The 61718-nt window shown below is 47.3% G+C and overlaps 1 protein-coding gene across 1 annotated transcript; it reads left to right on the top strand.

The window, feature by feature from the left end:
* The first annotated feature begins 1166 nt into the window (after positions 1-1166).
* Positions 1167-51375, top strand: LOC124473752. The gene is made up of 21 exons (XM_047029416.1): positions 1167-1175; positions 3044-3349; positions 5023-5253; positions 7515-7631; positions 12663-12803; positions 13429-13541; positions 25546-25655; positions 26390-26530; positions 28009-28136; positions 30734-30949; positions 31787-31875; positions 33778-33954; positions 35814-36032; positions 37385-37393; positions 37703-37813; positions 46260-46284; positions 46839-46877; positions 47072-47145; positions 48656-48764; positions 48986-50859; positions 51288-51375. The coding sequence occupies exons 1-20, from the start codon at positions 1167-1169 to the stop codon at positions 50834-50836; spliced, it is 4215 nt and encodes a 1404-aa protein (XP_046885372.1). The 3' UTR covers positions 50837-50859; positions 51288-51375.
* The last annotated feature ends 10343 nt before the right edge of the window (positions 51376-61718 follow it).

Below are 61718 nucleotides of genomic sequence, written 5' to 3'. Positions count from 1 at the left end.
GTAAGAGCAGGAACGTTTATATTCCGAAATAAAGAATTAATGAAAAAGCTATGGATTTGCCTCTTAAGATCTTTGTGGACATTGTATATATGGGTCATTCATTCCGCTTTCTCTATATCATTGCCCAGGTACATTTTCTTTGCTTGTAAATAATCCAAATATGTCTGTGAACAGTTCCAACAATGGATTCCTGCTGACTTCTTCCAACACCCCCCCACTCCTCAACACATTCAGCCCCGCACCACTCCACCATAACAGATCAGTCTGAACAGAGAAGCAAACCAGGGATCTCATCCTCTAGACCAATGGTTGTCAACCCTGGTCCTAAGGGCACCCCTGTCCTGCGTGTTTGAGATGTTTCCCTAATCCAACACACCTGATTCAAATGATGGTCATAAGCAGGCTTCTGTAGAGCTGGATAACAAAACATTCATTTGAATCAGGTGTGTTGGAGCAGGGAAACATCTCAAACATGCAGGACAGGGGTGCCCTGAGGACCAGGGTTGGGAACCATTGGTCTAGACAGTTAATGGGAGATGGGGGCACATTCATTCCACCCCATCTTCATCAATGTGTAGCTGCTGTGTTTCATTGAGTTGCATCATCCCAGCTGGTGTTCTCATCAGTCGTAACACAACAGATCTGCAACGGGCCAAATGTAGGGCTTTGAAAATCTCACATGTCTATTACCAGTCAGTCATAATACAGTTTGACACACAGATAGTTATCTCTCTAAAGATATTACAACCCTAATGTGTGGGTGGCAGACTCACAGTTGTGTGTTTTAATGACTGAATAATTACAGTTTATTACTGAACTGGTAACAGATATGTAGTACCATTGGAAGGGGAGCAGACCAACTATGTCCTACCTTAACGCAGCAAACCACTCACCAGCTGTAGGTAGACAATAGCAAAGTGAGCTAGCTTTTGCGTAAGACCGTCGCTCAGGGAGCTCAATAACTAAATTGTTCTCCATTATCATTCTAACCTGATGAGCACGACTAAGCCACCTGTTCCGATGCTCTCATTCCCTACAGATAGGACTGATTCAGTCAATGTTGTTAGCAGCGCGAATGGGTCACCCTCTACATATGTTTGGGAAACCATTTGCATAATAAGTGGATCCCGCCTGTACATTCACACCAGGAGGCCTGTAATCTAGCCATGCACATGGTAACGACTACAGAGCTAATTGATTAGCATGCACTTCAGATAAGGCATGGGAGCTGCATGGACCATTGTGGCTAATAAGGCAAGCCTGAAGAGCAAGGGAACAGGCTAACAGGATTAGTATCTCGTCTCCAAGTCTTCACAAAGCCATCTCGCACACTCTTCCGTTTGAATGGTTGCAGTACGTTGTGGCCTTCGGAGAAAATCAAATCAAAATGTTTCTCTTGGTTATTTCTCTTGGTTACTCGGCACTTCAAAGGATGTCATGGAAAGGTAGCGCCAGCGTGCTCCCTTTCTTTGTGTAGAGAACAAGTATTCACTTAGTAGATGCTTTTATCCAAAGCGATGTTGAGGAGGAGATTTGAACTTACAACCTCGTGATGTGCTCAAAATCCACAGTGTTTTACCAAAATGTAGACAATTGTACAGTTATGCACAATTGAGTGCCACCACAACTGGTAACCACACCAGAGTTTCAGTGTCTGATTAGGCAAGAATGAACAAGACGGTTCAATAAAGTTTTGACACTATTCAGGTCTCAGCCGTTTTTAATGTGGCCATTCTGATGAACATTTAATTGATTTGCGAGTAGGTGAAAGTTCTCTTTGCTTAAGTGCAGTAAAACAGCCCTTGACAAACCTGGCAGCACAGAGAAGTGCCTGTGTGTGTGGATCTATGCGTGTGTCCACTATCCACAGGAAGCGGCCATCATTTTCACACTTTATCAATTAAACATGATTTAAAGTGGATTGAGTGACTTTTTTTAAATAAAGCCAAGAGCAGTGATGTGAATGTGAAGATGGTTATTCTGTCGCAAAAAGACATTGTGCTTCATTTGCTCATATTGACACGCTGTTCGTTCCTCTGTGGTTCAGATGCTCAGCATCGGCCCTCAAACTTTAGGCTTGGGTCTGAACATTTGTCCAGCGCCCAGCGTAAAACAAATTGGGGCCAACCCTCGTCTGAATTCCCTCCCTCTCGCCCTTCTCCTGCTCTCTCTTTTATTTCATTCTCTTTGTACAGCTCAGTCCCTCCCTGGCTGTGGTCGAGTACCTAGTGTGTCCTGCCTCAAAGAGAAAGGGAGAGTGTGTCCCAAAATCAAAGGCTTTCCTCTATCCTCACGCCAGCCTCCCCCTTCCCACAGTCAACACCACATCACCCCCCCCCCCCCCCCCGTGTCAGGGAGGAATTAGCAGCAACATTTCTAGACCCATTAGAATGTCAAACACATACACACACACACACACACACACAGACCTTGCATACTAAAGACCTCTCACATTCACAGGGGATGTCATAATAGTACAACAACTCGCTTTATAAGCCTCTCCACCTCTGCCTGGATGTTAGCCTCCTCACTCACAGCTCAGCGTAGATTGAAGGGGGTGTGTTCAGAACTTGATCTGGCATATGGTGGTTTCCCTTTGATGAAATGCAGAGTTAGCAGGAAAAGGCTTCTGGCCTTTTGAACTCTCAAATTATTAGTGACAAAGCCACTGATCTCAATGTGAGCCGGAAAAGAAGCGGACTCGAAGGCTGTGCTTGAACGTATGAGAGCCTGGTCAGCCTTGTCGTTTTTTAGCTGAAGGCCTTCCAAGTTTCTTTGTGCGTGCTGGCATGCGTCATTGTGTGAAGAGGCTGTCGAGTCAGGGATAGATGAAGGAGCACAGCTTACTTCTGTGCGACGTGTCGTTGTGCATGAGCGCTTAACAAGTACACTCGACAACCAATATAACGTATGTGGGAAATGACAGCAAAGTCCCACATTGTGGCTCACCCTACCTCCCTGCCACGCCCACGCTTTTGAATGCCTTTCACACCCCTGTATCTCCCCTGTATCCCCCCCTGTCCTCCCACTCTCTTCGCCCCAGGCGACAGACCCGGACGCGGGGGCCAACGGACAGGTGCGCTACCGGATCGTCAACCACCCGGGCCTGTTCACCATCACGGCCAACGGCAGCATCTACACGGCGGTGCGTCTGGACCGCGAGCTGCAGAGTCAGTACAACCTGGTGGTGGAGGCGTCGGACGGGGCCGTGGACCCCCGGCGGACCACCCTCACCCTCGCCGTCCGCATCTCGGACATCGACGACAACAGTCCCGTCTTCTCCGAGCAGAGCTACGTAGCCAGCGTCCCCGAGAACAGCCCAGTGGACACCTTCGTCATACGCCTCTCTGTGAGTATGCGTGTGCGTGTGTGTGTGTGTGTGTGTGTGTGTGTGCATTGCAGTTGGGTTTCCTGTGTCGCAGATGTAGGATGGTGGTATTAATAGACTAATTGCACAGATGAAATGACAGTCTTTTATAGCAGGTTTGTATTTCAGATGAACTGGATGGAATGTGGTTGCTTAGAGGTACTCTACACTAAGTTTCTCATCACACTTTCAGGCCTAACCCCAACCCTAACCTCACTATTTGGCTTGCTTACTAAATAGTAGTTATAATGTGAGCAGGAATTGTAAAAAAAAAAACTACTTTTGTAAAAGTCCAAGTTGATGTGGATAGGTGAGTCGTGGAGTGATTATTGAAGGATCTCTCTTTATCTCTCTTACTCTCTCTCTCTTTTCCTCTCTCTTTTCTCCCTCTACCCAGCAATGGGGCATCAGGGGCTTCAAACAGCTGCTGTATTAAACGCACCCTTTAACATCCTTTAACTTCAAAGAGTATGTAGCTATCAGGCGATTTGGCCCTCCATTTAAACTGTCATACGCTTCCAGGATTTCAGCTTTTAACACACGCAATGGAGGGTAAAACCATTTTTACCTATCAGAGGATCCGGCCATGTTTGAACTCTCTGGGTGTCACTGGCCTGCGATGGAGTAGGACTAAAAGCTGGTGTCTCTACAGCGCTGTTAAGCTTTAGAAAGTATCATTTCTCCTTTTGTCTCACGACAAACGCTAATGTAATGCTCCACAAACCCATAGCGCCTTGAAATGTTCATGAAAGTTCTGACTTGGATTAAACCATGGCGGTGTTCAACCTCTGCGCTCATGTTGTTTGCGCTGAGGAGGGCACGCCATGGGAATACCCCAGCAAGAGGTAGTTGAAGACTGAATGGGGGGGGGAGTAATTGCCAGCATATTGTGAGTGACATCTCACTCACAGAGGAGTAGGGAAGATGCCAGGAAAAGGGGTGGGGGGGGGGGGGGGGTGGATGTAGAAATGCCGGGGGTAGAGGATGAGTGAGTGACAATATCACTGTGACAACGCTAATCTCCTCGACAACGACTCCTCCACATGGATGGCACGGGGGTGGGAAACACCTGGAGTGAGATTGCAGCGACAAGCAGCCTTCTCTGGCTGATGAAACCAGCCTTCCTGCCTCTCTCCTCCAGAGGGACTTTGCCCCTTTTTACCCTCCTCATTTATTCATAAATGTACTTTATCTTTTTATTTCGGGGTATAATGTGATTCTCTGTGCATCCCCACTTCAAAGGCTTCCACCTGAAAGCTTCTCACACTCTCACTGACAGCTTTGACAGAACTGCCTTGGCTTGGATTTATTCTGTTGCCAGTTGAATATCACTTCTAATCAAGGGTGCGTGTGTGTGTATGTATGCACTCATGTGTGTGTAGTGCATAATGATGTCCTGACATTATGCACAGAGCATTATCACTTAAGAGAAACTGAACAACTAAATGATTTCCCCGTGACTCATGTGATCCACATTTAGGATGAAGCAAGTCACAGCTTCTTATGAAAGAAAGTGAAAAAATGTGGAAAAAAATAAGCATCTGTATTCATCGTAGGTAGAAATGAAATCATCCTATTTTCAGCGAGCTCATTCCAGTACTCTTGTCTTTCACACCCCACCTCCATCCCCCCCCCCCCCCCCTCTTTCCTCCCAGGCGGTGGACGCGGACCTGTTCTCCAACGTCACGTACCGGATCAAGACAGAGTCAGCCAGACAGCTCTTCTCCTTGAACCCGCTGACGGGGGTCCTGTCCGTGCTGCAGACCCTGGACTTTGAGGACCTGGCCAACATGGGTCTGGGGGCCAACATCACCTTCCAGGTGGAGGCCGTGGACGTGGGGGGGATCATGCCCCCAGGCCAGGCCACAGTCACCGTCCGCATCAGCGTAAGAGTACCTGATTGGCTGGCTGGCTGGCTAGCCGACTAGCTGGCTGGCTGACTGGCAGACTTAGTGACTGACTAGCTGACTGGCTGTCTTAATGACTGACTGAACGACTGGCTTGCTGGCTGACTATGTAGCTGGCTTTCAGTCACACTGTGCTCCCTGTTTCTTCTCCTGTGGTTTGTATCACCCAAACAGTGCCGGTAGAGAGCTGTGAGCCCCTTGCTGAAATGAAAGAAATGGGACTCCCTAGCTACAGTGTGCTCTGCATTTCACAACTCTCACACTTTGAACATGGTCAACGCCACACTGAGAGCACTCGTAGCTCTGCATTCTGACACTGCCACCTGAACTGAATTCAGAGGGCAGAGTGTGCACTTGTTAAGCAGGAGGTCTCCTCCTCTGGTTGGGATGAGTAACCACTGAACAGCCTCTCTCTGTAACCCTGGTTCCCCTCTTGGGAGGATATTGTGTGGTAGGGAACAACACTGCCCAGAGCAATGTTGCCACAGTACCCATGGTACAGGGTAGACACGAAAACCGACACGCTGATCTTAAGGACGTAGCATGCTGTGCTGGGGATATCTGCCATGTTCACATACAGCATCACGTGTTAGTAGAGTAAAGATCCTCCCGGCTGGATTGAATGTGTGTCGTGATGGCCACAGCCGTATTCAGCCACATTGATTCTATGGGATCAGTTCCAGGAGTCTTTCCGCTTCTGTTTTCTTTCACGATGTGACACACTTAATGGAATGACTGCTTTGAGTCTGGTGTCTTTGTCAAAGCTGGAAAAAAAAAACTATTTTCCCAAGAAACTTGGATCCTAACTTGCTTGCCTGCCTGCATAGCCTTCACATCACAAAGACAGGCTGATGGATATATCCTCTTTGTTTGTCACAGCGCTATTCCAGGTCTCGATGACTCATTAGCTTTGTCACTGCAATTTGGTGTGGATTTTTAGGGAGCATGCGATCCTGTCCCAACCTTTCAAGAGATTAGCAGCTGAATCCAAATGAAAGAATTAGACGCCTCCTGCTCTGGCGCAGTCAGCGTGTGTGTGTGTGTGTGTGTGTGTGCGTGGGGTTGCCTGTGCGTGCGTTCACATGTGTGTGTGTCGTGTTGTTATAGCGATGAATGTATGGGTGAAGAGTTTTGCACTGTTAGCCAGTAGCTTGTTGTTGAGAGAGTTCCTGGGCTCCATCTCCCTGCCTGTCCAGCTATCCTGGAGGAGAGTTTGCCCATTGATAAGGACAGGCTTTGATGCCAATTGCTTGTTGTCACAAAGCAGCACTGTGTGATAGGATAAGGCATGGCAGCTCTGGCTCTATCAGACCTGGGTGACGGTATTTGATACGGCGTACGTGTATTAGGCTGGGCCTAATGGATTTACGCTGGCTTCTCTGGGCTGCAGATTGAAGAGATCTGATGACTCCCCTTCCCTCCTGTCTCCCTCCCCCCTCCTCTGTCCTTATTGAAGCCCTGCTATGCGTTTCTGAAGCCTTTTATTTTTTTTGGTTTGAGCATAGCCTCGCAGTGATAGATTTTGTACCTGTGGGGATGCGGTTTCAAATTAGACCTCAAACTTTTTCTCTGTTGTATAACACCTCTGAAAGGCATGGCGGACTATACGAAGTGTTTGATAGTATGTGTGCTTGCGTGTGAGCGCGCTTGTGAGTGAAGGCAGGTTATTTGTTCACACTACTTTCCAGCTCCCGGCTTGGAAGAATGTCACGATCAGAGCTCATCTCGTCTTCAATTTCAGGGACATGGGTTTCATTGAACAACAGGATTCTGAGAGCTCATTGAACAGTCGGTCAGTGATTAAAAGCGATGGACATGTTACTCTCTTTGCTGTTATTGCTCTTTCCAGAGCACGGGTGCAGGGAGAAGTGAAGAGAAGGAGAGGAAAGGACATGACAAAATTACGTTTTATATAATTACACTCGCAAGCGAATGAAATCAGACAAACCGCAGGTGCATAGAAGTCACATTAACAATATGAACCACTAAGTATTCAGACAGCAGTAGCAGGGAGAGTGAGAATATAAAGAGAAATCAGATTCCATTTGACCCTGATAGTCCGATCCAGATCTCCCTCTACTTCCTCTTCTGGTCCCCCTCCCCGCCCTTCCCTGCCAAGTTCGAAACAGTCAGCAGTCCGTCCTACCCTCCAGACTTGACCTCGTACAGTAACCTTGCAAATCTTGTTGTGTTTACGATCCATGCCTGTGTTAACGTCACCTCTTCCATCCTCTTCCCAGGACGTGAATGACTTCTCCCCCGTGTTCAGCAAGGAGCTTTACAAGGGCCTCGTGGCCCCCAATGCACAGAAGGGCACAGTCATCGCCACCGTGTTCGCAGAGGATCAGGACCCCCCTGTGAGTACGCTGTCCAATGGGGGAACGCAGAGTGACCGGGGAGAGCAAATCCCCAGGGCTTCACTCTGGTCACTGAGACAAAGTGACAAAATGCTTTTTTTTACGGAGCTTGTGAGACACCAGCAGGCAGGGGTTGTGGAGTGGTTCGTTAGATCATGGTCACGACCAGACACACACATCATTCTCTCTCTCTCCCTTTCCTTTCAGCTCGAGTAGATATTCCTGTCGCTGGAGACAGTAAGAGTGAATCCGTTGAGAGAGGATACCCAGGAATAGATCTACAGTCGTTCATTTTGTCTTCACTCTTCGTACGGTCACGGTTCCCATGGTTTCCTGCCTCTACAGCAATTACACATGTTGAGTTTGTTGAATGAGGAGCTCGATTCTCAGAAGGGTCCCCCCCTCTGTCAGTCCTCTCTGGAGCCGGTCCACCTAGGCTGTCTGTCCTCCAGGCTCTCCGGGGCGTTTTAGTTTAGTTGACTGCCAACCAGGAAAATGAAATTACACAGGACGCCACCCGTCTTTTGAACCCCTGCCGCTGTCTGAAATTATTCCACAGTGGCCCCAAAAAACAAGGACGTGCCGAGCCAAGGGAAATTATCATGGTTTTTTGGTTCTTGGGTTGCACACTGCAATTCGACTTCATCAATAGAGCAGCACGGCTATTAGAATACTCAACAGACAGGTTGGGGAGATCATAAATTGTGGGGAACAAGGTTTTATTGTCCCAAAAATATGGGCCTTATCAGCCCCATGCCAATGCGCATCATGCTTTCATTGGCAACATGGCCCGCCTTAATATTTTATAGGGCTTCTGTGAGTCAGCGTTCTGTATGCTCTTATGCCTTCCACTTTACTTTTTGACTTTTTTCAGACAGTAGTTGTTTTGGCTTCATAAAGAGTACTCAGCAGTGTTCAATGAGCCTTGCAGTCCTGTGCTTGGCAGAAGATTGAGTTAAAATGTGGTGGAGAGGCCATGGGTGAGTGATTTGCAGTCTGTACCAACTGTGTTCTGCAACGTTCTGCTGGACTATACTTGAAGACATTCTGGATCTTCCAGGGTGTAGGAGGCTGTGTAAAACAGCCATTTGTGGGTGCTGGAGGTGTCCCTCTACCTATCTTGCGCGTTGGTTTCCAGTTCCTAGATTTTGCAGGTGCAGCTAAAGTCTTGTCTGGTTACGTGCAGTCATGAAGGGTAGATTATGCTACTTGATGATTGGTGTGTGAAGAGGGGACACACTCACCCACTGGGTGGTATTTACATGACAAACTGACTGGCTCTGGAGACTAGTTTGACAGACACACAGGGATTAGACCTCAGACCAGTGCCTGGATAACCCAGTCTCTTATTGACCTGGCTTTGGGAGCTCGAAGTGCTTTATTGACAGGATGCCTGTCACGGGCACTTCTGTGTGCTGCATTGGAGACTTGTCACACACACACACACAAACAAACGCACGTAAAAATACCCACGCACACACACACACACACACCCTGGAAAGCTCACTGCAATACACAAATCCATTAGTTGTTTATGTACCAAACACATCCCCCACCATTTTTCTTTTAATGTTGTGTACCTTTAGTGATAAAAGGATATAAAAATAACCGTCCATGATAGTGACTCAGCCCAACAGTGTACTCATCCTTGCACATACAGTAGCTCACCCCTGTCCTCTCATACTTTTTTCACTGTGAACTGTTCCGGGGTAAGGAATTATTCTATATTATTATAATTTTAGTATGGACTCAAACTAAAACCCATTCATCTGGCGATGCTGTACAAACCCTTTATTTAAATGTCAATCCCCGCCAGGTTCTAAAGGGAGGATCACCATGGAGACAAAGGCAAGGAGCTCAAGACATAACTTGGAGCTCTGCTTCTGTGGTTACTTGAGATGGAAATCTATTCCTGAGGTGTTTTTAGTCATTTTTTCTAGGTTTCTGAAAGGCGTTCATCAATGGGGTCGAAAATACAACAAAAACGCTAGTGAATTCAGGCAGCCGGTAGATGTATTAAACTTCCCCTTACCTTCTCTCTTAGATCTTCCTTTCCGAGGCTTTATTGATTACCTTCCCTAATCTATCATCTCAGACCAAGACTTGGGTGATGCCTAACTGCTCTTTCTGTGACCGGTACACTGTTTTTAGTGTTAGCTCAAGGTTACGGTAGGGTTCTGATGAATCATCTCCAACTCCACAGGTCAAGTTGCTGAGGTTCAAGGTTGTCTTCTGTACAGTAACACTACAGGTGTGTGTGTGTGTGTGGGGGGGGGGGGGTGCAGGGGGACGTAGAGTTAGACGTAGGCGTCCATAGTTATTTCAGTAGAGATGACAGCGTGCTGCGTGAGTGCAATGTCAGGGTCAAATGAGGATGTCCGAGTCTCTGCTTTCCTGTTCTCTCATGATATAGTCAGCTCCCCTTTCTTTCTCTTGCTCTCTCTCGCTATTTCTCTTTCTCGCCCTTACTGTCTCTCTTGCTCTAACAACATGCATCGTCTCACTGAGCTTGTAAACTTCATGGCCTGTCAGTTTTTATACTAAATACAGGCAGAACAATATTTATATATATTTTATATATATATATAAAAAAGAGCAGAACTAAGTTGTCTTGGAAATTAATGGATGACAGTTTTTTCTCCAAAGAAATGTTTCTTCCCTACCAAGAATCTCAAAGTGGTAAATCTACCAGTTTTTTGGGTGGTTTCCTTGCAATGTTAATGACCTGGTGTGTTTACTCCAACAGCGAGCATCAAACATTCATGGCCTGTGAGCTGAAGGACAGAAAACGAGAGGTGCTATAAAACTGAAAGCACTACAGAGACATACAGGGAATGAAAGACAGCCAATGCTTATGTACATACAGTCAAAAGAAAGACCTTGTACCAGATCCAAGCTCAAGTTAAGGGCAGGTGTTAAAGGCATGGATACACAGTACAGTTGATGGGGGGCGTGGACGGGATGTGAATAGCTACCTTTGTTCTAATGTATTCTTTTCTTCATGGCTTGGCCTCTTGACTTTACACACTGTGGACTGAACAGCCCGAGGCTCTGCCTTTCTTTGTGTTCTCAAAGGTACTGTACGTACAATCCTACTGACTGAGGAGCAGCAGACCAGAGAGCTACTGATGTTTGAATGCCACTGTGATATAATACATCTTGCCTTGGCCTTGAGTAACTTACATAACCTATAACATAGTTGGTTAACCCTTTTCAACTGAATATCCAGTTTGAAGGGATGACTGTAATTAAACATGGCTTGTGAAATTTTACTTTGGTGTTTTCTATATGTTAGCAGGGATTGTAGATTCGAATATAGTGTCAATTCACTGCATAATGCAATTCAATTTATCGGTGTTCAGTCACATCCAGGGTTGTCTATATTGGGCCTCTACAGAGCTATAGGTACCCTCCCCTTAAGGACTGCTCAGTAGAGACTGGGCACAAGCCTCTCTGACCAGGTCAGTAGGATTTCCAAAGGGATTCAATTGAAACTAGAGAGGGTACAATTTCTGGCGAAATTGTAGGGTGTGCTCGCTTGCGTCGGTTGCAGGTGAGTCCGCCCCTTAACATAAGTCTATGGTCCGTCCCCTTAAGTTTTTCCCTTCTAGTGATATTTTCAAGCATTTAGCCTACTACTGCATAATTCATTAAGAACCCCCTTTGAAACAAGCAAACCCCCTTTGATACAAGCTACTGTAACAACCTTGTCACCGGCAGTATTTCAGATGGAGTCGCAATTCAAACAGTACCGTCTGCTAACTGAAAATATGCCCCCCAAAACGTAAATACGTTTGACATTAATGTAGGGGGAAATGGTTTATTCAAAATAAGTTTTCTAGAGGCAAACTAGCTGCTGTTGCTCCACATTTCACTGATGGTTTGAAAACGCCGGAAATTAGAATGTTTCTTTTGACCTAAAGTTTAGCTGTGGCATTGAAGACAATACTACACACTGGCAGTAGGCGAGTCCAGTCTGACTCTGAGGCTAACGTCATTGACCAAACTATAAAATTACGAAAATACTAGACCACTATGACGCTTTCTAGCATTGGCTGCCGCCTAGGAAATCTCACGGGCAATCCGCACTCGCTCAAATTACAAAGACTTTCACAACCTAAATCAAAAATCCAAGATTGCAGTTCCACTCGAAATTGCTTTCTCAACAAAGCCCTATGGTTGGTAATTTTTTGGGGTTGGCATTTTTCACTCATAATCCAAGCTCCAATTTGCGTGCTAGAACGTTTCTATCACATTGTATCCATGCGTCATTGCTAACGTATGCGGACGTAGTGACGTAGGCTAGCACTGAGTACCCTTCGTTGACAGAAGGCACTTTTTGGCACAAAAACACAATTTCAACTTAAACCATGCAACGGAACGCAAATAAAAATACAATCAACTCAATCGCTAGCAAGAAAAATCTTTTGACACCTACGTTGTCTATGTAGTCTGAATATTGACTGATCCTTAGGGGTGCGAAAATAAACAATAAGAATAAGAAATAAATATATATATGTGAGAGAACCATGGTTGTGCTCGCCGAAGGCGTGAGCACACCCAATAAGAGTGTTGAGAGATGAGATAAGCGGCAATCTGGAGCTATGAATAATAGTAATGAAAAGGTCATTCAACTCCAAGCTTCTGTGGAAGTGGAGCTGGGCTGAGCTGAGCTTGGCTGGTAGGGCTGACTGAGGAATTAGAATTCTAGTTGGAAGTGGATGTGGGAGGGATATTTGAGTAGCTGAAAGCTAATGTAATGCAAGGTAATTAAGCTGATGATGAGGTTCGCAGAAAGCGACAGGACTGTGGAGATGAACACTGCTAGACGGATTCTAGGTATGCACAGCAACTAGGATGAGTCACCAAATGTTTGAACTCTCATTTTCTAACCCCAAGCTCTTTAAATGTCAACGGGCAAGACTTTAGGCGGGGGATCAGCTTAGAATCTCAATTCTAAAGTGATCCCTAAGCTGTACAGAGGTGAAGAAAACCGTCTAAAAATACCCGTCTTGTTTCTGTGTGGTCCAGGGAACGCCGGCCAGCTTTGTGCGCTACAAAGTGGACCAGGACCAATCCCCTTACAGCGGGAGCATCTTTGACGTGGAGGTGGTGTCAGGGAGGGTCATCACTAAGGTCAACCTCAACGAGCAGCCCAGTGTCACCTTTCAGGTGAGAGATGGCGATGGCTATTATGATGATGACGATGATGATGATGACGATGACGATGATGATAAGAAAACTCAAATGCTATGAAATATCAATTAACATTCTGTATTAATACGAATAAAAGCATGCACTCCTTCAGTCAGAGCGCTGCCTGAAATGCTTTGTAGTATGTTGAAGGAAGGAAAAGGCCTCTTCCAGGGTGCCATGAAACCATTCTGCCCATTCGTCTTACACTCCATATTATTAGCTTTCCCATATTTTGCAGGGCACAGAAGGACACTCGTTCGCTCCACACACTCACAGAAGGTCATGTGATTTAGTTGAGGTGACCTCACTAAAGCATAGCCATGGTAGCAAACACGGAGCAGCTGCTGAGGGATATTACGTCTCATGGATAACTCTCTCTCTCTCTTCCCTCTCCCTCTCTCCCGCCTCGGCCGTCAATGAATACTGATCGATAGATTCAGCCTTCATGGTTCATTCTCATGCTGAACACTTCTGCAGTAGCAGCCTGGCAACTAGGAAAAGTTGCTTGATTCTAGATATTAAAAAATGGTGTGTGTCTCTCTCTCTCTCTCTCTGTGTGTGTGTGTGTGTGTGTGTACGTGTGTGTGTCTCCTTGCCTCAGCTTGTGGTAATAGCCTATGATGACGGGGAGCCAGTGAAGTTCAACACAACCCTGGTTGAGATTACCGTTCTGCAGCCATCCCGCATACCAATCTTCACTCAAGAGGAGTACAGGTAGGACACACACACACAAACTCCCACTCGTTCCCTAACTCACTCACACGTGCTCACTCACACACTCACTCACCCACACTCACACATACACGCAAAAGTTAGCAGGTTCAGGTCACATTCAAACTCATTCAAACTTCGGTAAATATTTAGCAGGCTATACATTTACCGATTACATTCTGTCTGTTCTTGTATTCACTTCAGTATGTAGTATTTGTGGTTGTTGTGGTGCCGGCATATTAGAAGCCTGTACAAATGCTAACTGACGATAGAAAGCGGCATGCAAAACTGCTGTGAAACAGTGTCTGCATATCCAGCTCGTTGGGAGCAGTTTGTAAAAACCCAGGCAACTCTCCTCTCCTAATGCATAATGAGGCGTGTTTAGGAATATGTATACACACTCAGAGCTAGGCACCTCCGATCATCGCTAGTGCAAACCACAACATTTGTTTGCCCCCCAGAGGACCAGAACCTCTTCTTGGGTTTATTAAGAGAGTCTTTTAGCCAGATTAAATGTTTAGTATGTTCAACTGGTGGGGGGGGGGGGGGGGGGGGGGTGGAATGGAAGGATCAGGTCTATACTTCTGGCTGTGTCAGTTGGAGCCAGGGAGTAGAGTTTGAGGTATTGATTTTCATATGTCATAGGAAAGGGAAGTTCTGATCTGGGCAGTTAAATGCACATATTAAAAATGGTGTGACGGCTCAGGATCTGTGGAGGAAGATTTCTAACATTTGAAAGGGGCAGGGATTGGTCAGTCAGAGACTGCTGGCTGTTCCTGGAGAAGAAGGTACAGTAGTCTTATTTTCCAGGAGCTGGTATCTATCAATGGTACTCTAGTGTTCCTGGGGCACGTACAGTACTCTGGTGTTCCTGGAGCAGGTACAGTACTCTGGTGTTCCTGGGGCTGGTACAGTACTCTGGTGTTCCTGGGGCAGGTACAGTACTCTGGTGTTCCTGGGGCAGGTACAGTACTCTGGTGTTCCTGGAGCAGGTACAGTACCCTGGTGTTCCTGGGGCAGGTACAGTACTCTGGTGTTCCTGGAGCAGGTACAGTACTCTGGTTTTCCTGGGGCAGGTACAGTACTCTGGTTTTCCTGGGGCAGGTACAGTACTCTGGTGTACTTGGAGCAGATACAGTACTCTTGTGTTCCTGGGGCAGGTACAGTACTCTGGTGTTCCTGGGGCAGGTACAGTACTCTGGTGTTCCTGGGGCTGGTACAGTACTATGGTGTTCCTGGAGCAGGTACAGTACTATGGTGTTCCTGGGGCAGGTACTGTAGAGTGCCTGGTATTCCAGCTTTGTGAGGCATGAAAACTGTAGTAAAGTTGGCTTGCGCACACCACAGCTAAAAGTAAAGCTTGTTAACTTGGATTAATTTCCAGCAGTGTATGCCAATCTTGGCTCTGGGTATCATTTTTAGCAGAATCAAGTCTATCCACTAAGAAGGGCTCTCAAGGCCAGTTAGGCCTGTCAAACTTTTCTTTCAAGCTCTTTCTTAACAGTAAGTGCTTTTGCATGGGTGGACTAGAGATGTGTGTTAAAGCCTCAGTAACACTGCCCTTGAATGATCCATTCAGCACACAGGGATAGATCCGCAAACGTGTGGCTGTGCATTGTTTCTCGTGTGTGCGTTTGCACGCTATGACACGGCTAAAGTTCGCGTCTTGTCACCCATATGTGTGTGCACATGTACATCTCTACGTCTGCATGTGTGGGTGTGTGTGTGTGTGTGTGTGTGCGTGTGTTCCCTCTTTGCGCACCCGGCCACCGTGTGTGCATTCAAGCGTGCTCGAGTAGGCAGGCTGCTGTGTTGACACCTGAGTGCAATTCTATCATTTGTGTGTATGATCACGTTTGGCCTCCCCCCAGGTCCTATCTGGTGATTGCTCAGCGTTAAACACAGTACCGGGAGCGCTGCTGATGAAGGGCTGCAGATTAACGCCATGAACGAGTGCCGCGTCCTACACATAGCACAGAAGGTCGGCGCGCGGCGGGCGCAGCGCCCTGCAGGGCAGCGCATTGTCAAGCGTCGCCATCCACAGACGCCGTCTCGCCATCAATTAGAAAGCCATGAAAGCATTAGCCAGGTGTGAGCACGCTCTCCTGCTGCACACAGTGTCTCTGTGCTTCGTCTGGAGTCAACTCCCCCCCCCCCACACCCCCTCCTCTTCTGGACTATGAAGTACCTCTATGCCCCTCCTCGCTCTGTCTTGTCTTCCCGGCGGACACCACAGCCCACCAATCACTCCGTAAGCATCGGCAGAAGACGCCTGTTTGTCTTTCCAGAAAGCTGTTAGTTAGAGCAGCGATCAGGTATGCTGTGCCTACAGCAAAGCGCCACACAATTAAAATAGCTCTGCTGGGCATTGGTTGGCTTAATGATTTCTGTAAGGGCTTTATAGCTAGTCTCTTTCCATCTGTTTGAGGGAAATCAGATTTCTCCCTCCAGACTTTCTTGCACAAAACAATGCTTTGTATCGTACTGTAGTGGCTTGCCTGTCTACCTCCCTTTTTGATTGCTTAGCTGCCTGCTTCCCTTCCTGCCAGTCTACCTGCCTGACGACCTTTTTTGCTTCATTCCTTACCTGCCTGTCTTGCTGCCTGTCTCCCTGCATGCGTGACACAGGAGCTTGTTGCTAATGATGTCAACTGTAGCCAGTGTTTAACATGAGCACGTTCTATTGATACTGTCAGTATCAAACCTTCTGAGGTTAGTTTTTGTAAAACCTAAAGACATCAGGACTGTGGGATGTAGTTTACCATATACTGTAGTACCATAAACTGAAGACAATACTCAGGGGGTCATCCATCACTGTCATCCAGTGTAGGAGCACTGAGTCAAAAAAACACTGAGAAATATTGAAAGCACATTCGGCTCTGGCTCCGACTTCCCCCCTATCATCAAATCACAACGACAGGGTCTTTGAGGTGATGCTCAAAGACACATCTTCGTGGAGAACTGTTTAACGCCGGACACTAGGGAAGGGAATGAATATTTATTTCCCCCTGCATGTGCTCTCTGCAGGAGAGGAGGAGTAAAGCCGCAGGCTAAGCTGGACCGTCGGGTGAATCCCCTCTTGTAGAGAAGCTGCTTGCTTGGCTGGCACTCGGTTAGCATAGCAGGGCTGAGCTCAAGCTAGGCAGCTTCTTCCTGCTCCTCCTCCACCTACTGCCGCTGCTGCTTATCTCCCCCCAGCACTAGCCTCTGAGCCGTGCAGGGAGAGACTAAATCACAGGAGGCTTTGCCTAGCCCCTCCAGAGTTTGTCATTTTGATGATCGCAGCAATTACAAGCTCTCTATATACTCTCTCACTTTGTCTACCCGGGTGCTTCTCCTCTAAGCGTGCCTCTCCCTCTCTAGTTATACCGGTACACCTTTATCTCTTCCTCTCTCTGTCTATCTAGTATCTGTCTTTTTCTCGCGGGTTCTTTTGTGAACATATGAACTCTATTTATCACATAAAACCTCAAGTGACTCATAACAGAGTATGTAAATGAGAAGATGTGATTAAAGTAAAGATATCTCAAGCTAAACACTGACCGAATATGAAACCGTAATTACACATGTTCTTCCCCCACATATTGCTGTAGGCAGTCTATTAATATGATAATTGTGTTTTGACAGTCAGCACAGTGAGAAGTTATACCAAGCAAGCCTCACATTGCCCGCATTGGAGAATGAATTAAAGCCCTGGCACTAGTGCATGTGCCCCACACACCTTCACACCTTCACACACACACACACACACACAAACAAACACACACACACACTACACTAACCCTAGTATATGACCATACTAGTCTAGCCTTTCCATGACTGCTCTGGGGTTTATGTTTGTCTATATTTTTTATGGTTTTATTTATATCACTTTCTTTTAAACTGTTTATTTTATTTTGTCTACTTTTTTTAATAATGCCTCTTTTTAATAATGCCTCTTTTTAATAATGCCTCTTTTTAATAATGCCTATTTGAGCTTTTTGAACTCTTTCATTGTGTACGTGTGTATGTGTAAGGTCAATCGCACTGTGAAGCACTTTGGCCAGCCGTGTGGCTGTTTTTAAATGTGCTATATAAATAAAATTGAACTTGAACTAGTTTGGAATACAAACAAGATCATGTCCTTATCTCCATTGTCATGCCCTAGCACTTCCACGAGTGTGCTATTAGCATGCTGTCCCTCAGTCTATAAATACGCCTCACAGTCCATTATTGAGCCACGCTTGTTGTTGCTAACAAAGCAAACCAAGCTGCCATGTCAGTATTGAGTATTACTACAAGCGGCACCTTCTCAAGCAAACACCTGTGCCAGTGACATTACGAGTAAATTAGCTGTGGTATGTCATCAATTAGGATGTACCCATTTGTTTATACACACACATACACACAGAAACACACAACGTAGCAGGTAATCCTCTCCCTATTAGATTTTGCCCATCCAAGCTTGATTTGCAATTATGAAACAGATCACTGGCACTCTGAAAGAGAGTCTTCCTGCCTCCTACAAATATGCATTCTACACACTTCTATGGTACTGTAGTCAAGATGCGCTGCAGCAACACGTTCTCAAGCAGGGATCATTTCTAAGTACTCCACTCCTCTGTCCTGGTCTTTCTTCATGTGCGTGAACTGTAGGGAGTGCTGGTGTAACTTAACTGTGCTTTTCAGAGCTTCAGTGCTCTCTGGTGTCCCTCTAATGGCTCTTAGACAGACAAAGGGCTGCTCTGCCACCAGTATGCCCCTGACCATTAGCGAGTCATTAAACACCCAGGAATTACCTGAGAAGAACAATATTATCCCTTACAAGGGCTCGGGCACCATTACTCATATTGTAGACCTTATTAAGCAAGAAAGCTTTGGGGGATTTTGAGCCTTTTTGTCGACTTATCTAAGTTGAACTTCATTGTCTTTTGGAAAGTTCAGCTTGTTAACAAGACATGTGTTTGTTTATGTAGTAGAACCAGAACTATTAATCGTGTATTTGTTTCATCATGTTCTCACAGTAGCATTTTGCTGTCATGAAGACTACTGTATGCAATTCATTGAGATAAAGTATCTATGCCGTTCATGAGCGAGCACACAGCCCACTGACTTCACCCTCTGCTGCCAAGCTGTCTGTGAACATCATAATATCTCCCACACACTCATTACACATGTTACTCTGAAGTCACGCCAAACACATCTCTTGGCCTTTCTCTGTCTTTGAAATATAGACCCCCACACACACACTCACTCACTTGGGCAGTGCACACAGACAGTACACACAAACACAATTCACCGACTGTTGACTTCTCTGCAGTTTCATCTATAATGCATGAGTGTGTTTGTACCTGAAGAGACTGTGGGATTGATATTCCAGAGCACGAGGCTGACCTGAGCCTTAAACCCTTCCTCACTCTCATGTGTGACCTTTAACTCTCCCTGCTAAGCAGACAGGCCCCAAGTTTTACTCCAACACACCCATAACACCGGACGCTGCGCCTCTCCAAATATCAACAAAAGGTCAGTCCCAGAAGAAGGTGCTTGCATTGGGGTCCAGGGTATCACTGTAACCTGGAGAAGTGTCACTATCTCCTGTGGTGGTGGTCTGAAGTCCCCATACGCTCAAACAAGGTCACTGGTTCACAGTGGAAGCAGGATTGATGAATCAGGAAGTTGGTCGAAAAAAATCAACCAATAGTAAATGGAAACCTCGTTTTTTATACCAACACTGTGATTGGATTGAGTTACAGTTTAGGATGTGTATGATGGTTGCTTGTTGTCTGCAAAGTCTGTATGCTAGTTTCCACAGCTGACAAAACCAACAGACTGCAGCTTTGGCAGGCCAACAGTGAGAGTAAATTATTCCTGTTGAGTGTGTGTGCCCAAACTTATGTTTGTGTTTGTGGGCTGGTGTGTGTGTGCGTGAGTGCACATTACAGTAGATTGTCCTGTCAGGGTGGGATTGATGTGTAGGAGACACAGAGGTGTGGGTTCTTGTGTGTTTTAGTGTCGTGTGTGTTTGTGTGCGCGCGAGAGGGTGCACTAGATTGTCGTGTCAAGAGAGGAAGGGATGTGCCAGTGTACCGTGGAGAACGACATCTGTGTGTCAGCGGGCCTCCCGCCACCAGCCTTAATGGTGCGTCTGAAGATCTGCCTGCTTCTCCTCACCTGCTCAGGGGTCCTCCTTATGCGCGTGCCCACTACGGAGAACCCCATCCTGGGTGTCAGATGACCCTCTGAAACGTGTGGCGCTGTGGTGAGATGGGACATTCCATGAGGAAAGCATTATTAGGTTCTCCTTCCCAGAACTACAGAGAGTTTCGCTGGAGGATCAAGTTGAGCTTGACTGAAATGGTTCCTCTAGCTTTTTCTGTGACCGTGCGAAGGACTTCTGATGGTGTTCGAGTTCCAGGTCATGTTTCTCTGTGGTTCTGTTCACTGAGGTATTGCTGGTACTCCTGTATTGCTGGTACAGGGGCACTACAGTTGATACTACAGTCAATGGAGTGTATCCACAAGACTCTCTCCAACCCAGACTCCTTTTAGCTCTTTGGCAGATTTGTCATTTGTTTGGCAGAATTTTGCAGTTAAATCGTCTTAGGAAGCTTCAGAGTCAGCAGTGCAACACCACACTGGGCTAATATCCGCAAGCTAGATGGGGTTAGTCCTGACATAACACTTTTCACGGCATGCCGGCTGGATGAGGGCCGGTACAGCGTTTAGTTCTCTCCAGATGAAGAACATTTGAAACGAGCTGCAACCTGATTGAACAAGATTGTAGCAGACGTCGGGATTTAAGCTGTTGGAGGTTTCCTGAATGAACTTGGTTGGATTCCATCCCTTGGTGTTTTTGTTTTCCATTCAGCACAAGCTGTGTTTAGTTGATTGTGATGTAGTTGGAAACCTTCATCCACGGTACTCATGGTGGCTGTGCATGTGCAAGTCCCCAGAGATGATGCCGTGGAGATTTGGCAGGAGACCGGCATTTTCTTAATCATTTAAGGGTGGTAAATACTAAATCCTGTCTTTCTTTTCCTTTGTGTCTCTCTCCATTTTTCTTTCCTCTGTCTTGGTTTTGGTTTTCCTCTGTCTTGGATGTTTTAGTATCTGTCTCCCTCTCTTTCTATCTCTCTCCTTCACTTTCTCGCTCTATCCTTGCTAATTCTTTTCTAAAAACCTTCAAGTCACAATTTATCGGCATGCTGCTGCTAGCGGTTGCACCATTAACACATGGTCTACACATGCACATAAAACGCACACACACACAATCTACACACAGACATGCTCAAAGCCACGTTCAAACACATCGGCATGCAGAGGGTAGAGTTCCAGACACAACACCCCTCTCTACCTGCCATCGCAGCTTACTCTTCAGTGTTGCTTGTGTACCACAGTTCCCATTTATCACTGTATCAATTTCCTTCTGTGGCCCCGAAATGTCATTGGACAGTCTCATCGGAAACAGAGGACACTGGGCTTGCCCAATTTCTCTTCTCTCTTACAGTATTATGTGCACCTTCGAAGTTCAGTGTGCTCTGTCTGAGAAACGTTTGTCGTAGATGTCCTTACCTTTTCTATTCCTATCCACCACGGTTAGAGGAGAACACACATCCAATCTTTTGGCTTTTCACACACACATTCTATTTTGCAAGCTAGCAGTTTGACTTTCCAGGTAATGGGATATGTCTGTATGGAACCATGTCCATCAGACGTAACACAGTTTTCCTGAACCTAATGGACCTCTTTCAGTACAGTAGGTAAAGTGTTTTTCTATATAGCAATACTCCCACCTCCCGCCCTCCCTCACTTCTTTTAAGGCATTATGTTTCATTTTCAAAGATCTGGTCTGAGTCTCGGAAGCTTGTTACAGTATTACAGACTCTCAGCACTGGAAGGCCTGCACTTTGACTGATTAAAAATGCCTATGCTATCCGAAAATCAATTTTCGGAAAGTTTCCAATTCATGGGATCCATCCAATGCTGATCTGTGGTTCTTGGGAAATAATTAAGACATTCTCTTCAAAAGATTAACATTATCCCATCATGATATAGGAAGTTGAAGGTTTGGAGTTTGGTATTACATTGTACTTCTTCTTTAGACTCGGCTTGGCTACATTTCACCCCAGTCATTCAGACACAGCCAGAGCCCGCTGATGTCAGTCGCCAGATTGGATATGTACACTCCATTGTTCAGAATCCATTGGAGACTCACGCAGTCAAGCACGAGTGTGTCCTCGGCATTGGAGTATAGTCTTTGTAAGGCTTTAGTATTCAGCAAGCGGCCTGGTGTGTAGAATGTATTAATGACATTTGAAAATATTTAATAAGGCCGAGGTTAAGAGGCTATTTCCTGTGCAAACCAGACAGTGTGACTAAACTCACGGTGTCAAACCCTCTTAGCTGTTCTTTCTTAATTAAGACAACGGAGGGCGAGTCCATACGGCTAACGTTTGTTGTGGTTGTCCTCCGTTGCGTTAGCTATATTAGCGATAAGGACACCCACCTAGTTCATGATGTCCTTGATGAAGCCATGTGAAGGACCTGTTAGACAGAATGACTCAGATGGAGTCACTGTCACCTCCGCCGCTCGCCAGTCAACTCAACAAGCGTCGCTTAACTGCAGAGCTAAATGCAGCGGCATCAACAGAGTGAGACAGTGTGATCAGGGAGCTGGAGTATTAATGAACACTCATGCAGTGTTTACAAAGCTCCTGCTTAGGAGAAGTCTAGTGCTGAATGACTCAGATGTTTGTTCACTCAGTCCTGATGTAAAATAAGCTTCCTGTACAAGGGGGGCAGAGGGGGGGGGCAGTAGGGGTGAACCACCATTGTAACCCAGGTCAAAGTTGCGGAATCCTCAATGACATCGCCTGCTGTTTCTGTGGCGATGTTTTCCATGTAGGTTATGGTGGCGATGATGAGGAGCTGTAGTTGGCAAGGCAACATTGCCCTGGTAGCACACAGCGGGGTTGGTGCTAACCTGCCAGGTCTTGTCAGCGTCACTGTGACTCTGGCTCCGGGGCCGAAGGGCTCGCTGACACCTCTGTGTGTCGTGCCCCTCAGCGCCGCGTCGCTCACCTGCTCTCATGTTGACACAGTGGCTGTCTGTTGCCCGTGGACCTGTCATTGTGCACGCACCCAAACAAACGCACACATTTTATCTAACTATCTCTCTCTCGCACACACACTCTCTCTCTCTCTCTTTCTCTCTCTGTCTCTATCTTTCTCACTGTCTCTCTCACTCTCTCTAACACACTATATCACACTATGTCTCACACAGCATCTCTCTCTCTATCTCTCTAACTTTATCTATCTCACTGTCTCTTTATTTCTCGCTCACTCTCTATCATCACCCTCTCTCTCTCTCTCTCTCTCTCTCTCTCTCTCTCTCTCTCTCTCTCTCTCTCTCTCTCTCTCTCTCTCTCTCTCTCTGTCTCTCTCTCTCTCTGTCTCTCCAAATCTCCTGCAGTTTTTTTGCCCTCTCATTATCTAACCCTGCCTGTGGTATCTGAATATGGAGGTCTGCTCCTTCGTTGCCCCCTCTACAAGTCTCTGCACTATTACATAATTGAATTCTACAATCCACCCACTGGCTCCCACTCATTTACTGTCATTGTAAGGGGTACGTCTGTCCTTTGTGTATTGACTTCACCCTGCTCTCATCTTCTGCATATATCAGATGGTTACAGACTGTTAAAGATCAAATGACGACTCTCTAAAGTTGCCTTGTCATTGTCCCATCATTCCACTTCCAGGTGCTATGCAAAAAATGGTAATGGGAAGTAATGATTGAGAGGCCTCGAGTTTGAATTGGGGCCCAGAAAAATATGGATGTGCTCTGTACACAAACAAACACACTGAAATAAACAAACACACACACACATCTCTATGGAGTTCTCGGCCGCTAACCCCCTCAGGCAAAGCTACTTTAGTGCCAAACGGCTGCATTTCAACTCTCAGTGCTGTGGGGTAACTGTGCGCTAACAGGAATATTTATATAGTGTAGCTGGAGTGCTGAGCAGCTTCCCCTCTCAAGACATGCTGTACCTGAGCGCTGGCCTCCTTCCTCAGCGGTCTGAGCCACACTGATACCAGCGCCTTTCGTTGACTCATCTTCCAGCGACAAAGTTAGTCGCAATCCAGCCTCACTGTTTAATGGGCAAAAACGGAATGAAATACGGCGCCAATGATACATACCACGGCGTCAACGATCTATGGCGCCTTGGAGCATGATCCAGTCTTGACTGTTACAAGAACCAGCCAACACTGGCACTACACAAACTGTGTCTGAGCATCGGCTTTCATTGGTTGGATAATTGGCTAATTGTTAATTTCCTTCTCCTTCATGTCAAGTTGTTTAGGCAACCTGAAGAGGCTGTGAAGGGCTCATCTTTTCAATGACCTATTATTATTTATGCTAATGTGCTTTTTGACAGGCTTCAAGATCAAGGTGCCAGTGTGGTCTTGATTCGAGGCTTTTTAAAGCATTCAACACACACTGTTCAAAAAGAAGACATTTTCAACTTCAAGTTGCCCTTGGACAGTCTTGTTCCAGATGACAAACTAAGCTTGCAATGCATCCAGTAAAAGCTTCTGCTAAGGTTTTATGGTTTTCTTAACTGCAACACAATGTTGACTGATTTTTGCACACACTTTATGTTCTCTTCAAAAGTCTGTTGACTGTCTAAAAGATTGTCAAAGGATTATGGAACATGTTATTACTTTTTCAGCAACCAACATGTTCTCAGCTATTGTACACATATTATTGGGCTTCCACGGACAAAGACATTTTGATTCTTCATTTCCCTTTGTGAGTCAGCTACCATCTGACCGTCATGTTTAGTATAGAAAATGGATTTCCTCTCCATTGTGTGAGCTGTCATGAATGCATTTTTATATCGATTAATTAATCATTTGACAAGAGCCGGACGATCTATAAAACAACTAAAGTGATTCTCTAAATCTCAGTGACGGTTTTCTAGTTAATGGCTGATTTTTTTATCATGATGATTCCTGATAAAACGTGTGGAGTTCGCCAGGTCAAGAAAGACCTAGGTGATGAAAGGAAAGCATTGACACTTAAAGAAAGTACCAACATTTAAATATCCTGGTCATAACGTTTAAACTGCAAGGACAACTCAATATCACCCATTTACTCCTGAACGTTCTCTGGGTCTTTGACATTGACTATTTTTGGGGGATTGTGTACTACGGAGCGGAACGCCCACAGATCTGGGTTCCCCCAGTCGTTGGGCCGCATAGCTGTCAACGCTTTTTGTCGTGTGATATCGACTGTGTTGTGAAGTAAGCTTGTCTGAAAACGACACAGACAGGCGTGCACACGTTGAGAGTTGGAGGGGGGAAAAAAGCATCTACACGGCACATCAGGGAGACGACATTATCAACTTCAATCAACCCTCAGTGACACTCTGCCAAGCTAGTATTCAGCGCTATTTATGGCATCAGTCATTTCTATGGAGAGCAGAGTCAGGCTTATCTACCCCTGGATGTAGCGATGAATGCACTGTCACGCGTGATCGTCAGCCCAGATTATTAGCTGTAACATTTAGCTTTTGTCTCACCGATCAACGAAATTAGAGCCTGTGCTGTTGTCACTACAATAGCAGGGGCATTGAATATCAAGGACATTGTGTGGGTGAGCTTTCTTAGGGTGACACTAGAAGACACCCGAGACGTCTTTTTCTCAGCCAAGATACAGCTCCTGTGTCAAGTAACACAATATGAAATTATGTTTGGAACAGTCATTAATACATGCACTTCCACTTAGACAACACAAAACGTGTCATCGCATGTGACTTCGTTGTCTTTGGGTGCCGAAAAGCCGATGGGAGACTCTGTCATAATGTACCTATGTGACAGAGTTTTCTTTGTTCTGTGCAGAGTGATATTTGGTTGATTAATGTTTCCTTGTCATTGGCAGCTCGCTTTGGTGAAAAGAATCCGCTAAATGAATCATAATTTTTTTTGGGTGCCCCCGCCCCCTCTCTCTCTTCCTGTCTCCCAGTTTCTCTCCCGTCAGTGAGCTGGCCCCCGTGGGGACTCGCGTGGGGACCATCCTGGCGGCCGCTGTAAACGAAACCATCTTCTACTCCATCGTGGAAGGAAACGAACGAGGTAAGTGCCGCCTTTTACAACCCCCCACCGACCCCCCTCCTCAGCCTCGCTCCCCCCCCTGTCTGACAGTCCCGCCGAGGCAACTGTCCACACTCCTGAAAATAGCACGCTCTTAAATAATCAGGACATGTTGGTGGAGTCTGTCATCAACGTTCTTGCTGGTGAAGTGGGGCCAATTAAGCCCAACTATGCAGGCCTTTCTCTCAGGCCCCCTGATCATGCAGCAGCTAAGTGAGACCCAGGCAGGTCTGAATAACGTAGAGTGCCCCGTGGGAAAGCAAAGGATTGGAGAGGTGTGCGAGGTCGGCTGTGGTCACAGAGCCAGGGGGAGGGAGGAGATGGAGGAGGAGATGGAGGAGGCAGGCAAATGATGAACACTATTGATTTCAACTCTTGTGAAGCGGCCAACATGGAGGGACCTGATCTGGACTGAAGAAGCTGTGGTTGGGGCTTTGTGTATTAGTGTGTGCTTGTGTGTGTGGGTGTGTGAGTGTTGCCTTGGAAATCGGTTACCATGGAGTCAACAGGACCGTGGAAGATTTGTCATACAAACAACAGAAAATAAAATAGAATAAGATATGGGTGCTGACACAAAATTGTACCAATCACAGATGTTGTCATTGTTCTTGTAGCCGTGTGTGTGTGTGCGTGCGTGTGTGTGTGTAAAGGTGAGAGAGAGACCCGTAGAAAGAAAAGGAGAGGGAGAAAGCAACCCTGCCTCTGTCTTCTTCCAGGTCACTTCAGAGTGAACAACCGGACAGGCGTGATCTCCACGGCGAAACCTCTGGATTACGAGAACACCACCAGCTACGTGCTCCGGGTCCAGGCAGACTCCCTGTCCGTGGTCATGTCCAACCTGAGGGTGCCCTCCAAAAGTACGTGGGTCTGTGAATGTGTGCGGGTGTGTGTGTCTGTCTTGGAGGAGGTTGGGAAGTGGCTCGACTGACAAAAGGAAGTGCCACTGTCACTGTCACTCTCTGAATAGGATAATAATGTGTCAACTATTGTGTCGGGATAAGTGGAGTTACTGTATGGAAGAAGCACATTAGAGATCATGTTCATGATTGTGATAATATAACTGCAATTTCTTTGACACTGCCTTTATGCACCTCAACACTGACTCGCACACACACACACCAAATGCACACCCTCACGCTCACACACATGTGTGCACAGTTCTGATCAATGTTGTGTACATGTGTTGGAATGTGCTTGTCACAGAGAAACAGTAACCCATGCATGTAGGGTTGAAATTGCCTTGAGATCTCTGTATTTATCCAATTACCTTGAAGAAGATTAGAGCACCATATTATGAGATTTTTCGTTATTAAAACTCGATTGAGTTGACATATTCAGAGCAGAACAGCCGAGACTTGTCAGGTGAAGATTGCCGTGAAACATTACACCTAAAACACAGACACGCACACATGCCCCAGGGCAAACGTGCATACGCAGTTCATAATACTGACTAAATGATTAGAATCAACATCATTTCCCCCGATACCTCCCTACCATGTCCCTAAATTAAAGTGCTCTTATTGCACACTCAAGAACTCATTATGCCATTGCAGCCATCCTTCCTCCAAATGAATCTGTTTCCACTGGGTGTGTTTGTACTCACTCGAATTTTACGGAAAATGTTAACCTTCTTACCTCACCAGAAAAACACAGAGCAGAACAATACCCACTTTGGGATCGTGAGGGCAAGTGAAAGAGAGTTTTCAAGAGAGAAAGACAGGCTGAGAGAGAGAGAGAGAGAGAGGCTGAGAGAGAGAGAGGCTGAGAGAGAGAGAGAGAGAGAGAGAGAGAGAGAGAGAGAGAGAGAGAGAGAGAGAGAGAGAATTTCCACAATCTATGTCAGCAGCCACTTATCCACTCCTCCAACATCTCATCAGTCCCCTCTCCCCTAGGGCAGTCCCTCTGGTCCTCACACTGTGGCATTCGTGCCTGTGATTTGATGTACTGTGTTTTTGTTTGTCCTATTCCCCTGGCGCGTCCTTAGCCCTACGCCACATGACTTTACATTTCTGTGTCCCGCCAGACAGAAGAAAAATGGCCCTTGACAGTGCATATTTTTCACCCTAAACTGCAACGCTGCTAGGGTTGTTTTTCAGTTGGTACATATTTGTGCATTACAGAGTGGAGGTTTAACTGAACAAGAGGTGTGTGTGGGGGGGGGTCAGTTTCACCTGGCCCTCTCCCTGGAATAACCCTCTCCCTGGAGTATGAATGGGAATGCTCTGACCATGGTTTTGCTACCCTTTCTTTGTTTATTGTGTTGGTTTTACGATTCTCATGTTGTTTTGGTGTTGTCAAAGCTGGGAGCTGAGTGTGCGTGTGTCTTGTCTCCCAGCCAACACAGCCAAGGTGTTTATCGAGGTGCGCGATGAGAACGACCACCCTCCGGTCTTCACCAGAAAACTCTACATTGGAGGCGTGGCGGAAGATACCAAGACCTTCACGTCTGTGCTGAAGATCATAGTAAGAGCACAGCTGGACACACACACACACACATACAAACCCACACAGTCTTACATATACATACGCATCACACACAAGAGCGTTAGCACACATATGCGCGTACACAAATACAAACCCAGTGACAATATTCTCTTCCCCCTAGCAGTTACAGAGTTTTCTCTGCAACCATGAAAATGTGTGGGGGAATCTATAACATTCATTCCCATATGTCTGTCCTTCCTATCCACCTCTCCATCCCTCTCTCTCTCCTCTCTGTCCTGGGGTGATTACAGCATGGAGCACTGTAATCCCATTGTGTCCGTCAGGGGGTGAAGAGACAGACCGGTCTGATTATCAGCTAGTTCACGGGAAAGGGCATGTCTGTGAAACACAGTCACGGTGATGTGGGTGACATGATTGGGACACAACCACCGACACACAACGGAAACACAGATAGAAGCACCGCAATGGTTCTAGTATTCCACCTCTCCCTTGTGCCTCACCTTAACCAGGAACTTGAGAGGTTGCTGTGCTCATCGATATGTGTCCAAATTTAAGCATCTCATTGGAACTCTATAAAGTTACACACTATGAATCCCAATTAAAGCACCGGGCTTGTCACAAGCTGAATTGGAGTCTGGATACAAAGTATCTTCAACATTCTGTCTGATGGGGCGAGGCTGATCCATAAGTAATCCGAGAGCCAGACTTCAAAAATAGCCAATATGAAATCTTAATTTACAATCTGTTGGCCTGAGTTTGATTTCACCTGGGGGCCTGATGACAGCACAGGAGGGATGATGGGAACTGAAGTCTTTATGATATGTCGACCTTAATGCCAAATACTGTAGCACATTAGTGATCCTGTCTCTCACCCTCTCACTTTCTCTCTCTCTTTCTCCATCTCACCCCCTGCCTCTCAAATTCTTGTTCACTCTTCCCCTCGAAGCATTCCACTGTTCTGTTTCCGATGGCAACAGCTGTCCCTGCTCAGCTTGGCAGGTTGTTAGCGAGCATTGGGCTTGAGCAGAACTGAGCTCCTGTCATTGTTGGAGTAGAGAGACATTTTTTTTTTGTCATTTGGAAAGGGTAATGGGTACGTGTAGTCTGTTTTCTGACATTTCTGGCCGTAATGATGACCAACTGTGTTTAACAATGAGTAGAGGATGTGAGTTATGAGTTATAAGGGGGTGCTCAGAATGGAGCCTGGTTCTATAGATTTACTTCCGATCTCTGCCTCCACAGAAGCAACAGCCACACATTCTAACAGACAGGTTTGTTCCACGGTTCTATCTCTCTTCTGTTGAAGCTGGAAAGCCACGTTGTTCCAGTCTGCCAATTCGTTCCTTCAGAACTTTGTTGTTTCCCAACCCTTTCACGGCACACTCCCCCAGCGAGCTTCATTTTTAAAACATTGACGCTTTTTACCATATACAACAATGCTGATTAGCTTTTATTTCCAAAGGCGTAGAATTAGCCTGACGTTGCATGAATGCCCTGTGCCAGTCTCCTGTGGCTCTGCCATTTAACGTGTCGTCTGAGCTCTCACCTGTCATCCTGTTATTGGTCTTAGTGTCATTCTCCACCGAGGGCGCCCTGATTGCATCGCAGTCAAAGAATTACCGGAAAATGTGTCTGATATCCTTTTATGGATTTAAAGCCACGCGGCTGAGCTCTGCATAGATTAACCTAATCTACTGTCAAATCCCTCTTTAAATAGTTTGGGAGGGAGAGAGAAGGAGAATAGAGGATGATAACACTGTGGCACTGTGGTATTTGTTGTGGAAGAGCTTCTACCTTCTCGGTAGGTGACGGAGGGATCGCTCCACATAGTTCCTATCTGCTTCCTAGTTCAGCCTTCACATTAAGGAAGGGATTTGAAGGGTTGTGGCATTGAGGTGTACTGAGAGCAAGCGCTTTTTTGGGATTTAAGTGTGTTTCCACAGCATTTTGAAGAATGCTATTTCCGCACATTTCTGAATGTATGTGTGGGTTCATGCTTAGTTGCGGCTTAATCATAGTTCATGGGGAGAGTTTGTGTTCTCAGTTGTAGTGGTGGCCATGTGGATGAACTATAACAGGGAACTTCTCCTCAAAGTGGTATTGTCATTGGAGCTTGTAAGAAGGGGGTCTGGATTGTGTAGGTGTGTGAGCAGCAAAGAGAGGGTGAATATCTCATTTCCCTTAATGACAGGGCTGGGGCTGTCCTGTCGCTGTCTGTCTCTTTCCATGCCCTCCCGCAATCCCGCCATCCCTCCTTCCCTCTCTCCCTCTGCCAATACCCGCAGAAAAAGAGGCATTGCGCCTATTAATCAATGTCACAGCGGACAGGCACTCTGAGAATTGATGCTCGTGTGTGTGGTGTGTGCGCGCAGAGGCCGTAGTCAATGTCTCTGTGCCCTACACTGTACCTGCCACCTCATTACAGAGATTCAAGTTCTCCCTCTGCTGGTGGACGAGGGGCTCTGCGGACCCGTCCTCCAGGGAGTCTGGATGAAGGATTACAGGGAGGGAGTAAGTTAATAATGATCGTTTTTTGTGACACCCTATTTTTCCCTCCTGCACGTGTGTGCGTGCGTGTGTGCGTGTGTGTGTGTGTGCGTGCATGTGTGTTCCAGGCCACCGATGTGGACACGGGGAACTACAGCGCCATGGCGTACCGTCTGATCATCCCGCCCACGGCAGATGGCCAGGACAGCTTTGTGATCGAGCAGTACTCGGGCATCATCAAGTCAGCCATCATGTTCCGCAACCTGCGCAGGTCCTACTATAAGTTTGAGGTCATAGCCACCGACAACTATGGAACAGGCCTCAGCAGTACTGCCGACGTGGTGGTGAGTTTTAGGTGTCTGTGAGGTGACGCACACGCACACAGACACAGACAAAAATACAAATCAGACCTCCCCATGAGTTTTACAGTGTCAGGGAAACTTTGCTGCTTTTCCAAATCAAGGCAAGTTTATTCATTGGGGAGCTGCATGGTGATAATGCATGTTTTGTCTTTCCTTAGGCTGTCGAGTTTCCAATCTATTGAATTATTTAGAGAAGCTACAACACAGTAGACAAAGTTATACATACTCCAGTGAACCCTCGATTTCCAGCTCCAATTAAATTCAGCATAGAAAATGGTGTTTGGTTCTTGCTATAATTGATGTGTGTATGTGTTTGTGTATAAATGAGTCCTGTCAGTATGAAGATACAAAGTCACTCTCAATGTTAGTGGACTGCTTTGGCTCCTATTACAGACTGTGGTATGACTGTGTGCAGGATGGGCCTGTGCTTCTGTGAAATGTGTCGGGCAAACAAGCCTCTAATGAGAGGACGGATGGTTGGCTGGCTGGCTGGCTGACAGGCTGGCTGCCTGACAGACTGTCTGGCTGGCTGGCTGACTGACTAGGTAGCTGGGTGGCTAACTGGCTGTGAGGGGAAGCAGCCTATGAAGTTCATTTTCAAGAGGAAAGTTAATTACACAGGGGACCACATTAGTGATTTCCCCACACTGCACAGGGGTACAGTCGTTCCCCTTTGGACCCTATGTGCCGGCAAAAATGAGCGGCTGTTAAATTCAGCTGTTTGGCACCAACACCAACAGATGATGAAGGGCCTGTATTTTCCTGCGAGGGGACGGCTAAGCATTAGTTGACCGAATGCTGCCTTTCTTTCCCTTTCAGGTGTCAGTGGTAAACGCCCTGGATATGCAGGTGGTGGTCTCCAACGTCCCTCCCACTGTGGTAGAGGAGAATAGAGAGCAGCTCATTGGGTAAGACTACCTCCAAGATGCTTTTGTATGGTTGAAATAAAGAGGCCAGTACTGTAGAAACAGTGGGAACAATAACTTATTTCCATTTCTTATTTCCATTTTTACTTCTGCCCCAGTGCACATTCCTATTTTATGAGAGAAGGGCATTGTTACATTGGCGCATTGTTACTCTGAGAGTTGTTGAGAAAACCCAGAACTTACAATCTTTTATTTAGTCATACAAACCCATTCCGAGGAAATTCTGCAGGTGGGCTTGTTATTTTCACAATGGGATTAATACATTTTTGTTGTGCTCAATTTCCAGCATCATTCAACCCCCCATTTTGTCCTGATAGCTGTGTATAGTTTGATTGTCCCGCAAATACTCCGGATACCTGTTTTGAGTTTTTCCATCCCGTTCTTGATGTGGAGTCATGGTTAAGCAGTAGTCCAATAGACAAGCTGATTTGCCCCTAAATCAGAACTCCTGAGGAGGTTTACATGCTGCAAATAAATGGGACAGGTTATAGTGGCAAAGCAGAGCAGAATATAAATGTACTAATGTACTACTAACTGTATGGGGTGGACTGGGTTTATCTGTTAAGTCGTCTCCAACCAGGCATGGAGTCCGTGCATGATAGAAGTGAAACACAACGGAAGATAGGTTTCTGTGAAGACGTGCCTGTGGGAGATCTCTGCTTATACCCTCCAAGCCGACCGAGTGTGTTGACTCTCTCCTTATCCCTTGATTGGGCTGTTAGTATGACAGATTGGCCAGCCAGACAGTCCATCTACCTGTGCATAACAGCTGACTTAGCATGTGATTAGGAGGGTAGAACCATCATCTCCAGGCAATGGGGCACCAAAGCTGTTAGAGTAATGAGTCCCTCCTAAAAAGTAATTTTCATTAGTGGTTTTAGAGTCTGTGCTTTGCTTATCCCTCCGCTTCGACTGGCTGATTCTTCCCCCCTGAAGTTTCCTCCAGGCTTTGACCATACATGCATTAATCATGTGAGGAGGGATGGGTATTGATGTGACGCTGGAGGGAGTGGTCCTCAGTGCTAGCGGCTGTTTCGGGGTTGTGACCTGGCCTGCCTGTTTATCGTCCCTGGCACTATGCCCACATGGGGCTTCTCTACTGGGTGTGGAGCTCAAGTGGCGATTTGCTCTGGCTCTGATATTGAAAGCTGCTGGTTTAGTTTCCAAAGAAAGTGCTTGACTGAGTCTATATTTTTGGTTCAATATTGCTAGACTGAAGCAGTGGTAGAGACAAGCCTATAGAGAGAGCCATGGTGGAGCCTACCTACCTGAATTGTTTATGTGCTGGATGTCTTGTAAAGTTAAAGCTTTCATGCTATCAGAGTGGATAACAAAATATTTGCCTGTTGTTGGAGACACAAAAAGGATGTATTCGTCCAACGGCCAAAGCTTCTGCAAATCACCCAAGCAGAGGGAGGGATTGTGTAACTAAACAATACGATACTCTTACTAAACCATAGGCTTTTTTGTACAGATACAAATATATCCCGCAATTTTGCCTTGAAAAAGGCCCGCCATTATGCTGGCTTTGCTTGTTTGCACTGAACCAAACTAAAGCTGGCATAATGCCACCCCATGTGGGCATGAAGGCATTTGGGAATATGAGGTGCAAAGTCATCGCATTGCTAGTGTGTGTGTGTAGTCCTGCAATGCCAACAGTCCTGTGATCCTCCCATTCCGTGTTCATACCCGATACACAGAGGCAGCATTAAACCTCAACCTCCCTGGCTTTTACAGGCTGTGCCAAGGGGGGTTCATGATCATAGCTGTTTATTCATATGACAGTGATGGCCGTAGAGAACTTTAACTTCAACTTTTTTGTTGTTGTCTTGGTTTCATATACACTGATCTCTGACCTTCCGGTTGACCCTTGAACCATTCTAGGATCCTTGAGCGCTATGTTCAGGACCAGATCCCAGGCGCCAAGGTGATCGTGGAGGCCATCGGGCCTCGTCGTCATGGAGACGGGTACGAGCTTGAGGACTACACAAAGTCCGACCTGATGGTTTATGCCATCGACCCTCTGACCAACCGGGCCATCTCTCGCCAGGAGCTCTTCAAGTGAGTCACGCTGCAGGACGGGATGTTCACAAACCCTCTCACTGTTTCTGTCCACAGATGGGGGTTTCGTACTCGCGTGCCACACAAATACTCCATCTTCGACTTCACTCACTCACCCCAGTGTGAGTGAGTGAGTCAGCAAAAGCCCTTTCTCTCTTCTCTCTTTTTCTCTCTAACTTCCCCTCTTGTTCCTCTCCTTCTCTCTGTACTTTCATCGTATTTCTCTGTCTCTCTCAATCTCTCTTTCTGCTCTGGGTTCCTCTCCTCTGGAGTCCCAGGACAGTTCAAGCCTCCAAAGGCTCCCGTTCCCCTTCAGGTGAACTAGATATGTCATTCAGCAAAACGGGCGAACGAACCAACAGAAAGAGGGGAAGGGGAAAAGTAAGCAAGAGAAACAGTGGCAGTTGCAAAGCACGGAGAAGGGGGGGGGGGGGGGCTGGGGGGGGCTTTTCAATCCGTCCATCAAAGCCTGTCGTGCTGTGTCCCCAGAGGTTGCTCACACACACACACACACACACACACTGGAGGAGTGCCAGCTGTGTGTTTCAGCTGGCAGCAGCGGGGGCGAAAGAGCTGGGCTTCTCTCCTTACACAGCAGGTCAAACACTGTTCTACCACCCAGGGGCCATGTCCAAATGTCGTTCACTGGCGCCCCACAAAAAAACCCACCTCTCCCACGCGTGTCCTCAGCCTGCTAGAGGAGAAAGCAGTATTGTCAAACCCAGCTGGAGAAAGATGATAAAACACGGCAGGACAGTGGTGTGACTTCCTTGCCCACTCTCTGGCCTGAGGAGACCTCGCCTAACACAGCCCAGAGCCCCCTCACCCCCCATCCTCACCCCCCATCCTCACCCCCTTTCTCCTCTCACAACAGGTGGTTCCATGCCGGTGTAATCCACCCCTCCATCCGCCTGTGTGCTTTCCCAGTTCCGAAGGACTCCCTAACCTCCTGCTAACCTTCACCCCCCAGCCCCTTCTTTCCCTCCAAGACGCCACAGGTTATATTTGACTTCCCCCGTTAAAAACAGGAACCCGACAACGGTGCGCGACGTGTCGTAATACTGCTCCCCAGTTGGAGTTAATCGGAACCCCATCATCTCTCCATCCCCGGCCCCCCTCAGTGGAGTGGCCCATTTCCTCTTTGCCCGCACCTGCTGCTTGTTTGGTCGTTAAGTGCCAGGCGAGCGGCGCTCTTATCACAGGTGGCAGCTTTTGTAGAGAGCCATTGGTCAGAGTAACCCCCCACAACCTCCACTGACCCGATTTATTGTTGCTTTAATAAGCCCCCCCCCCCCAATCCTCACCACCACTTCCACCACCCCTACCACGACCATGAGAGCTAGCTGTAAAGGATGAGGCAGGGGGAGGCTTAGAGGCCGGGCCGGAGAGGCGAGGAAAAAGCCCTTTGTTCATGCCGTTCTCGTCTGACGCTGCCCGAGGTAATTGCATGTTATATTTATGCAGTGCGGGCTGACAGCTAACGTTGAGAAAAGATTGTGTGTGGCTAGTGGGGGGAGAGATGGCGTAATGGTGGTGAGAGGATCTGTGCGCGTGTCCTGAAGCCACCTTGAGTGCTGTATCGTTGCCTAAATGAGGAAGGATGTGTCGGGAGACGCGGGCGTCTGGAAGAGCGTGAATGATCTCTCCCTGCGGTCGCTCTCCCTGCCTTGGCACATGGAGACGTGCTCTGGGTGGAAGGAGGAGGACACTGATTGGGACTGGGACAAAATCACAAGATATCCAGTTGTAAAAAAAAAAAATTTGTGGAGGAATGGTACAGAAATATGAGCTTAAACCATTAGCAATGACAAATACTTCTGGGCCTGTCATTGGTTAAGTGTCCCCCATGCTTTTTCAAGGTTCCTGGATGGGAAGCTGTTGGACATCAACAAGGAGTTCCAGCCCTACCTGGGCCAGGGGGGCCGCATCCTGGAGATCCGGCAGCCCGACATCGTGGCCAGCGTGAAGAAGGCAGCCCAGGCTGTGGGCTACACCGAGGGGGCGCTGCTCGCCCTCGCCATCATCATCATCCTCTGCTGCATCCCCGCCATCCTCATCGTCATGGTCACCTACAAACAGTGAGTGCAGCAAGGCAATCCACTGTTGCCGTGGTGATCGCTGGCGGTCTGTGACTGGCCGCTGTGTCCTTGTAAACGCGCGAAGACCTTGTTTTCCCTCGTTAGAGATTCTGGGCGGGCCTTCAAATGTGGGAGACGGGGCCTTAGTCCTCACTGAGGGGACGTCTCTGTAGTGAGACGTCCAAGGACTCCCCTCACCCGTCTGGGGTTGGTTGATGCTGTAAAATAGTGTGGGAACAGATATTCATCTGTCTCTCTGTGTATTTCTCAGGTTTTCTAATTAGCCATGGTAACTGCGGACACTGTTGGGCTAATCCCGCTGTTGATGCTCTGTAAAAGCAGATTAAGGAACACTGGTTTGTGATAAATATCCACAACCAACTGTGACGGTCACAGTGCATCTTCATGCCTCCGATCCCCCCTTACTTAGCACACACACACACCGCTCAACAAACAACTCACGGCACATGGCGCCGGTGCGCTGTCCTACGAGATCCTGTTCACCGTGGTGGTTCTATATCATGTGGAAAATAGAGGGGTTGTAAAACAATGACAAGGGTGGCGACGGCTGCAGAGTTGGGTGGAGCCTTCTGTGCGACGGGCTTTGGATCCTTTGAGTGCGTTACATAAACACTGACGTCTGGGTGCTGTTCATACACAGCCGACGGGGCACGACAGTCGTCCTGAACAAAACACACAGATGCTGCTCACAGCAGATGGCTGCTAATGGTCACATTAGCCCCCCCGCACAATCACACCCACCCACAGACACACACCAGAACAGCAGCTAGCATTTTTGTGGGGAGGGTGGTGGTGGGGGTGGGGGGGTTGGGAAAGAGATGGTTTGATGTGGGAGTTCATTTTAGGTTCACTTCTTTTTTTTCTTTCTTATTTACATAGAAACACATCCATTGAGATGGACATGGTTGTTTCTGGGGAGCTAAAACCAGGATACATATCAAGTCAACCAGAGTGGTTTAGAGAGCATTGAGTCAAAAAGAGGTTAAACTGCACAGCCCCTGGGATGGTGTCTGTTGTTGTCAGCGCCAAGCAGATGTGAAGGGGTCGTGCCCCTCCTGTGTCACAGTGGTGATGTCCAATGCAGGAATTCGCTTTCAGATTCTCTGTTCCTCTTCCTCATCACCAACTTATATCTGATGGACTTATATCACACTCTGTAGGTAGTTTGTTTTGGACCACGAATTGTAGGAACCTAAGACAAAAAGAAAGAAGTATTGAAAGAAAAAGAAAGGTTGTAAATTGTGTAACCTGGATATTCTTGTGTTTTTCTCTGTTTTTTCCACTCTCTCCCTCTCCCCTCTACTCTTGCCGATTGCAAAACCATCCATCAGATTCAAAGAGTAAGTTACTATTGTTGTGGTTTGAGAGATCATTTTCTTGTGGTTTGCTGTGTGCATGCAAATCACCTATAGGATTTGTTACTGACTACTCCTTTAAGAATGAAGAGAGAACATGATACATTTTTGGGGTGAAATAACTTGCTTTCATATATATATTGTTGAATGACACGTGCAGAATAATAAGAAGTGCAGTCATATTGTCATGGGAACTGACGGATGAAATGTCCTATGAAAAAGAACAAAGACAAAACAATGTGTTGAGTGGTCTTCCAACAACTCAAACTGATTAAACGTATTGACGTTCCACAGGAGACAAGCAGAGTGCGCCAAGACTGCCAGGATCCAGAGAGCCCTGCCACCTGGAGCCAAGGTCCCGGCTGCTTCTGCCAACCTGTACGAGGAGCTGGGGGACAGCAGCATGTGAGTAACCTGGACGCTCTGCCTCCTGACCAGCCCCTGATCCTGTGCCGAGACAGGCTGTCCAGGCTAGCGACCCAGGACGACCCTGTGGCACAGCAAACCCTGTGGTACAGGAGACGAGGTGGAAATGAGACAAGGTGTTTTTTTTCCCCCAGTGTCGCTACGGTGCGGTATTCAGCGATGTCCGGTAGCTTAGACAGAAAGTCATCACAGCTTGGGCCCTTGGGATTCCGGGTCCAGCCTATCACAGCCAAGCTGTTAATGAGGGTCTGGGTCTAGCCTATCCTAGCCTAGCTGTTATTGGGGTTCTATGTCTAGTCTATTGTAGTCCAGCTCTTGAGGAGGGTCGGAGTCTATTCCCTTTCCAATTAGACTGCAGATGGGTTTCAGCACAGACTACAGTGCTCTCAAGGTGAAACTGTTTGTTGAGGCTCTCAAAAAAAAAAGAGGCCAAGATTTACTAACTATAGAGCTCACCGCATCTGGCCCGTCTTTTGTTGGGTAATTGATTTTGTGGTAAATTACTTTTCTCTTTCCCAGCGTTGGCCTATTATCTTTGTTGACTGGCTCAGCAGCTCACTGCTTTCTGAATGTGTTTCCATTAACACAATCCGATTGCGCCTTTCATGTTAAATACAATCCTAAAAGGTGCAATGAAATGGTAATGTTTTTAGATTAAACAAGATAGAATCAGTAAAAGCCCCTATGGTGAGGTTATTTTGATGTAATGCATTCTAAGCCGATTATCCTACTTCCTTAATGGTGGCTGATTTTAAATGTTGCCATATAACAATGTGATAATGGAAGTGTAACGTTAGGTTGGAAAGGGTCTCCATTTTACTGAAGCTGTTGACAAATAGTCGGCATGTGGCAGAAGCATTCAATTTGCCTACGTTAGCAGAGCTCTCTCAGGGAAAACAACCAAACAATGCTTTTTTTATTTTGGGGCTTTTTTTCCCCAGCCTTCCATATCCACCAGAGGAGGTGATCCTGAAAAGAACCACATTAAGGCACTGTTCTCAAATGTTGTACTGCGTGAGAGAATGTGTGCGTGTGGGCGTGCACGCCTGTTTGTTTGCGTTCTTTAAGTAAGCCAATTTATAAACTCTTTAAAAGTTGAGTTGGCTTGTGGGAGCTATACTCCGTACTCCATACCCCAGCAGTCTGTGCTTTGTCTGTTTAACAAGTGTCTGTTTCTGACTGTCTGTCTTTCATCTCATCTCCACTCTCTTCCCCGTCTGTGGATTCAGACTGCAGTAAGTAGCTCTCATCCTCCCCCTTGATCCGGCAACGAGATCAATTCTCCATGTGAACAAAATTACTGACATTAATAGCCTAGACCCGCGCCTTGCTTCCGTCTTTTTTTGAGCACACATGTATGAATTCAAGCTCTCTGACATTTGCTTGGCATTTATCAAGGCATAGACGTACGCGTCCTGAATAAGCCTCTTTATTGTAGTGCATTAGCTCTCTGCAGTAGTGTTAAGGCTAACCTCAATGACAGATTGGAAATATGTAAGAAACAGGTGAGGATTTCTCCTACCACAATGAAGTAAAAGCTTTCCTTTTACCAGATCAGAAAAAGTGCAGCTTTCTTTGTTTAGAGTGCATGAATAGTCCCTAGACTGCTTCTCTCCTGCCAACCCTGGCAGACATGCCATAGTCTTGCTTTATGTTTCATTTCCTTTGGCATCCCATTGTATTCTCTTACTGTATGCAAACTGTTATGGCCACAGCTGAACAGATGCACACGGTTTGAGATTCGATTCAATATTATTTACAGTATGTTTACCTGCGGATTGGGCGACTAGCTGGTGCTTTTTAGAGGCTCGTAATGCTTTTCGCAGCTACACAAAGCATGATCTAGATTCCAGCGTGTTGATATAAACTTGAGTTATAATATTGTTTGATGTCATTGTGCCCATGATACTAAGAATCCCATAGACGAGAGTAGGAATGGAGTAGTAAGTTAGCTTGTAGCTCCCTCACAAACACCCTTCTGCCTTCTCACCCTTTCATCCCTCCATCTTCCACCTTTGTTTCAAGTCTTTCTCTTCTTCACCTTCACTCATATGGGGGCAGGGCTAAAAAGTCGGTTATCGAGGAAGCCGACCGCCAGAGGTTGCTAAGCTCCTTCGCCTGCCGCGCGCTCGCTGCCCGTGGCAACGGCACCCTGCACGGCAACCTGCCCAAGTCCGAGAGCAACGTCACCTTCATGTCCGACCGCCACCCGCTGACCACGCCCAACCCTCTGTACCACGACGACGGGCCCCTCAGCAGCCCCGACGCCTTCGGCCTGGGGTCCGGCCCGTCCGAATTCCCCCTCTCCCCCTTGCACTCGGCATTCTCGTGGACCTTGCCCGCCCGTCTGCGCGCCGACTCGCACGGCACGGAGGCCCTGGGGAGGCAGGCCCTGCTGGACCCCGCGCAGTGGGAGCTGCAGCTCCTGCAGGCAGGCCTGAAGGGCAAGGACGGCCTGGAGGCCTACGACACCGTGAGCAGCCGCAGCACGGAGACCAAGCTGTCCGTGAGGGAGCAGGCGCGCCAGTATGAGCAGCAGGCCCTGCAGGAGAGGAGCGCCAGGCAGAGCAGGGACTCGCGTGGCTCCCTGTCGCCTATCCTGCTGAGGGACCGCGACAGCGTGGACATGCTGGAGCTCAGCCCAGAGATGCTGCTCTCCATCCTGGACTGCCCCTACAGCCCCGTGTCGGTGGGGAGGGACGTGCCGCCCCGCATCATCATCACTCAGGGGGAGGGCTCCCCCCCGCCCTCCGCCCCGAAGCCCACGCCCCCCGTCCTCAGGAAGTTCAGCTCCAGCATCTCCAGCTACATGACGGTGGAGCCCTGCGAGATCACGCTGGAGATCATCCCGGACCCGCCCGACCAGCCGGCTCCCCCTCCTCCTTCTCCTCCTCCTCCACTTCCCCCTCCTCCCCCTCCTCCTCCCGCCACCTCCCCTCCCTCCTCCTCTCCCCCCTCCTCTCCTCCACCTGCACCCTTTGGCCCCGCGCCGTCCGCCCCCGATCCTTCCCCCGATCCTTCCCCGCTTCCGCCCCTCCCGCCCCTCACAAAGCGTCCGGCTCCGCCCCCTCCCCCTCCGCTCCCGCCCCCTTCCCCCCCGAACGTTGAGCGGTCGCGGCCCTTTGTCCAGTTTGTGCCCACCAACCTGCCACCCGTGTCATCGCTCCGCCCCCTTTCCGCCCGCACCCCTCCCCCTCCGCCCCTCCCGGACGACCGTGGGAAGAAGAGAGAGCTGAAGGGCATCCTGAAGAACCTGCACAACCTGGCCGACCTTGAGAAGTCCGTGGCCAACCTGTACAGTCAGGTGGACAAGAGTCGCAAGGCGCCGCGCGTCAACAGGAAACCGTCCCAGGAGACCCAGGAACCACAGGCCTCTCGCAAACCACCTGGGTCGACCTCCAGCGACGGCCCTAACTCAACCAACGGGAACCCCGCCGTCCAAACCAACTCAAGCTCCTCTGAGGTTGAATCGAGCCAATCTAACAGGGGCTTGGAGCAGCCAGAGCTCAGCCAACTGAACCCTGCCACTAACAGAAACTCTCTGGTCCAGGAACTCAGCGAACACTTCCCTTCCCAGTCCACCACATTCTGACTGCCATTGACGTCTCTCTGAGACCCATCTCTCCATGTCTTCACTCTGTCTTCTGTTTCTGTATCTCCATGTCATTTCTTGACCATGTTGTGTTTTTGTAGGACCTTTTTTCTTTTCTTTGTGTAATGTCTTTTGAATCAACCTATTTCAACTGAAAACCTATACAAGTGAGAGATGATTCAGAAACTCTCCAGATACAAAAAGTAACATGTTGAGGTTGTTCCAATGAAAGCCTTGCAACACCACCTGCATCCATCAGTGGGCCGCGGGGCTGGAGTGGTGCTTGAATGTTTGAACAGGGCCACTCTAGATCGTTGTCCCTGTCCCTCCACAGTCCTCACTTGCATCATTACTCAACCCTGTACTTTCTGCTGTACAGAACATTGTTTGAAAGTTGAATGGGGATTCGCCGTCTTTGTATTAGGATTTGATATTAAAGCTTGATAACATGAACTCATTTGAAGTGAGTGTACCCGAAGTGCATGAATGGAATTGTCGCATTTTGTATTTTGCAGACTGACCAGCCAAACATCCAGGTTGTCAATACATCTTAATGGATCTTTGTATGGTTTAAGAAATAGGCAGTGTAACCGGGCATGGTCAAGTCAAGACAGACAAATCTATTTTTGTCATGATTTGTGCCGTGTTATTTCATCAACCCCTTGGACGTTCCTAAAGATTTGACGCAGATAAATACAGCACACACAAATACACTCGAGAAGGCCAATGGAGGTGTCGAGGGACTGTTATCTTTAGCTGTGGTCAAAGCATTGGGTGTGAAGGCTTTGGGTGGAAAAGCCGAGAAAAAGTGAATCCCCCCAGGGATCTGTCTTTCACATGTCTGTACAGATCCTCACAGCATGATGAAGTAGTCACTGTGATGTCTCCCTGCTCTCTGGAAGAGGCCAATTAGAGAGCCAATCAATCTTTAAGCAGCAGGGCCGCTGCCTGTCCACCTGTCACAGTCTTTTCTGTCTTCACTTCCCACCTCTTCTCTTTTCCTCCTCCCGTCCTTTTCTCTCCGGCCGTTTTCTCTCCACTTCACACTATTCCTCTCCGTTTCTACTTCCTCTTATCCTCTCTTCGCTTGTCCTACTCCTCTTTCTTCATTTTTTATTTAAGCTCCCATTTTTTATTTTTTTTTACACTCTGGTGGTGAAGCTTCATCGCAGAGCTTTTTTTTTTTCATCCACTGTGTTTTAATCCCTCCTCTCCCTCCTCCTCTTTCTCCACCCCTTTTTCTTTTCCCTCTTGCTCTTTCTCTATTCTCCCTTCTCTCACTCTCTCCCCCCTCGCTCTCTTTATCTCTCTCTCCCTCTCTCTCCCTCCCTCTCTCTCTCTCTCTCTCTTTTTTCTCTCTCTCTCTCTCTCTCTCTCTCTCTCTCTCTCTCTCTCTCTCTCTCTCTCTCTCTCTCTCTCTCTCTCTTTCTTGCTACCTCTTTCCCACTCTGGGTAGGCTTTTGTGATTCATCATGCGTTTCTCCGATAGCCCAATCGAAACCAACTAATTGTGTATTCTGTGTTCATCACAAGGGGGTAATCTCGGCTGTCGAGAGGCCAGAAGCTTGCATGCTGTTTTTTGATAACCAAGCACTTGCTCTCAACCCCAGGACCTGTCATGTCTAATGGATGTTATTCTTCTCTTTGTTCTTTATTTCCTCCACTGGTTATGATTTCATGGGCCCATCTCCCCTGGTCTCTGTTGCTTTACTGGAGACCTCGGTAATCAAAGGCACCAGTAATCATCATCTTAAAATAAGGGTGTCTTGCTGCCCATACAGTGACAAGAAATGTTAGAGTGATGGAGAGTGTTCACGCGGAATGGTTAACACGCATACAGCGTCCGCAATGAATTGCGGTTTGAGCCAATGTTGGACCTACGGAGCTCTTGCTCGTCTGCTCATTGTGCCGTTCGTTCACCTAGCACTAGTGTGTCAAGGCAGTTGATTAGTGGTCAGCTGCTGTATAATGGGGTGATACGTTAGCATCCCAGAGCGATCTCTCAGCCGTCCACTTCATAATCCATTACATTTGCCTGGATTGATTGTGGCTGAGACGGGTGAGGAAACCTTGTCCCCCTTCGCTATGTGGGTGATGCATGGGAGTATTTAAGTGTCTATTAGTTATTCTGAGAGGACATCTCCTCTGGTTGTGTGCCCCCGTTCCCTGATATTCCGCCTCTTGCCCCTTTGGCAATCTACTGTACCTGGTTGTCCACTGGGTCATTTGTCTTGGTGTTTCCGTGAGGCTGCAGAAATCCACTGGGTCATCCATCAAACTCCCCCCCCCCCAACACCCGAACCCCCCACCTGGACTCTCCAGCCCTGTCCCTCCCCTTCCTCCGTGGGGGTGTGGCCCTGGATGGCCCCCATGCCCTGACTCTGGTCCCAGCCCCATAATAACAGATTACAGCTCTCCAGAGGAACTCACAACATAGCCATGGCCATATACAGTGCCCTCCAAAAGTATTGGAACAGTGAGGCCAATTCCTTTATTTTTGCTGTAGACTGAAATTTGGGCTTGACATCAAACGATGAATGTGAAACCAGAGATCAACGTTTCAGCTTTTATTTCCAGGTATTTACATCAGGATCTGATGCACAAATTAGAAAATATCACCTTTTTGTTCGAACCCACCCATTTGTCACGTGAGCAAAAGTATTGGAACATATGACTGACAGGTGTGTTTTGTTGCCCAGGTGTGTCCTATTACATACATTATTCAATCAATAAATACCACTGAACGTCTACACTCAGGTTCAGATTGGGTAGATAGGTTTTGTCTATGCAGACTGTATTCAGAGGTGAAAACAACATGAAAACCGGAGCGCTGTCTTTGGGTGAAAAACAAGCAATTGTGAGTCTTAGAGAAGATGGAAAATCAATCAGAGCCATTGCAGAAACATTGGCCATAGCCAGTACAACCATTTGGAATGTCCTGAAGAAGAAGAAAACTACTGGTGTACTAAGTAACAGACGTCGAACAGGTAGACCAAGGAAAACATCAGCAGTTGATGACAGAAACATTGTGAGAGCTGTAAAGAAAGACCCTAAAACAACTGTTAGTGAGATCAGCAACAACCTCCAGATGGCAGGAGTGAAGGTATCACTATCTACTGTTCGCAGAAGACTTCATGAACAAAAGTACAAGGGCTACACCAGAAGATGCAAACCACTCATTAGCAAGAAGAATAGGAAGGCCAGGCTGGAATTTGCCAAAAAGTACAGAGATGAACCTCAAAAATTCTGGGACAAAGTTTTATGGACTGATGAGACAAAGATTAACTTTTACCAAAGTGATGGAAAGGCTAAAGTTTGGAGAAAGAAAGGAACTGCTCATGATCCCAAACACACAAGCTCATCTGTGAAACACGGTGGAGGTAATGTCATGGCTTGGGCTTGCATGGCTTCTTCTGGGACGGGCTCATTAATCTTCATTGAGGATGTAACACATGATGGCAGCAGCAAAATGAACTCGGAAGTCTACAGAAACATTTTGTCTGCCAATTTAAGGAAAGATGCAACCAAACTGATTGGCAGAGCCTTCATCATGCAGCAAGATAACGACCCAAAACACACTGCCAAAACAACAAAGGAGTTCATCAGGGGCAAGAAATGGAAGGTATTAGACTGGCCAAGTCAATCTCCAGACTTAAACCATATAGAGCATGCATTTTACCTGCTTAAGAGGAGACTGAAGGGAGGAACCCCACAAAACAAACAACAACTGAAAGAGGCTGCAGTGAAAGCCTGGGAAAGCATCAAAAAGGAAGAATGCAAAAGTTTGGTGACGTCAATGGGTCACAGACTTGCTGCAGTTATTGAAAGCAAAGGATTTGCAACTAAATATTAAGTCTTATTCACTTAAATATGTTTTAAGTATATCTGTTCCAATACTTTTGCTCACATGACAAATGAGTGGATTCAAACAAAATGTGATATTTTCTTAGTTGTGCATCAGATCCTGATGTAAATACCTGGAAATAAAAGCTGAAACGTTGATCTCTGGTCTCACGTTCATTATTTGATGTCAAGCCCAAATGTTTTCAGTCTACAGCAAAAATAAAGGAATTCGCCTCACTGTTCCAATACTTTTGGAGGGCACTGTATCTAAGAGACTGTGAGAGTGTCCATTAGTCACAATCCCAGACAGACCACAGTTGTAGTACAATAGTACAGTGAACCCACGAGCCTGCAATGCTTCATTTAGTCATCAACTTGCGTTCAAACCTCATCTGGGAAACAGTTTAGCGTCCGGGAGAGAAAGCCGAACCTCTTAAGTGTTGGCAGCGCTTCATTTGACCGGCGTATCAATGTCCTTCGTTGAGTTGCAGTACTTGTAGGCCTAATACAGATGAGTATTCTAAGGACAAAGCAACAACGCAAGCTAAAGCAGAAACAAGTGTGAGGAGCGACAGGGGAAACTGACCTTGCGTCTGTAGCCATTGGAACAGTTGGAACACAAAGCCTTAATTCACCACAGTTATTTTGAAGTGTCTGAGTAAATGCTTCCCACCCCACTCTACCCTCCCTCCTCAGACTTTTTTTCACCCGCTGAATCCCATCGGTTCAGACGTTACCGTGATAATGGAAAAAAGGCCCGCGTCAAGTAGATAAGATTGGTGCTGCATGTATGCTTTAAAAAAGTGACAAATATATTACCACGCAGGTTGACGTACAGAAAGCTGCACCGTAAGTGGAATTGAAATCACCTAGACTGGCCAGAAGAATAACGAAACAAGTTTATTTTAATTGAAATGTTTTTGAAATGTCAACATCAAGTTGAACTCATTACTTACCCATTTTGTTTCCTCCCACCTTCCGGCATCACAGACGCGGTGGCGGCTATGGCAGACAGGTAAGTCCTCTGATTGTGATGCATGTCCATGTAAAGCATTGTGCACTGAGTCATTGTGTTGTGCTCCAGGGAGCTTAATACTGCACCTTCGCCATTATTCTTATCTACTGCACAAACATTAGAAAACATTCACAGAATGAGACCAAGATGAGATCTGCTGGAGAACACCTTTACCATTAACATTTTGTTTGACTTTTTCTTGCCCAGTCAGCACTGCAGTCTTTTCCCTGCCAAGTGACAGATAAGCACCCAGATGCTTGTGCTCTCTTGGCAGAAGTTGCAGTGTTTGCCATATGTTGACATAAATAAACATAGAGAAAATAGAGCAAATACTGACCTGTGAACGACCTGTGACCTTTGCACATCATTGACGTCGTGCATGCTCCATCCAGCTTTGATCGTCGACAAAAGCTCTTTAGAATTGTAGCTGTTCTTAATTTCCTTTCTTATCAACCTTGCACTTTGACTATGAAAGTCTATACCTGTCCTATTCCCCCCCCTCTCCTTACACTCTCCCTACCCCGCTCTCCCTCCCCTCTGCTCCTTTCTGGCAGCAACACCAATTGCTGAGGCCATCTCTACTAAGACCTGAGGTAGCTCTGTCTGCTTTTCCTCAAACACTGACCTCTCCTATCCATCCTATACACACACCGTACCCTTCTAACGCACCTTGTATCACTCATAAAACGATCTCTTTCTCAATCCCTTTTTCTCTCTAAGTCTCTCTCTCTTCCTCTCTCTCTCGGTCCAGTACTGATTTCTTTCTCCGTATCTCTTTGAATCGTAGGAGCTCTCCATGGAGTCTGGCATCGACCCGGGGCAGGACTACTACGGCCAGGACTACTATAATTACGACCAGGGGTGAGCCCCATGCACACAGCCTCCAGCCCCTCGAGCCCCACACGCACACAGCCTCCAGCCCCTCTTCAGTCTTGCTCCAATCCGGGGAAATGGATCTCCACGGGTTCATTTATAGTTAAACATCATTTAAACCCATTTATCATAAACTTCCATGTTACCCCCCCCCCCCACCATCGCTGGAGAAATCCTCGGAGACGGGAAGCGATTCAGGGAAAACGCTGGAGAACGTGATGAGCATGACTTATCACATTATCCCCATTAGCCATGAGTGTAATCCCCTCGATTATGCCCTCTGCACTCCCCCCAACTGTGATCAGTGATTCAGCCCAGGGCCTGCTATCTAACAGCCTGCTGGGTAGAGTCGGGCAGGGCTGGGCTGGCTGGTGTGGGCACACTCAGAATCACCCATATGGTCTGCAAGTGAGAGAACCCAGAGCAGCTAGCCAATCAGATGCTAGGAAGCCATGAACAGATGCCGAGCTAACGCTGCTTGTTGAACTCGGCCCATATCGCGTCAGGCTATTTGCAACCCTCGGAGGAGTACAGCTGGTCCGTTGACAGAATGGAGACCCACCTGAACGTTCCCTACCAAACCCAAACCCTGCTACTCTGCTTTATAAGGAACTGGAAGCAGCCGAACAAAATTATGAAATGCTTTAATTGCCTGTTCGCTTACTCATCGACCATCGACTTAGCTTCTCATCCTCCCTGCTAATTCTAATTAGCTCTGGGTGTGCGTATGGACTAGCCCTTCATTTGTACCTTGCTGTAATTATGTGGCAGGGGCTTTGGTCTCTCAATCTGACAGACTGCCCATCCTTAAAGCCGTCATGGCTGCTGAAGTTGCTATCTTGATAACCCACACACAGAGTCTGTCATCCCTTGCTATTTAAAGAGCCAAGTGCAACTTAACCGCTGCTAAGCTCTTAATCCAGCGATCGCTAACCGCGGCTCTCCTCTGAGGCCACCTCGCGTGGTCACAAGGTGTCGCTAATGCAGAGTGATGCTGGCTTCCTGGTTCCTCCCGGTTCAGCGGTGTGAAGTGCACAGGATGTTTTCTGGCCTCCTCGGGCCACGGGTCAGAAACAGGAGCAGCCATCTCTGCCTCAGCCTGCCGCCGAGGGCCCGACACAGATGGAGCTGTAATGCAGACGGATCGGAGTCCCACAGCGCTCCTCATTTCCCCTCGTCTCCATTCTAATGCAGATTGCTAGACTGGCTTCTCGGTCAACCATTTATAACGTCATGTTATGTGGACAGAGTTTAGCCCTCAACCCCCCCCCCCCCCCACACACACACACACACACATTTATCACTCACAGAGATGTGCGGTGGTCCACGGTCTCAGGCCTTGTTGCACCAACCCACCTGGCAGTGAGTCCCACCCCCCCCCCCCCCCCCCTTCCTCCCGAAAAACAAAATACCCTTCAGCTCATTTGCAAAAGACAATGACAATTTATTTTTCGAATGTTGGACCTGGCAATGATAATCTGCTTGTTTTCTCCCACAGGTACGACCTTCCTCAGTATGGCAGCCGCAGGAAGTTGATTGCTCCCATGTACGACGAGTATGGAGAGGTGATCATGGAGGACGACTATTACCCCCCCCACGGCCCTGAGGTAACCTCTCTAGGCCCTCCGGTTAACAGGAGGCACACAGACATAGCTGGAATCAAAACAAACAATTTAATCAAACACTGTTTGGACCAGCACACTTTTCTAATAGCAGTTTCGTGCATTGTTTTTTGTTGTGGAAAATCATGATGAAAATCAGTGAAACCTCCCAACATGGATAATCAGTATTTCCAACGGTTGATTGAGGAGTCATGTGACTGTCACAGGGCCGAGGCAGAGGGCGCGGCGGCGGGCCCATGCGGGGCCGCGGTGGGCCTAAGAGGGTTGGATTCAGGGACCTGCCCCCAGAGGGCGAGATTGAGGAGGCAGTGCCAGCCGAGGCCGAGGTGGCGGCAGAACCCTCCAAGGCTGCTAAGAGGCTGAAGTCTGTCATGAAGCTGAGCAAACTCCTGGCATCCAGCAAGGGAGGAGAGCAGGCCGCCGCAGGCCTGTCTCCATGGAAGAAGGCCAAAATGTTCAAGATGTTTGGCGCCAAGAAGAAGGACAAGGACTACGCCAAGCTGATGTCGGCCCGCCGCATCGACAGTCAGGAGAGTCTGACGGGCGGCCCGGAGGCGAGCGGCCCCGTCGATGCAGTGCCCGCCGCCACGAGCAGCGAGCGAGACGAGGAAGCCTCGCAGGCCGCTAGCGAGGACGAGAAGAAGTCAAAGGTGTCTATCAGCGTGACGGAGGAGAGCGAGCCAGAGGCCGGCGGGAGCGGGAAGGAGAAAGGCTCCGACGACGAGTCTGAGAGGAGCAGCGTGGATAAAGATTACCTGAAGGTGGACCTGGACCGAGACGACGCCAACGAGAGCACTGTGGACTCAGAGGAGGAGCCGGAGGAACATCCTGGGGATTCCGATGAAGAGAGCAAGTCCAAGTCTGAGGACGATGAAACAGAGAAGGAATCTGGCACCGAGAAGGAGTCTGGCACAGAGAAGGAATCTGGCACAGAAAAGGAATCCGAGACGGAAAAAGAATCTGATTCAGAAAAAGAGTCGGGTTCTGGAAAAGAATCGGATTCAGAAAAAGAGTCGGGTTCTGGCTCCGGCTCTGGCTCTGGCTCATCAGGCACAGAGAAGGAATCCGAAACGGAGAAGGAGTCTGAATCCGAAAAAGAATCGGATTCAGAAAAAGAATCGGGGACAGAAAAAGAATCAGGGACCGAGAAAAGTTCAGGCACAGAAGAAGAGTCTGAGGAGGAGGCTTCGGGGGAGTCCAGAGAGAGCGGCTCCACTGCCCGCTCGTCTGTGAAGTCATCTGCTACTGGCACCAGTCAGGCCTCCTCAGAGAAATCCGGCGGGAGTACTCAGGCCAGCGGTGGCAGCAGTGGAAGTGGTAGCGGCAGTGGTCCTGGCAGTGGCAGTGCCAGCGGTAGTGAGAGGGGAAGTGGTAGTGGCAGCGGTAGTGGTTCTGGTTTGGGTAGCGGTGCCAGTAGTGCAGCCTCCCAATCTGGCTCCTCACAGAGGTCCTCTATGAAGTCTTCACAGAGCACCAAGGAGTCCGAGAAGTCCAGTGCAGAGAGTGAAGGCGAGTCAGGGACAGGGACGGCCAGCGGGGGCTCGGTGGTCAGCGGCGCCAGCCAGAGCCAGATGTCTGAATCGGAGGCCAGCGGGTCGGAGGACAGCCAGTCCCTGGTCAGCGAGCGGAGCTCCACCTCCTCCAGGTCGGCAGGAGGCAGCCACCGCTCCCGTAAGTCTGTCATGACCCACTCCTCAGAGGGCACCATCGACGAGGAGAGCGAAGCGGAGGAGAGCGAAGGGGAGGCGAGCGGGACGGCGGACGAGAGTAAGGAATCGGCCAGTGAGCCGAGTGACGCGGAGGACGCGTCCAGGAGGTCCAGTGTGGTATCCGAGGTGGCGGGGCCTTCCCATCCCTACTCTGGGGCCCCGGCTGAGGCCAGTGGCTCAGAGGAGGAGACCTTCGGGGGGCTGTCCCCCATTACGGAGGTGGACGAGGATGCCATCACGTCAGAGAGCAGCTCCCATGGCTCTGTGTCGGGTGCCACCAGCAGGTCGGGAAAAGGAGGGACCTCCGACACCGGCTCTGAATCCGAGGGAAACTCCACGGCTTTCTGAGGGCACAGCCGGTCTGCTGGGAAGTAAGACTGACTGGAGTGAAGTGACCACATGCATGGGAATGACCTCAATTCTGAGTGCTGTCTCTGGAGTGCTTACTTATGCAGCTCTATCTCTCTCTCAGTCTCAATTTGTGTGAGTTTTCACAGAAACTTCCGGAAAAAGTCTTTGCATGGGATTTCACTGAATGATGCATTGTTTCATCTGCATTGAACTTTTCCCTTTTCAATATCTTCTTTATCGCTTGTGGAGTGGGTCTTTTTCATGTTCCTTCACTATGATGCTACCTCTTAAATGATTGAAAACATACCCTGCCAGTTTAGAGTGCTCAAATACAACAATACAATGCCCCATATTCTTCTTCTTTATATTACTTTTACACATGACGTTGTTCATATTATGTTCCGAGAGAGCTGTATATTGACCCATTCTTGTTTGACGTTCTCCGCAGGCTGGGAGGAAGCGTGTCAAACTAGTGGTGGACCGGGACTACGAGAGCAGCTCCACAGGAGACGACAGCACCAGCGATGCCCAGCGCCACCGGATGCCCAACGCCAACAGCCACAGCCACATCAACGGGAACGTCTACCTCTCCCAGAACGGTACCATCGTCCGCACCAGGAGGCTCGGCCACCCCAACAACCTCAAAGTTGGCTCCCCGTGCCGCCTGGGCAAGCAGTTCAAGAAACTGGACAAGCTGGGCGTCACCCATGAGGAAAACCTCCCCCTCAACAGCATAGGGAGCACGGGAAACGGGACAAGCGTGGGTCTTTCCTCCACGGTGGACATCAACCTCAACACCCGCATCTCCGGCGGCTCCCTTGGCTCCAGCACCACAGGCCTTAACAGCATCTGCTCCAAGTCTAACATTGCCAAGGCCCTGAGTCAGAGGAATAGCAGCGGTGGTCAGTATGGGACTGAGGAGCAGGAGTCTTGTATGGACACCAAGGAGGAGCGAGAGACTGCCGAGTCCCACAGCGAGCACACGCTGTCGGAAGAGGAGGAGCTGTGGATGGGCCCCTGGAACAGCCTGCACATACCAATGACTAAACTCTAACTGGACGCCACTGGAGATTAGCTTTCATACCTTTTACTTTTCCATGCTGTTACAGTTTCGGTTGAGCGAAATGGAGCAAAATGATTGTATGTCTCTGCGTTACAAGCCCCAATCACTGTCCAGACACGGATGGGCAATGTGACTGCACTGATAGTAGGATGTCACTGTTTTATAGGATGATTTGATAGAGTTTGATTTGCAGATAGTATATGAGACAAGTGCTTATCACTGACAGGGCTATTGTAAGACTATGGGATTAACTGTTGAGAGGACATGCTTTCTTCTAACATGGAAAACAGTTGGAGTATGTGAGCAGTGACTGGCTACAACCAACTATTCCTTATGGAGGTCTTCTCCATAATCTCTCTGTTGATTCCACGTTTTGTAAGTGTTCTTTTTCAATCAGGGGTCTTGGCAGTTCTAATCACAATGTTGGTGTACGAGATGTCTAATACCAGAATAATATAGATGTTATGAATATTACAGAGCAATGATTATATTATGATAAGATTCGATTGTGATATGATGCAGTGAAAAATGTATTTTGCTACGTGATTTTATTTGCAAGTAATGAAACATTGTTGATTGTCTTATTATTTTCTTTAACCATTTGAAATAATTTTGAAAATCTATGAAATTATTTTTGTCTTTTTATAACAATGAATCTATGAGCAAAGCTTTTTGAGAATTTTAACCTATGACATTAAGACATAACACAACCATGTCTGTCAATACTGTATTTCAACTAAGTCAGTATTGTCATATCGATTTTCTTTTTCTATTGACATTTGTAATTACAAAATGTGGTATTTTCAACTCCTTAAAACATGATGCAAAATCATTCTGTTTGCAATCTTTTCTAAAGACATCAGGTCCCTCCAGTCGAGGAAACAACCAAATAATGTAATTTACACAACAATAAAGTTTGAACTTCTACAATATGGAGCTTTATGATCAACTGAAGTACTAATAAGGTAAGTCCGTCTGAGACCTCCACACTAAGTACTTCTGTGTCTCATGAAAAGGTATGAGCAACTTAAATGATGTTAAAGGAATTCAATCTATACTTCAAAACAGGTAATTAATCCAAATGTCCCATTCACTCAAAGTCACCAAGTGTCCCAGACTTCCTGTCATAAATGGCCAGACTTCCTGTCAACAGCGGTCAAACTTCTAGTATCCTCAGAGCTCAGACTCCTCCCTTTGAAGGGCATGGCTTGATGGGTAATACTATAGGTAAGACTATGAAATGCTAATCTTCTTTCAAAGCTGTCATATTCCATGTGTCAGTCAGCTGAAAAAGTGTCTGTGGACAGTTTCTATAGAAAACATAAACCGCAGCTGATGGTTTTGAAATAGAGGGGTCATCTCAATCATAATATTTGAACTTTCACTCCATCAGTCTTAATCCTCTCTGCCGTCCCATGTCAGCTATTTTGTTTACGGATCCGTAAAATGCAAAGTCAATACTGCCAACATGAAATAATCAAAATTGCTTTTCTAATGTGTCTCAAAGTGTGTCGCAATTTGATGGTTTCATGATTGCGCCCCCTCACAATACTAAGCCAATAGACCCTGTCAAGTACATTTGACCACAAGATGGCGCCCTAAGCTTTCAGAAGAGAGCACAGAATTGGACTGTACTTGCTATGTAGGCAACGGAAGGTTAAGGGGGATGTATTTGTTACATGCATACAGCAGCTTTGTCTTCTCTCTAGTTATTATTGAAATAACTAGGTCATACATTCAGTACAGGTGTGTGTAGGCTGAGGAGGTAAGGTATCATTCCTTGAGTGTCATTTAGACTATGTTATGTTCCTGTTGTAGTTCTGTATGAACATATGTTGTCTGAATGAGTTCCACAGTATTGAGTAATTGCATTCTTTCCAACGTGGGTTTCCTGTTGCTCATCTCAGGGTACAGGTTATCCATGCTGTGATCCTGGTCGCATGGCAGATGGTATGCTTCCTGCCAGAGTAAGGCAGTCACCACAGGTCTATGAGTTTTACTATAAAAATGCAATGAACAAGGGCATGAATGGATGATTCAGTCATCAATTCAAGTTTAGGCACACAGTTTCTATTATCACCTTGGTTTGTAAACCACACACCATGTACTTTCGGGTCATTGTGACCCACCTTTTGCACCACAACAGTGGGTCACAATAACCCGAAGGAAGCACAAGGGTTAAGCTCATTTATCTATAGAATTTCGAGTCCTTGGGAATTGGCGTTAGATGTAGATCCAAGACCAATTTCAGTGATTGCTGTGGTGCTATTCTGGTTAGATAATGTAAGCACTTATAATGACATAAAATGCAGTAACTAGGTGTTCACCAAATCAAAGCTTTTGATTAACGCTTCTTCCAGAACAACGTCTGAGGCCCTAAGAGGCGTCAGCAGAGGAGATGTACTCACTGAGCCATTTGTGCTCCAAGGATGACATCTTAAGAGCATATTGTACAAAGTGGATGATAATAGACTCATTTTCTCACTGGAGGAGTCTGCAAGAGGAAAATGGCTGCTGTTAGTTTCAAGTGTGTGTTGCCTTGAGAGGAATCGTTTGTCAGTTCAGATGAAGCCGCAGATTGCCTCACCACAGTCATCTTGTTTTGTTTGCAAGTTACTCTTCCCAGGAATAATTAAAGTAGCACATCAGTTTTTCTACTTACCGTGAAATGTGGTTCCAGATGACAACTCTACAATGTGTGGTAATTGGACAAATGTATGTTGAATTGACTCTTACAGTGGCCATACGTTTTGAATTGGTCTCACAGGACCTGAAAACACTTGGCTCATCCGAGTTCATCCGATAAAGAAATCTCCAGCCAATGACGGCAAAATGAGGTCATTCAAGTTAGTTCACAGTCAGTTTGTAGGTCTGAAATTAACCTTGATTGACTGGTGGCTCTGCTTGGCTTCTTGGGTCATTATAACGTTTTGCTGCCATGTTGTGGTTCAGTAGCTTCCAAGAAAGTATACTTTGCTTGTTTGGTAGTCTACATGACTCACATTAAGTTGTCAAGAGTTGTTCCTACAGCATTGCAAGGCTTAGTAGATTTGTTGAGTTTGTTGCAAATCTGTCCACATTCACTTGAAATGCTATTCTGAGGAGAAGAGGTGCTTAGGCCGAGTAGATTCAAGTCCATCATCATCTCCTCATTTCCTCTGAGCTATTTAAGACCTGGCTACTTCAAAATAAGAGCCTTAGCTGTGACCGCAGTGGGAGCTATCTGGGGACCTGTTAGTGAGTAATTTGGGGATATTAGGATGTCCCATGACCTTTTGTTTTGACGTCTCACTTGCTTCTCTGTCTGCCGCCTGTGTACATCTGATGGAATGCCATTTTCAAAAGCAATTTCAGAAATACGTTTTGGGGTTTCTGTAACCATATATTGTACATGTTGAGTACTTTATAATTTATACACTGCACATTGTTATTTTGGATATGTACTCAAGCCTAAATTAAGGTTTAAATGACAGACAGGTCACATACACACACACTCACGTGAACACACAAACACACATAGTCAGACATGCTGTTCAGCACAGTCAAGCAGCTTGTTCCTGTGACATCCTTCCCAAAGGTTATATTATATCTGAAATGTTGGGTGTAGCAAACTGCATGCTATACTGTCTGGCTCGTCTAATGAAGGCCTTGGTGAGCCATGGGCTTGTGTTTCATATGTGCAGTAAGACACTCTAGACTAGTATTCTCGCAGGGTACTAAACCACATCCTATCCTGTCCTGTACACATGCATGAGCAAAACAGCTGAGATGCCAGGATAGCAACTACAAAGACGAGAGAGGCCTACAGTAGCCCTACTGTAACAGGCAACCGCATTCAAACGCCTAACAAAGAGTGAGACTGTAGGGTTTTAAATGGTCAAAATGGTGACACACTCTTAAAGAAGCAGTGTTAATGTTGTAGTGGGTCTGAGAGGGGTGTGTGTGTGTGTATGTGGCTAAACATCTCAAGGCTTTGAGATTTCAGCACCCACAGTGTTAATGCATAATGTCAACCCAGCAGGGAGCGTTGTTAAAAAGCAATTAAGCCCAAATGATTTAAACATCATGTGGTCTGGCTATTGACTAGCCTTGAGGTGCACACTGAGTTGTTGTCTTCAAATGAGAATGTGACTGTCTGCTCACATTTAAACTGCCATTTGTGTGAGTGTACTTCTAACCACATTTTCTTACCATACCAAACCACAGACTGCACACATGTACATAGATACACACACACACACTCATATGCCCACATATTTTACTGCACAGGAGAAGTAATTGAGGGTTTTGAGTAGTTTTGGTGCATTAAAGCTGTATGCCATTTTAAATGGCTATGACTGAGACTCACTTGCGTGGCTTTCTTGAGTCTGGTTGAGATTGGTGACGGCTGCCTAAGGATGTGGCACTAATCTCTCTACGGCCCACTCCAGTTCTGTTTCAGCAAATGGCATGACAGCCCATCTAAACACATCTTCTACTTGAAAAGTAGAAGTACAAGATATGAAAAAGTCGATCCTGGTGAAAACAAGAACATTTTGGGGTGTCTACCCAACGTGGAAGGTCATCATCTCTTACGTGCAGCACTGTAATTTGCCATGATGTGCTGTCACCAGTGCCAGCTGGAGTTTGATGCTATATTTCTGGCTCCAGAGGCTCCAGTCTAGAAGAGACCTAAGCTCTATGCAGAGAGCCCTTTCAGCCGTTAGCAGATTATAACTCAACACTGCTGTGTGCAAATGTGCTCATCACAGCCAGACTCCTTGGATGTGGTTTAGTGCATCTGTGTGGTCCACTGCACAGAAGACAGACAGAGACAGGGAGGGAGGGAGGGAGGGAGGGAGGGAGGGAGGGAGGGAGGGAGGGAGGGAGAGAGGAGGGAGGCAGAGACCCCAGTAGTGCCTGAAAAGCCTTCAGTTTTTCCATCACCACTGTCGCCACGACAGTGCTGTAGCCTTTTTAGTGCTTTCGAGCAGAGCCAGAGGACAGGGCGAGAGACCCAGGCGCAGGGCGAGAGAGCCGGAGAGAGGGAGAGTCTGAGCGGGGGAGCCATCCGTCTGGAGTCTAGTGGATGACTTATGGTTGGTGTTTAATGGTGCCGGGCTGGTGAAGGGAGGGTTGTGAAGGGGGGTGGGGGGGGGCTAATTAGCCTGGCCCAAATCTGCGGCGGACAACCCAACCAGCGCCGCCCCCCTCCCTCCCCGCAGCCCCCCTCTCGTCCACGTGCGGTGTTTGTTTACGAGGTTGTTGAGCCGCTCCGCGGTCTCGGCGGTGGACTGACACGAGACGACAGCAGCCTTAATGCCCTGCCCTTTAAATCCAGCCTAATGGCTGCTTAGTGCCACAGAAGCACAGACAGGCTGGGGGAGAAGGGAACAGGCGCCTGCGCTCTTTTCCTAGGGTCCCTCCGTTCCGGGTAACACATCAGCTAACACATGGATGGGCCAGGGGCCAGGCCAGGGCTCTCATTATACTACCTGCCTGTGAGCCACTGGCGCCACTGTTTGAGCCGTGCCACAGGGACGGGGACCATGTTCACATGCTGCTGATCTGGTGGGGCGGCTGTAACAATGATTTGAGATGTGAATGTCTTTTTAATATCTCTGACTGTGGCGCCTGTGACAGCCTGAATGGCTGCTGGGGAGGACGAGGGGGATTTGAACCTGAGCCTGAGAACAGCTTGCTTATGGGAAGTAAGGGAGATGTCTGCACTCTTAGATCTACAGGTTCTGGATTCGAATGTGACCAGTTGTAGCTCTGAAGCTCTGGAGCTCAGCAGTGTAGAAAAGTCAGACTCCTGTTGTTTTGGATTATTTCATCTCAACTGTAGGGAATGGGTTAATATCTTTCTCTCTCTCTCTCTCTCTCTCTCTCTCTCTCTCTCTCTCTCTCTCTCTCTCTCTCTCTCTCTCTCCTCCTTCTGCGGTGAGTTGATAGCATATGTGAGTGTTATTGGGCAAATTATATGCAATATGAGAGCAAACACACAGTAATAATAAAAGGATCTGGGTAAACATAACGTTTATGACTGCATGCCAATCTGTGTGGGCTTGCCAGCAAACACAATTAGACTGACTGAGAGAGGAAGAGAAGATTATCATGCAAAGCTCTCCTGTTAGTCAATTCAAAGCTCTAAAAAACGAAATTTTGGGTACACTGCCATCATAAACTATTAGTCTCATTAGCTTTTTATAAACTGTTGAATATCTGTATTGAGACACTTTAATACCCAACAATACTCCGATCTGTGAACAGAAACCAACCCTGGAAACCAGAAAGGGGTTTTAAGATTGCCGTCAAGCCTTTGGGAGGAGTTTCTTTCACCTGCTACGTTCTTGGATCAAGTCCTGTGGATGTTCTACCCTGGGCTGGTTGCTCAACATAGAAGGCATGTCGCCATGTTCTGAGAGAAGCTGGAGCTAGGGAGTCTGTGTCTTTCTGTCCAAACACAGATGAAACCACAGTCAGCGGACTGTGTCTCAAACACTCATCGAGTTGCTGGAACGCTGCAGTTTCCTCCCCTCCCCAGCCCCTGTTTGTCCACTGTCACTCCGACAGGATTATGCTTTCATCACGGAGGTACTCTGTCTGAGCTGGGCGGGAGAACGTTCTAGAATCTGGCTGTTTGCTCATTCACTTTTGCCAGAAATGAAACGGATAAACGCCTTGTTACAAAAGAAGCCCTCTCTCCACTGTAGTTGCTAAAACTGTGTGTAGACCCCTCTATCCATTCTCTCAAACATATTGGAACAGTCTTCCAATCTGACTGACAGGATACCGTGGGCCAAGATTGATGACTCGACTACTCCAAAGAATAACATGGAGACTGCCTTGGTTTCTGATCTCTGATCAGGTCTGTGGTAAGAAGAGGCTGACACTAGACGTCCGTCTACAGGACGGCTGGGCCTCTCGTGCCCCAGAGCTCTAATCTGTCTGTGGACAATTAAGTCTCTGATGAGAGGAGTCTTCAGTCTCCAGTGCTGATGAGCTGCTAGCCGGCACTGTTCTCCTGCCTGGCTACTGTGGTCTAGACCTCCCTCCAATCCCAGAGTCCGTCTGTCCCAAGACTAACAGACACAGCAATTATAATTAAGCTCTGCTATTAGGGACCGGGCTACAAAGAGATTAGGGGAGGAGCTGTGGTTCTTTATACTTGTATAATTGTAAGCAGTGAATTCATTATGTGAGGATTAGGGCAGTGTAATTAGGGAATCCACAGTTCAATCTCGGTGGAGCATCTGAGTATCCTGTGGTAGGACACATCTTGGTGGTAGGCAGCGAGATGCGAGTGGCAGGTCTTGGAGGGACCCTTTGAAACAACCGAGAGGAGCCGGGAGAGGAAAAGTTTTGAAATGGACATTTTCTACTTCTGGGAGGATTAGGATGAGTGGGATGGTACCTTGTGAGTGACTGACAGCACAAAGTGAGAGAGAGAGGGAGGGGTGGGGGGAGCAAGACAGGAGTCTGTGTGGCGGACCAACAGCAGCTTTACTCTTCAATCTAGGAGATGAAAATTACCACTCCTGTCAAAGTGGAGGTGTTTACTGAGAGAGGGTTGACAGAGAGGGAGAGTTATGCAACCTGTGTGCTTGAAGCTTCAGAGAGAGACAGGCAGCGTATTGGCTAAAGAAGAGCTACATGTCATACTGGTCTGACCAACCAAGGCTGTGCTGCATGACTGTCGATAGGCTGGGTTGGAGAGAATGGTGTTGGCAGGTTTTGATTGAAGATTTCACAACAATATTTGCTGACACAAAAAAACTAATTGTTATTGCTAAACTGGTCTGAATAGAAAGCGGAATTGCAGTCTGCCAAGAATGCCTGAGTGACACACCACATCACAAGGAAGTAGGGAGACAGATAGCTTTGTATTCAGCCTTGTCTCGCAATGGGGGATCATCCAGAACGCCCCCAAAAACTCAAACTGTACCCATGACATGGAGCATTTGTAAAAGAAAAATAGAGAGAAACACAGTTGTTTGATTACCCTTTTATTTTGAAATAGTAGAACATAAAATACCTGACTCATCACATTTGACAAAGTTGCTCACATAAAGCGGAGCACTATTCAGTTCCATGTCCTCAGTAACACCATAATAAAAATGCCCCTATAATGCCTTCAGAGAAAGTGGATCATATTTTGTGAGGCGAATTGTGACGTCTTCATAAATCAGCTTAATAGTAGGGTTGTGGTACACCCCTGCCTTGTTTGCGTCTTTGTTAATACCATGCACATGTGGCCAATGACATGTGTGTGTTTATCAACGGGCCACACCACTTTCTTAGCTGTAGGGGTGGTTAGTTTGACGTCTGCTTGAGATAGACGGTACTCCACGGCAGAGGGGATGCCAGACGTTGTTGGGATATTTGGCTTTGGTGTTTGGCACTAGAGACAGCCTTGCTAATGTAGCGTGTAGCAATGCTCTAAGTCTTGGAGGCTCACCCCCTACAGGGGACTGTTATTGCTCTTCACTTTTATCACTCTTGACATGGACTTCAGAACTTATGTTTTTCCTTCTTCCAGGGGTTTTACCTCAATTTAATTTAAAAGATTTTTTGGTTGACTTCCATGGCTATTTTTGTGTATCTCTATGTTCTTGATATTCTGCTGTACTTTCGAAATGCACTATTTATAAGTCGCTTCGGATGAAAGCATCTGCTGAGTGACTGAAATGTAAAATGTGCAGGATAATGTCAGACAAGTCAAAGCAAACGTGTGCTGTACAAGGCCTCTCTTCGCTGCGAAACTTTCCTTAGCTGTGTGCGTCCTGCAGTTTTGAGTGATTGAAAAGGTTCATTCCAAACTTCAGGCTTTTTTCCACAACGGTACTCAGTTCACGCTGAATGTAAACCTAGTAACAATCTGGTGAACTGGGTTAAACTTGACCCCTCGCAGACAGCCCCCAGCTGGATAACACATGCCCCCATAATCTGTAACATTCCACCACCCCATCCCTAAACAAGATGGCTGATCCTTGCCTTCCTGCTCTCTCGCTTTATCTCTGTCCCACTCCCCTATCGACAAACAAGACATGTGGGTCATTTATTTCTCTTCGCTAGTCACGTGTCCCCGTCCTCCCTTAGCCAACGTATGGTGTCTAAAGTGGAGACAGCCACTGGGGTGATAGCTGATGAATGTTGGAATGCTTTTGGTCTCTCTATATCACTGACATGATCACCGCAGCGACAGCCAGGGGAGACCAGACTCGTGGCCCAGACAGGGGCCATCCCCTCTCCCACCCCCCCACCCCAAGGGCCCTCTGAAGTGGGAGACACTTGCTAAATCAACATGACATCTCTCATTTCTCTGTGTGACTAAAAGTGACAGTCTTTCATGGGACACTGAAAGGGGGAAACCTGGTGTTTTGCAACAGCCTTATTTGCTGTTTGATATCATTTGTTAGGTTACTCCGAGCAAAGTGATGAAATTGAAAGTTTGTGTTTTTTGTCCCGATGTACCGTGTCTGTTTAGTCTGGTGGAAGCAGTGTTTGCTGTGCGTGAGTCTGACACACATACACTATTCTGCCTGCCTGCATGTCAGACAGTGTGTTCAGATCTGCATGTGATTACTTTAACGGAGACTGTAAATCATGACACAGCGTGAGACCAATTTGTGGCAGGCGGAGAAAGAAAAAATGCTGGTCCAGGTTTATGAGGTGGCCGTTGACTAAACACGACCCATTAACATGTGTGATTGGGACAGGCTCAGCGGCAGCAGTACTCTAAAATAGGTGTCAGCTGTATCGCTCAAATATGATGTGGGGAAAAAGTGAATATCGGTGGGCCTCTAATACAACCACATGTGGCACACTCCCCGT

Source organism: Hypomesus transpacificus, chromosome 11 (assembly GCF_021917145.1).
Source record: "Hypomesus transpacificus isolate Combined female chromosome 11, fHypTra1, whole genome shotgun sequence".
In the NCBI taxonomy this organism is placed as follows: Eukaryota; Metazoa; Chordata; class Actinopteri; order Osmeriformes; family Osmeridae; genus Hypomesus; species Hypomesus transpacificus.
Note: the sequence above shows the minus strand (reverse complement) of the source record. Positions and strands in the feature narration are given on the sequence as shown.

Excerpts from the sequence above, each read along its gene's own strand:
- LOC124473752 (XM_047029416.1), top strand. Across the intron at positions 5,254-7,514 it reads CAGTCACCGTCCGCATCAGC|GACGTGAATGACTTCTCCCC; the intron begins GTAAGAGTACCT and ends TCCTCTTCCCAG. Across the intron at positions 46,878-47,071 it reads CATCTCTACTAAGACCTGAG|GAGCTCTCCATGGAGTCTGG; the intron begins GTAGCTCTGTCT and ends TTTGAATCGTAG.